A 72,089-nucleotide genomic window follows, 5' to 3' on the forward strand; every position below is an offset into this window, starting at 1 on the left:
CTCTTTGAGGTAATGGTACAGCTGATAAGTTGAAGTAACTAACAAATATTTACCTTCACAGGGTCTTGGAGAGGGTGGTGAGACGACAATGCAATGCATGTTGGAAAAGCAGAAGCCAAAAAAACGCACGGAGAGAGCAGTGAAAAACACAACGTTCTCGCACGGTACCAGGTAAACTGATGAAGAACAGAGCCACGGAAACCAGTCAACATAGCATATGAATTCCATCACTGGGCATGGTGACATCATGTCAAAGGGCATGATGGCAAAAAGTGTGAGTGTCAACAAGTTGTGTTACCATAGTGACAATGATGCAAATTATAAATTTTAATGCTTAGCATCCTTTTTCACCCTTGAATGGATGAATTGTTTTTAATATTGCATTGTTTTTCAATAGTACGTTCTACAATGTTTAATACTGTAACATATGAGGTTAATTTAGCTGTTAGAAATACTCATACTCAAAACTTTTACTGACCTACTTGAAATATTAATGTTACTGCAAGGTTGCAAAAGCTGTTTTATAATAATAATAATTAATAATTCATTGAATTTATTTAGCGCTTTTCTAGACACTCAAAGACGCCTACAGTGAAGGGGGGGGGGGGGACCTCACTAACCACCACCAGTATGTAGCACCCATTTGGGTGATGCACGGCAGCCAATCTGCGCCAGAACGCTCACCACACACCAGCTTGAGGTGGAGAGTGAGGGATGAGGTGGAGAGAGAGGGAAAAGAACATTTAACACTACTATGGACCACATGTAAACCCTATCGACCACATTTAAACCCTATCGACCACATTTAAACACTATCGACCAAATTTAAACATGTAAACCCTATCGACCACATTTAAACATGTAAACCCTATCAACCACATTTAAACCCTATCGACCACATTTAAACCCTATCGACCACATTTAAACCCTAACGACCACATTTAAACCCTATCGACCACATTTAAACCCTATCGACCACATTTAAACCCTATCGACCACATTTAAACCCTATCTACCACATTTAAACCCTATCGACCACATTTAAACAGGTAAACCCTATCGACCACATTTAAACACTATAGACCACATTTAATAATAATAAATAATAATAATTCATTGAATTTATTTAGCGCTTTTCTAGACCCTCAAAGACGCCTACAGTGAAGGGGGGGGGGGGGACCTCACTAACCACCACCAGTATGTAGCACCCATTTGGGTTTTGTTACTTGTGGCAATTTCATTCGAATTAAACTACATTACGTGACTGAACGCCAATAGTACTTGAACACATTCACCTGTCCGTGAACATGACCTCTGCCGGAGGTCATGGTCTCTCAGCTGGTGGCGATCTCCTATGATCCCACGCTACTTCATAACTTCATCAAACTATGTATTTTGTTATTGTTTTGATTGAGCAATCACTAGTGGCAGAAATTACATATTATAACTTTATTTCTGAAAAAGTGTGTTACAATCAGCATAATATTATAAAATATATCACAATAATAATAATATAATAATATGAACATTATTATGTAATAATAATATTACTTTTGGAATAATTATATTACAAAAGTAGCTCGAGTTCATGAGACTCATGCCATGTAAGGACACACAGCTACACTGGCAAAACCTAAATGGCTATTTATTCAATTGGCTCAAAACAAAATAAAGATACATTTGTTTCCCTTAACAATGGGAAAACAAAGTAAAGTTCAGTCCATGTCCCGCAAAAAAACGAGAGCCAAATAACAACAAACTTAAGTTTGCTTGGCCTGTCTCCCAGGTTCACTAACCACTGGAACAAAAACCTTTCTTATTCAGGGCGTCATAGCTCAGCCTTGGGATACAACACAATTGCAATTAAAACACACACACGACGCACACACACAAACATAGACACACTGACACGAAAATAGTTACGGGCCCCATGCTTCCTTCCCAGGGACTACAGATGTAAATTTGCCTATATAACTCTCGTACGGCTAATGAGCTGTGCATTGTCCCTGTCAAATAAATGAATAAATAAACACACAGTGAAGAAAAAGCATATATTTAGATTTCAAGAAAAAAACTGCTAGTTTGGCTTTCAGCAATTTAGTCATTGCACTTTTGTGTTTTTTGCGGCTGGCTGGTTATCTGCCACTCTGCATCAAACAGAAAGCACTCAACTATTCTTCCCTAAAAAATTAATGGATTCAACAGGATTTGAAAGAATTGAAAACCATATGAGCGCTAGTATTTTCCATGAGCATCAGATAGATTTTAAATGCCTTAAATCCACAGATCCAGTTGTGCTTCCTTGCTTTAAATCCTCATCCTGTCACTTCTCGTCATGTAACAACTTTGTGTTTCCACAGACGCCACAGAGTCGAGCCTCTGTACTCAGATATACAGTACTCTTGTTGAGCAGAGTGGTTCATGCAGACGATAATACAAGTTTTATTTTATAATTTTTTTTATTTAACTTTAAAAGATAAATAATTTAAAGAAAAGACACAGACTCAGAAACTACCAAACACACACACACACACACACACACACACACACACACACACACACACACACACACACACACACACACACACACACACACACACACACACACACAATGTGTATGTGTCAACATAATGCTATAATTCTTCCAAATATTTTTTTACTCTGCACACTACTGTTGGTATTAGTTTTATGACACCTCTAATAACCATTTTATGGTTATTAGAGGTCTTCTAAATTTATAACCCTGATTAACATGTTGAACTTGTGTAACTTAGTTAATGCTTATTTTCCCATTCCATTTAAGCCCTTTAAAGACAATACATATGGTTGGCATTCACAGAAAATAAGTGATTTTGCAACAACCTGTAGGCTTACAGTACAGTATGGAGCTCTACTCAATAACTGGGAAACACACAATAAAAGGAACCACCGCTGCACCTGAGAGAGAGAGAGGGGGAGAGAGAGGGGGAGAGAGAGGGATAGAGGGAGAGAGAAAGATAGAGAGAGATAGTGGGGGGTGAGAAGGAGAGGTAGATAGAGTGGGGCAGAGAGAGAGAGACAGATAGCGAGAGAAGGAGAGAGTGAGAGACATAAAGATAAGGGGACAGAGCACACAGGGGGTTGCTGGAGGAGGAAAGTCATGGTCAAAGAGCGAAAGAGGGAAAGATGGAGTAGCATCTGCAATGGAGGGACACAGACAGAAAGGAACATACAAAGGGACCAGGGGTCCGCATTCAGGACCCCTCGCCGGTGTCCGAGTCAGCCCTGTCTTTGATGTCCTGATATCATGCAGCACTCAGAGAGTCATGTGGCACACACAACTGCAATTCTGAACTCAGGTTGATATTTTGAAAAATATATTTATTTATTTTTTATTATGGGCTGAAATATTTTATCATATTATTTCATGTGATTATATGAATGAATAGTACTCAGAAACGAGGCTGTTCCAAGCCCAGGGCTGCCTTAGAGGTCTTCACGCCGTCACGCTACCAGCAGTCGGTGGTGTTTCTGTGTCTGTTCGCCTCACCGAGCCTCCACGCTGTGTGAGCGCGGGCATCATCACATGGCATCTTCATTCACTTGCACAAGAATGGCAGCTTAACGTCAGCCCTGTTCTCGGGAGTAAAAAAAAGAACAAAAACTTCGCCGCAGCCAGTGCAAGGACGCGGTGATTCAAATGCCAAAGTGTTAAAATCCCAGAGTATTCATGACCAGAGTAGATTTTATACACTTTGGTGTTGAATAGGCACTAAGTACATTTTTTTGGGGTGTACCAGAAACACTCTTGGGTGTTGTCTAAGTATAATGCTGGTGGTGTAGAGTAATTTAAGCGTTTATTTTAGGATGATGGACTCCCTGAGTGTCAAACGGTTGATTGAAACTTTCCCGGCCGCACGTCGGTTTAGGTTTCGATTCGTCATTGGGTCGCTGCGCCTTCTCATTGGTTGAATCTAGAGACATGTGACCGTTTGTCCTCTTCCACACTACGCGGCAAACTGTTTCGGAAGAGACGGTTGACTAGAGAGGATCGAATCAATATCGCCAAGGAATTGCTCCGAGTGAGCAAAGACATTTTTGAACTTCACGGGAATGTGAACAGGTAAGAAAAGTACCAAGTGAATAATGCACAGGGTTTCTATGTTTCATAGTTAGTTGTGCGTGTGTCCTTCATATAGGTCAGAAATTGTATTCATAATGGGTCTTAAGAAGGTATTAAAGTCTTAAATTTAACTTGTTCAAACCTGCAGAAACCCTGAATGCAGAATATTCAGCATTTCTTCGTCTTTTAGATCTGATAACCAACTTATAAATGCTAACGATTTTAGCTAGTCAAACTTAATGGCCAATGCTAATGAGGCACATGTCTTCAATTTAGCTAACGCCTCGTTACAATTTTTAGCTAATGCTAACGAGGCACGTGGCTTCAATTTAGTGGGAGCGTGTCTATGTTCCCCGGGTCCTATGTTCCCCGGGTCCTATGTTCCCCGGGTCCTATGTTCCCCGGGTCCTATGTTCCCCTCTTTGTATGAGACTGGGGAACATAGGACCCTTTTTTTTTTTTTTTTAAAAGGGTCCTATGATAATAACCTGTTTGTATTTGGCCATCTTTTTAGATGCTCACTATTTATTGACAAGATCTTTTTTAACCTTTTATGTTGTGTCATGTGCTTTCATCAGGTGTATTTCATGCTCAAAGTATGTGCTCTCCCTTTTCAGGTTGGGATAGTGACATGGCCTCACTTCTCCTGCTGGTCTACCTCCTGCCACCACCTCCAAGTGGAAAGAAGGGAGCTGTCTAAATCAGTATCCGGGAAGCTGTGGATCGTGTAGTGAAGTTTCACAGGGTAATTGTATCCTGATAAATTTTTTTCTTTTTTAAAGGTCCCATGGCATGCCGCCAGAGCTTGTGTGTTGCTGATGGATTTCACAATCTCTGTGTTTGTCAATCTACTTATCGAGTCTTGAAAACAAAATGGCGTCGACGGGTGATCTACTGATGGTATTGTGTGTATAAAATGTACTTTTTAATAAACAATCTGTACACTTACAAAGTTCTCAATGCCTCGTTTTATATGTTAATACCCTTATTGAACTACCAAAGAAGTGTCGGGCTACTTCTAGCCTTTTAAATGGTTTAAAATAGCCATTTAGTTTTTACCATAACCACTGCCCCCATTGTTCCAAGTTTATAGCGTTTTGATAGAATCGGCCAGAAACAGCCAACCGAAGAAAGCGTCTATATGCGTTTTTTGTGCTCCAAAACGAACGTTTCAACTCGTTATCATACAAATCATACCCCAAATCCGTTTTACACCGGAATTCCCCTTTAATTGGTTGACAGGGACACATTTATTTATTTACTGTAACAACCACAGCAGCATCAATAAAAATGTTTTCAAGAATCTAATGTGTAGACCATTCATTCATGAAGTGTTGATAATTCACCTCAAAGGTGTTGGTTGTACACCAGTCAGAGTACATTCTCACTCTAGAAATATTAAATAATCAGCTCTGTGAAGTGATACAAAGCACTGACTTGGGAGTACATATTTATTCTCTCTGGGGTTCGAGGTTTACACTGCAGGTGTAAGGAAGCACTGAATGAGTGCCCAAAAGTACCACTAATAGAGTACATTTGCACTCTCAAAGTGTTCAAATGTAACTCTAAATTTGGAGTACATATTTTGCTCTTCTAACAGTGTTCAGTGAACACTGAACTCTTGGACCTATATATACCCCGACATGAGTGTTACATGTACACCTATAGAGTACAATGTACACTGGGATTTTTGCTGGGGCACAACACAGCAGGCAGAGGAGAAGGATGCATCACAGCAACTGTTGATGGGATGGAATTTGCATCGCTCCCAAAGGATTCACTCGATAACACAGAGGCACCCGACGATAAAACACAAAAGCAAATAATTGGTTGACTTTTGGACGACGGACGCCAGATGTGGGATATGGATTTACTTTTGCCATAAGGAAGTTGAATACCATTCTCCAAGCAAATATCCGGCTCATGCTAATTGTTTCAACCTGCCCCTAAAGCGTGAGAAGTCTAAGATAACAATTATAAGTTTCAAACGGAGCAGAGCAGCTGAAGTTTTTATTTTTATTTTATAGGACCGATAACTCAGTATGAGGTGTGTGTGTGTGTGTGCGTGTGTGTGTGTGTGTGTGTGTGTGTGTGTGTGTGTGTGTTTGTGCGTGTGCATGTGCGTGTGTGTGTGTGTGTTTGTTGTGTCTCGCAAGCATAAACAGGCAACAAACTCCCAGATGCCTTGCGAAAATATGTTAATGCTTTGGCCTATAGCTCCCCGTACCTTTGCCACATAGACGGACATGGCAATGCACATGAAAAGCACAGCTTAAATGACTGTTGTAGAGTTCCCACCAACAATTTTATTTGAAACGGCCTCGCAACCACAGGTCCTCGAAGCTAAATGCCTTTTAACATTGCCATTTAGAGTCTTATGCATAGTATAGAGAATTCAGGGAAACATTTATTTGAGCACAATAATTCATTCCAAAAATGTACAAAATAAATCAAGGTATAAAACAATAATAAGAAAAACAATAAATGCAAGTTATATACAAGCAGTGGCGTGCTTATTTTCTTTTGCAGGTGAAGAGCCGGCGAAGCCAAGACCACCTCCTCTTTTTCTTCTTCACCTCCACAGTCTCCTGTTGAGTAATAACAAACAAAGAACATTAATGATCAATCTGCAGAAATAATATCTTCCATATTTATGTACGATATACAATATAATATAGCTTTGCTTTTTGGCTATGATGGTGATGGATGGATATCATCCATTTGCTTCCCTTCAGTAAAAAAAACATAAATTGGTATGGTTCTAAGTAACAACTTTTTTGGAATCATATTATCACCCATATGTAAAATCGTTGCTTTTTGCATCATGTACTGTTAGACTGAAAGGACTCAGCCAGAAGGCAGCACTCTGTAGGTTATACTTGGGAATGTCAGGAACCTTTGTTACTGTAAATGACACCGCGTAGTGGCCTGTGTGATAGGCTGCTACACTAGTTACTAAGATGACTGACCTTAGGGGAGGTGACCAACGTTGTGTCTTCCCCGTGGAGGCACTCCTCTGCTCCCTTGAAGTCATCAGGGGGATTCTGGGGGTCCGGGTCATTAGGGGCCAGCAGGGCATTCTGGGGGTCCTGTTCAATAATAAAAATAAGAAACATTAAAGTTCCCGGTCAACAATCAAAGTTTGATGAGTATTTTGTATATTTGCTAATCATACATTTCTCAAGGTTGACTGGCTGTAGAAGTAATAATGTTTGAATAGTTAAGACATCTACCGGGTCCCAGCAATACGCAAGCGAGTGTCATAGTGTCTTTGTTCAGCATGCTGTATTGTCTGTTTTAACGTAATGGATCATGTAATGAAGCACAAATCAGGCAACGTAAGGGCGTTGGATGTGCGTTGAAAGTGGTTCCGAACGTGTCAAGACAGCCAGTAAGCAGACATTGAACATTCACAAACAAATTATGGTCTGCTCATTTTATGAGCCGGGGCAAAGGTAATAGGCTTATCTTAAACATTTCTTTGTGTGTAGCCCACCACGTCAGGGCCTTTGTGAAGGACTGTTACACCAGGATCTGAGATGACTGACCTTAGTGGGGGCCAACAACTGTTCCCCGTGAAGACACTCCTCTGCCTCATTGTTGTAGTCAGGAGAGCTCACAGAGGTCTTCAGGTGATCAAGGACCTCTGTGGCGATCAGGGAGCAGGCCAGCAGGGTGTTCGGGGGGTCCTTCATGAGCCCGTCCCTGGACAGGCACACGCCGGGCAAGGCCTCTCTCAGCCTATCCTCAAGCACCCAGCGAAGCTGCAGACCCAGTTTCTCCTGTTGAATGACCTGAACTTTAATCCTTCTATCCGAATTATAAAATCACAAGTATTCTATGCATTTGACCAAGTCCTCCTTTCTACATAAAACAGGACCACAATATACTGTACATCATCAAGTCATGTTTTATGAAATGTATTACTTTTCTAAGCAAATTGCCAACTTCACCTTGCAGGCATTTATTAAATTAGGAAAACCATGCAGGTTAACAATGCATGGATGTGATAGAGAGCGAACCGTTGTACTTTACAGTTTCTTCCCTTTTAAAGAAATTGAATTTGTTGTTTGGTTTTATAACTAAACCTAAAGCAGACCTCCTGCACGGGGTCCTTCAGGCGCTCCAGGGTCCGCTCAAACCCAGGGTTGCCCTGGTTCATGGTGGCCTCCTCCTGCAGCAGGAGGTGGACTTCTCGGACAACCAGGTTCTGGAAGGCCCGGTACCGGTCGATGTGGGACAGGGAGGACATTTCATCCCGGCCTCTGAACAGCTGGGCCACAATGAATCCAACGGTGGACCGCTGGATCACATCCGGGTCCTGTTTTACAGAGGAAGACACCTGGACTGCTTAGCCTGTCTAAAACCAAATCAGTGGTTCAATACTACTTTGATTTTACTATCTTGTGTTCTCGAGCTGCTATTATGCACATGTATGTGGTGCTAGACTTGCAGTCTTGGTTAGTTGTGTCATGATAAACCTACGGTTGTGGAGACGGAGTTAGACTCTCCGTTCTCTGGCTGAGCTGCTGGAGGAAGGGGATCTCCAGTGACAGGGCCACAGCTACTGTTCTCCATCACAGACGGATCACAACGGCTGTGGCTGTCGGGCTGCGCCTTCTGAGGGGCGTCCAGACTGGGGTCCAGAGCGACAGGGTCGTCAGCCAGAGTGTTGCTGAGGACGGTTGCGTCCCCTCCTCTCAGGTCCTGCTCTGCGGTGCTCATCGGTGGGAGAGCCCTGCCAAAGAGTTTGCCGTGTTGGACCCACGTGCCAAACGTCCCGTAGAGTTGCTCCGTGAGCTGCTCAGGAAGTCTCTGGCTGAGCAGCTCTTCCTCCATCTCCTGCTCCTTCTGCATCACCCTGGGAACTGAGAGGAGAACAACAAGAGAGTCAAAGACAGCAACGTCTGAATACAATCCAACACATTGTCAAGGGCTCCTCGAATGGTGCAGAAATGAATTTCACTATGGTAAGTATTAAAGAGATGTATTTTACAATTGCTAAAGTTGTTTAATTAAACTGGCATAACAACAATTGCCCTTCAACTTCTTGAATTTCTTTGAATAAGGATTTATTAATAATTAGAACACTTTGTTTGAAGCTGTTACCTTGGGTGGGGATGGAGGATTCCTCAGGGCGGTCTGAATGGTACCGGGCCAGCAGGGCCTCGACAACCTCCCACAGGATGGAGACGAGCACATTAGGGCCCTTCAACAGAGACAAGAGAGAAGACGCCCTCAGCCAGTGCTCCTCCACCATACATTCATCGGCAACCAATCCTACCTGGAGAGAGGTCCCCAAGGACATGGTAAGGCCGCAATGCACCAGCATGGCAAGCCTCCTGATGTCCCAGCACGGACAAGGGAGGCTGGTGTCCACGGTGATGCCGGGCATATTCCTTAGTCTGGCCAGGATGAAACAACTCATCTGGGAGAGAAAGGGAAGGAGAAGAGATGGAGGGGACCGGAGGGTTTATGAATGGAAATGAAAGATGGGACAGTGAGGCAACTTTGTTTTTATTTATATAGCACTAACAAAGAAGAGGGAGAGAAGAAGAAAGGCAGCAAACAAGTTTGGAGCAGGACGTATGGTTTTGTACGACACTTATCAATATCTACAATTATCAGCAGGGTCGACTGAAGCACCTAATCTAACAGTAGCATGGGTAATATTACTAACATACTATATATATTGTAGAAGTGGCAGTAGTCGTAGTAGTAGAAAGTGGAAGTAGTAGTTGTAATAATAGCAGTTGAAATAGTAACAGTAGAAGTAGTAGGAGTAGTAGTAGTAGAAGTAGCTGTAGTAGAAGCAGTAGCCCTAGCAGTAATCGTAGCACTACTGCTACTAGACCTACCTTGAGAGTGGTGGTCAGGAGCGTCTGCTGGTTCAGCGGTCTGTAGCCCTCGCCGTTCAGGGGCTGGAGCCTCAGTACCAGCTTGACCATGAGGTCGTCCACCAGGTCGCTGCTGACGGTGAGCATGGAGCCGGGAGGCAGGCTCTTCAGCGTACACTCCATCCTCTGGACGGATGCAATATATAAAATATATGGGTAGCTTTTATTTCAAAAATCTAAATTTTTATTTCAACCCGGATGAATTTCATCTTTTGGATCCTAATTATTTGTATTCAGAAGTATTCATGTTGTTTATCGTATTATTTCTAAGCAGTATCAGTAAAAGTGAACTATCGCTTTCATTAGCAAACTTTCAAACAGATATGCAATACGATTGGTGCCAAAAATGAAATGCTACTATGTCCTTCAAAGCCCTTTCACTGACCAGCAGGTCCTTCTCGCTAGGTGCTAGCTGATCCGGGACCAGCCCGGCTATGCTATTAGCCACCAGGTAGACGGCGTAATGCTGGAAGATGTGTGGCGTGGTGAGCAGAGCCTTCTCCAGACCGTTCCAGGGGATCAACTGTTTCTCCAGACGGGCCATGATGTATTTAGCCAGCTGGAAGAAGGACCCAGAAAACATAAGCATGCTGCCACTTGGCATTCACACAGGACCTATTTGTCATTTTGATGTTATGTTCCTCTGTGAAAGCATTTGGTTAATTTGCCAATTGATTCTATGGGTTGAATTTGTGTTTTGCACAGTAGCGATGCAAATGACAACATTAAAGGGTCAAGCAAACATTACAATATGGAAATTAAGTATGTTACAACACTGCAAAATGTGTTATTTAACTTTGCGTATTCAGAGTACAAATCAATGTTTTCAAATCTGCTTTTTTCTCTTAAAAAACGTATAAGTCACCAATATGAAGCATCTTATTCAACAATAGAGACCTGGTGATGAGCTATGGGCTGCAGAAGACAGTTGGCCTGTTGCCTGTCCACCCTCACCCTGACCCAGGGGAAGGAGGACCGGAGGAGGCGGTGGACCTCCTGGAAGATGGTGAACCACCACACAGGAGGGTGGGACCCAGGGCTGACCTGGAGAGCACAACACCAGTAGACACCTGTTTAGACCCTGTGGTAGACACAAGTCAACCTGGGGCTTCAGGAGCTGATGCAGAGCTCCTCCGCAGCTTTGATGGAAAATGAGCCTTCCTTTGAACCACAGCTACCTGGCTCTAACTGAATACCTCCTGCCATATCTCAGTGAATGACTCTATCGTTGCCACGATACTGGATTCTCTAACTTTGATACAATACCGTGAAAAAAACGATATGGGATACTATTTTCCATACCAGGGGGAAAACCAAAGAAAATCCCATACCCAAAGTAAAAAGAGTATATTTCCACAACTGCAATGGCTATAATATGTCATCATGGTGTGCAAAGAAAGATTCTTGTGCAAGTGAAATATTCAATGCCGATACAACTTGGTTAGAGTGAATAAAGCTGGAACACAGCTTAAGTGGAAGATTACATTTCCACCTGAAATAATACCAGTTGGTCATTATCAGTAGGTAGCCCTGAAGTAATGTGAGACAATTTTCACAATTTTGACACTCTCAAATACACCAGATTCCCAGCAGATGGCGATGAAGGACATGTATTCTGATTAAAGGAGATTGTCCTATTTCCTTATGATTGTAAAAATCATCATGTTTAGTTGCAAACCAAGACACTGGATTATCTGTTATAGTGGTTTTATGCAATCAAATCAAACTCAAAATCATTTTTGGTTGTTAAACGATGAGGGGAAGTTTTTTCTTCAGTTGTTATTTGCGAGCAAAAGCAGTTAAGAAACACAAAACCTTCTTCTTGCATATGGGTGTACATTCGTTGTTGACAATTCTAGGGTATTTGCCTCAAAGTCAAAGTACTTCTAAAAAGCACTCCTGCCGTTTTCTTTCTCTATCGAAAACCTGTCACGGAGTCTCTCCGCTTTACATGCTAGCTGTTGAGTTATGGCTAACTTTTAGCTAACACCGTCGCACAGAGCATTGAGATATTCATCTATTTTAAAAAATCTATATTTTTGACAACAGTACTGTACAGGGCCGGCCCTGACCAATTTTTTATTTTAGATAGAAAATTAAACACACAAAAAACGTATTACAAACCAAGTAACGAGCAATGAATCATAAATACACTATAAATAAGGTATGCACAAAATACTGCGGAATGAACGTTTAATAATAATAAAAAAAAACAGTGACAATGAATCACTCATACAATAAGGTATGCACAAAATACTGCAAAGAAATGCATGATGTTTACTAAAGGCATTCATAAGCAAAATAATAGATATGAGTTCAGATTTTAATTATGGTAAATACAATTAAATGTAGGATGGTTATCTAGTTTGGTTCTCAAGCACTCAAGTGAAGTGTAAAAAAAATACAATAATATATTATTATATGAAAGATATGGGAAATGTAAGATATGCAAACCACAAACTATCATCCAAATCAGCTTGAGAATAAACACTGCTCCAACAATGGTTACTACAATGCATTGGATAATTTAAGGATAATACCCCCAGTTTACTGTGGGTTACAAACTGTTATGGACCTATGTACATAGCAGACATCAGTGGCGGCCGGTCAATAGGGGGCGCTAGGGCGCCGCCCCCATCAAAATTTCAGGAAAAAAGTATAGACACAGTAAGCATAAATTACATAATAAAAAGTAATTACCACGTCTGTTCAGTGTTCACTCATACAATGGGTTTTACTTTTACATTTTTATGCCTTTCCATTCAATATTGGGTTTATTCTGGGTTGTTTCATGCATTTCAATAGCGAGGGGCGCCGGCCAAATGAGTGTGTATGTGGCCTCTTAAACTTTTGGCTTCCATGTGACTTCATGCTGGTCTCTAATTGGTCACTTCAAGATTCTCCTCCGGGCGCAGCTCTCTGCGCCCCTGGCCAATCAGCGTGCTTGGGCTCATTTTTCATCCAGTCTGATTGAATGAAAAATGTCAGTCAAAGTCACTCCCCTGGCAACGGAGCCGTGCCTGTCACTCAAAGAGCGACAGACACGCCCACGCGCACACGGAGCAGACAGAAAAAAACAACAACGAGAAGACAGGAGGAGACATGGCGACAGCAAACGAAAATTCGGTTGTTTCGTTACGCAGTAATCCTTCCTCGAGGCGTTCGGTGGAGGAAAAAAAAGAATAAAGGAGCTTGGACCGGAGCAGCCTGATATACAAATCCAGCAGCAGGCAAGTGACAGGGGAAGGAGTTACACTAGAGGCTTCTCCCGTTTGTGTTACACCAAACACAGTTGGCTAGCTGGATGTGGAGTTAGCAATACTCTCTATTGCTTTCCATGCTTGCTTTTTCAAAGTGTTGGCAGTGGCACTGAAGCTCTGTGGACAACAACTGGGGTCAGAGACCTGAAACATCTCTCTGAAAAATGCAAACGGCATGAAAGTAGCCGTAGCCACCTTGACAACAGCATGAAGCTACAGTTTTTTGGCCGAGTTAGCATTGAAACACCATGACCCAGGAGAGGCTGAATGCACTGGCCATGCTCTCCATGGAAAAGAGACTTGTTTGTGAAATGACAGATTTCAATCAGAAAGTCATTGAAAAATTTGCTGGCCTGAAGGAGAGGAGAGCAAAATTTATGTTCAAGTAGTTTGTTGTGTTGTAATCCCCGCCCGCCAGTGCGCCCCCCCAGATTTTTTTAGCACCAGCCGTCACTGGCAGACATGTTTTGATTTTCATTGATGCGTGGGGGTTTGGATTGAGCAGCGGACCAGCTAGGTTGAGAGCTGCCGTTCCTTTTCTTTTTTAAAAACAAACACTGCATGACCAGTTAACTCCGGTTAAGTTGTTTACACGTTGCTTGGCAACGCGCTACGTCCTGATTTACTAAATAATAAAACCACATTTAAAACCACATATTGCTTCGATAAGTCAATAAATTAAATCAATAGCCATGTATTAAGCGGAGTTACAGTATGTATAGGGAACAGTTAGCTCCAGAGAAATAAAGATAGAAAGGTGAACAAGAGCCCGACAAAGTGACCAGTTGGCTATATAGCCAGCAGGGCCTACATTAAAGATAAACAAAATAGAGTTACTGTATTTCTATAATAATAATATATATATATATATATTTATTTTTTTATATATATATATATTTATTTATTTTTTTTGGCGCCCCTTGCGGATGGATGCACCCTTAGCATTCGCCTATACTGCCTATGCCCAGGGTCTGCCCTGGTACTGTAGACAGACACTGTCTGGGACAGTAGCCTACTGGTGCCCTTGGGGCCGGGGGACAGCTTACCTGAGTCAGCAGCTGGGTGATGACTGCTCTGAGGGAGGAGCCAGACACCACCACCCGCCAGGGCGGGGCCGAGGCAGGGGTGAAGTCGACAGCGGCCTTGACCTCAGAGTTGGACGTCCGGAGGGAGGGTCCAGGGTCCGGTTGGGCTCCAAGATGACCTGAAGGCCAATGGAATTACAAAGTTTAGTTTTTCCAACATACATCCTACCCTCCAACATCACAGCCCTTGTTCAACATGCTCTTTGAGGTAATGGTACAGCTGATAAGTTGAAGTAACTAACAAATATTTACCTTCACAGGGTCTTGGAGAGGGTGGTGAGACGACAATGCAATGCATGTTGGAAAAGCAGAAGCCAAAAAAACGCACGGAGAGAGCAGTGAAAAACACAACGTTCTCGCACGGTACCAGGTAAACTGATGAAGAACAGAGCCACGGAAACCAGTCAACATAGCATATGAATTCCATCACTGGGCATGGTGACATCATGTCAAAGGGCATGATGGCAAAAAGTGTGAGTGTCAACAAGTTGTGTTACCATAGTGACAATGATGCAAATTATAAATTTTAATGCTTAGCATCCTTTTTCACCCTTGAATGGATGAATTGTTTTTAATATTGCATTGTTTTTCAATAGTACGTTCTACAATGTTTAATACTGTAACATATGAGGTTAATTTAGCTGTTAGAAATACTCATACTCAAAACTTTTACTGACCTACTTGAAATATTAATGTTACTGCAAGGTTGCAAAAGCTGTTTTGTTACTTGTGGCAATTTCATTCGAATTAAACTACATTACGTGACTGAACGCCAATAGTACTTGAACACATTCACCTGTCCGTGAACATGACCTCTGCCGGAGGTCATGGTCTCTCAGCTGGTGGCGATCTCCTATGATCCCACACTACTTCATAACTTCATCAAACTATGTATTTTGTTATTGTTTTGATTGAGCAATCACTAGTGGCAGAAATTACATATTATAACTTTATTTCTGAAAAAGTGTGTTACAATCAGCATAATATTATAAAATATATTACAATAATAATAATATAATAATATTAACATTATTATGTAATAATAATATTACTTTTGGAATAATTATATTACAAAAGTAGCTAGAGTTCATGAGACTCATGCCATGTAAGGACACACAGCTACACTGGCAAAACCTAAATGGCTATTTATTCAATTGGCTCAAAACAAAATAAAGATACATTTGTTTCCCTTAACAATGGGAAAACAAAGTAAAGTTCAGTCCATGTCCCGCAAAAAAACGAGAGCCAAATAACAACAAACTTAAGTTTGCTTGGCCTGTCTCCCAGGCCCACTAACCACTGGAACAAAAACCTTTCTTATTCAGGGCGTCATAGCTCAGCCTTGGGATACAATACAATTGCAATTAAAACACACACACGACGCACACACACAAACACACACACACACACACACACACACACACACACACAATGTGTATGTGTCAACATAATGCTATAATTCTTCCAAATATTTTTTTACTCTGCACACTACTGTTGGTATTTGCTTTATGACACCTCCAATAACCATGTTATGGTTATTAGAGGTCTTCTAAATGTATAACCCTGAATAACATGTTGAACTTGTGTAACTTAGTTAATGCTTATTTTCCCTTTCCATTTAAGCCCTTTAAAGACAATAAATATGGTTGGCATTCACAGAAAATGTGATTTTGCAACAACCTGTAGGCTTACAGTACAGTATGGAGCTCTACTCAATAACTGGGAAACACACAATAAAAGGAACCACCGCTGCACCTGAGAGAGAGAGAGGGGGAGAGAGAGATAGAGAGATAGTGGGGGGTGAGAAGGAGAGGTAGATAGAGTGGGGCAGAGAGAGAGAGACAGATAGCGAGAGAAGGAGAGAGTGAGAGACATAAAGATAAGGGGACAGAGCACACAGGGGGGAGCTGGAGGAGGAAAGTCATGGTCAAAGAGCGAAAGAGGGAAAGATGGAGTAGCATCTGCAATGGAGGGACAGACAGAAAGGGACATACAAAGGGACCAGGGGTCCGCATTCAGGACCCCTCGCCGGTGTCCGAGTCAGCCCTGTCTTTGATGTCCTGATATCATGCAGCACTCAGAGAGTCATGAGGCACACACAACTGCAATTCTGAACTCAGGTTGATATTTTGAAAAATATATTTATTTATTTTTTATTATGGGCTGAAATATTTTATCATATTATTTCATGTGATTATATGAATGAATAGTACACAGAAACGAGGCTGTTCCAAGGCCAGGGCTGCCTGAGAGGTCTTCACGCCGTCACGCTACCAGCAGTCGGTGGTGTTTCTGTGTCTGTTCGCCTCACCGAGCCTCCACGCTGCGTGAGCGCGGGCATCATCACATGGCATCTTCATTCACTTGCACCTGAATGGCAGCTTAACGTCAGCCCTGTTCTCGGGAGTAAAAAAAAAAAAAAAAAAACTGCGTCGCAGCCAGTGCAAGGACGCGGTGATTCAACGGGCACACAGGCACAACACAGCAGGCAGAGGAGGATGCATCACAGCAACTGTTGATGGGATGGAATTTGCAAAACACAAAAGCAAATAATTGGTTGACTTTTGGACGACGGACGCCAGATGTGGGATATGGATTTACTTTTGCCATAAGGAAGTTGAATACCGTTATCCAAGCAAATATCCGGCTCATGCTAATTGTTTCAACCTGCCCCTAAAGCGTGAGAAGATAACAATTATAAGTTTCAAACGGAGAAGAGCAGCGTATACAATTTTTATTTATTTTTTATAGGACCGATAACTCAGTATGAGGGTGTGTGTGTGTGTGTGTGTGTGTGTGTGTGTGTGTGTGTGTGTGTGTGTGTGTGTGTGTGTGTGTGTGTGTGTGTGTGTTTGTTGTATCTCGCAAGCATGAACAGGCAACAAACTCCCAGATGCCTTGAGTAAATATGTTAATGCTTTGGCCTATAGCTCCCCGTACCTCTTTGCCACATAGACGGACATGGCAATGCACATGTATGAAAAGCACAGCTTAAATGACTGATGTAGTTGTAGAGTTCCCACCACCAATTTTATTTGAAACGGCCTCGCAACCACAGGTCCTCGAAGCTAAATGCCTTTTAACATTGCCATTTAGAGTCTTATGCATAGTATAGAGAATTCAGGGGAACATTTATTTTAGCACAATAATTCATTCCAAAAATGTACAAAATAAATCAAGGTATAAAACAATAATAAGAAAAACAATAAATGCAAGTTATATACAAGCAGTGGCGTGCTTATTTTCTTTTGCAGGTGAAGAGCCGGCGAAGCCAAGACCACCTCCTCTTTTTCTTCTTCACCTCCACAGTCTCCTGTTGAGTAATAACAAACAAAGAACATTAATGATCAATCTGCAGAAATAATATCTTCCATATTTATGTACGATATACAATATAATATAGCTTTGCTTTTTGGCTATGATGGTGATGGATGAATATCATCCATTTGCTTCCCTTCAGTAAAAAAAACATAAATTGGTATGGTTCTAAGTAACAACTTTTTTGGCATCATATTATCACCCATATGTAAAATCGTTGCTTTTTGCATCATGTACTGTTAGACTGAAAGGACTCAGCCAGAAGGCAGCTCTCTGTAGGTTATACTTGGGAATGTCAGGAACCTTTGTTACTGTAAATGACACCGCGTTGTGGCCTGTGTGATAGGCTGCTACTCTAGTTACTAAGATGACTGACCTTAGGGGAGGTGACCAACGTTGTGTCTTCCCCATGGACGTGGAGGCACTCCTCTGCTCCCTTGAAGTCATCAGGGGGATTCTGGGGGTCCGGGTCATTAGGGGCCAGCAGGGCTTTCTGGGGGTCCTGTTCAATAATAAAAATAAGAAACATTAAAGTTCCCGGTCACCCTAATCCGAACGGTCAACAATCAAAGTTTGATGAGTATTTTGTATATTTGCTAATCATACATTTCTCAAGGTTGACTGGCTGTAGAAGTAATAATGTTTGAATAGTTAAGACATCTACCGGGTCCCAGCAATACGCAAGCGAGTGTCATAGTGTCTTTGTTCAGCATGCTGTATTGTCTGTTTTAACGTAATGGATCATGTAATGAAGCACACACACAAATCAGGCAACGTAAGGGCGTTGGATGTGCGTTGAAAGCGGTTCCGAACGTGTCAAGACAGCCAGTAAGCAGACATTGAACATTCACAAACAAATTATGGTCTGCTCATTTTAGGAAATGTTTTCATTTTATCTTAAACATTTCTTTGTGTGTTGCCCACCACGTCAGGGCTTTTGTGAAGGACTGTTACACCAGGATCTGAGATGACTGACCTTAGCGGGGGCCAACAACTGTTCCCCGTGAAGACACTCCTCTGCCTCATTGTTGTAGTCAGGAGAGCTCACAGAGGTCTTCAGGTGATCAAGCACCACTGTGGCGATCAGGGAGCAGGCCAGCAGGGTGTTCGGGGGGTCCTTCATGAGCCCGTCCCTGGACAGGCACACGCCGGGCAAGGCCTCTTTCAGCCTATCCTCAAGCACCCAGCGAAGCTGCAGACCCAGTTTCTCCTGTTGAATGACCTCACCTTTAATCCTTCTATCCGAATTATAAAATCACAAGTATTCTATGCATTTGACCAAGTCCTCCTTTCTACATAAAACAGGACCACAATATACTGTACATCATTAAGTCATGTTTTATGAATTTTATTACTTTTCTAAGCAAATTGACAACTTCACCTTGCAGGCATTTATTAAATTAGGAAACCATGCAGGTTAACAATGCATGGATGTGATAGAGAGTGAACCGTTGTACTTTACAGTTTCTGTCCTTTTTAAACAAATTGAATTTGTTGTTTGGTTTTATAACTAAACCTAAAGCAGACCTCCTGCACGGGGTCCTTCAGGCGCTCCAGGGTCCGCTCAAATCCAGGGTTGTCCTGGTTCATGGTGGCCTCCTCCTGCAGCAGGAGGTGGACTTCCCGGACAACCAGGTTCTGGAAGGCCCGGTACCGGTCGATGTGGGACGGGGAGGACATTTCGTCACGGCCTCTGAACAGCTGGGCCACAATGAATCCAACGGTGGACCGCTGGATCACAACCGGGTCCTGTTTTACAGAGGAAGACACCTGGACTGCTTAGCCTGTCTAAAACCAAATCAGTGGTTCAATACTACATTGATTTTATTATCTCGTGTTCTCCAGCTGCTATTATGCACATGTATGTGGTGCTAGACTTGCAGTCTTGGTTTGTTGTGTCATGATAAACCTACGGTTGTGGAGACGGAGTTAGACTCTCCGTTCTCTGGCTGAGCTGCTGGAGGAAGGGGATCTCCAGTGACAGGTCCACAGCTACTGTTCTCCATCACAGACGGATCACAACGGCTGTGGCTGTCGGGCTGCTCCTTCTGAGGGGCGTCCAGACTGGGGTTCAGAGCGACAGGGTCGTCAGCCAGAGTGTTGCTGAGGACGGCTACGTCCCCTCCTCTCAGGTCCTGCTCTGCGGTGCTCATCGGTGGGAGAGCCCTGCCAAAGAGTTTGCCGTGTTGGACCCACGTGCCAAACGTCCCGTAGAGTTGCTCCCTGAGCTGCTCAGGAAGTCTCTGGCTGAGCAGCTCTTCCTCCATCTCCTGCTCCTCCTGCATCACCCTGGGAACTGAGAGGAGAACAACAAGAGAGTCAAATACATCAACGCATGAATACAATCCAACACATTGTCAAGGGCTCCTCGAATGGTGCAGAAATGAATTTCACTATGGTAAGTATTAAAGAGATGTATTCTACAATTGCTAAAGTTGTTTAATTAAACTGGCGTAACAAAAATTGCCTTTCAACTTCTTGAATTTCTTTGAATAAGGATTTATTAATAATTAGAACACTTTGTTTGAAGCTGTTACCTTGGGTGGGGATGGAGGATTCCTCAGGGCGGTCTGAATGGTACCGGGCCAGCAGGGCCTCGACAACCTCCCACAGGATGGAGACGAGCACATTATGGCCCTTCAACAGAGACAAGAGAGAAGACGCCCTCAGCCAGTGCTCCTCCACCATACATTCATCGGCAACCAATCCTACCTGGAGAGAGGACCCCAAGGACTTGGTAAGGCCGCAATGCACCAGCATGGCAAGCCTCCTGATGTCCCAGCACGGACAAGGGAGGCTGGTGTCCACGGTGATGCCGGGCATATTCCTTAGTCTGGCCAGGATGAAACAACTCATCTGGGAGAGAAAGGGAAGGAGAAGAGATGGAGGGGACTGGAGGGTTTAAGAATTGAAATGAAAGATGGGACAGTGAGGCAACTTTGTTTTTATTTATATAGCACTAACAAAGAAGAGGGAGAGAAGAAGAAAGGCAGCAAACAAGTTTGGAGCAGGACGTATGGTTTTGTACGACACGTATCAATATCTACAATTATCAGCAGGGTCGACTGAAGCACCTAATCTAACAGTAGCATGGGTAACATACTAACATACTATATATATTGTAGAAGTGGCAGTAGTCGTAGTAGTAGAAAGTAGAAGTAGTAGTTGTAATAATAGCAGTTGAAGTAGTAACAGTAGAAGTAGTAGGAGTAGTAGTAGTAGAAGTAGCTGTAGTAGAAGCAGTAGCCCTAGCAGTAGTTGGAGCACTACTGTTACTAGACCTACCTTGAGAGTGGTGGTCAGGAGCGTCTGCTGGTTCAGCGGTCTGTAGCCCTCGCCGTTCAGGGGCTGGAGCCTCAGTACCAGCTTGACCATGAGGTCGTCCACCAGGTCGCTGCTGACGGTGAGCATGGAGCCGGGAGGCAGGCTCTTCAGCGTACACTCCGTCCTCTGGACGGATGCAATATATAAAATATATGGGTAGCTTTTATTTCAAAAATCCTTACTCAACCCGGATGAATTTCATCTTTTGGATCCTAATTATTTGTATTCAGAAGTATTCATGTTGTTTATCGTATTATTTCTAAGCAGTATCAGTAAAAGTGAACTATCGCTTTCATTAGCAAACTTTCAAACAGATTTGCAATACGATTGGTGCCAAAAATGAAATGCTACTATGTCCTGCAAAGCCCTGTCACTGACCAGCAGGTCCTTCTGGCTAGGTGCTAGCTGATCCGGGACCAGCCCGGCTATGCCAGTAGCCACCAGGTAGACGGCGTAATGCTGGAAGATGTGTGGCGTGGTGAGCAGAGCCTTCTCCAGACCGTTCCAGGGGATCAACTGTTTCTCCAGACGAGCCATGATGTATTTAGCCAGCTGGAAGAAGGACCCAGAAGGCATGCTGCCACTTAGCATTCACACAGGACCTATTTGTCATTTTGATGTTATGTTCCTCTGTGAAAGCATTTGGTTAATTTGCCAATTGATTCTATGGGTTGAATTTGTGTTTTGCACAGTAGGGATGCAAATGACAACATTAAAGGGTCAAGCAAACATTACAATATGGAAATTAAGTATGTTAAAACACTGCAAAATGTGTTATTTAACTTTGTGTATTCAGAGTACAAATCAATGTTTTCAAATCTGCTTTTTTCTCTTAAAAAACGTATAAGTCACCAATATGAAGCATCTTATTCAACAATAGAGACCTGGTGATGAGCTATGGGCTGCAGAAGACAGTTGGCCTGTTGCCTGTCCACCCTCACCCTGACCCAGGGGAAGGAGGACCGGAGGAGGCGGTGGACCTCCTGGAAGATGGTGAACCACCACACAGGAGGGTGGGACCCAGGGCTGACCTGGAGAGCACAACACCAGTAGACACCTCTTTAGACCGTCTGTGGTAGACACAAGTCAACCTGGGGCTTCAGGAGCTGATGCAGAGCTCCTCCGCAGCTTTGATGGAAAATGAACCTTCCTTTGAACCACAGCTACCTGGCTCTAACTGAATACCTCCTGCCATATCTCAGTGAATGACTCTATCGTTGCCACGATACTGGATTCTCTAACTTCGATACAATACCTTGAAAAAAACGATATGGGATACTATTTTCCATACCAGGGGGAAAACCAAAAAAAATCCCATACCCAAAGTAAAAAGAGTATATTTCCACAACCTCAATGGCTATAATATGTCATCATGGTGCGCAAAGAAAGATTCTTGTGCAAGTGAAATATTCAATGCGGATACAACTTGGTTAGTGTGAATAAAGCTGGAACACAGCTTAAGTGGAAGATTACATATCCACCTGAAATAATTATCAGTTGGTCATTATCAGTAGGTAGCCCTGAAGTAATGTGAGACACAAACAGTTAGATATCATGAGAATCGAATGTACAATTTTCACAATTTTGACACTCACAAATACACCAGATTCCCAGCAGATGGCGATGAAGGTCATGTATTCTGATTAAAGGAGATTGTCCTATTTCCTTAGTCATTGATTGTAAAAATCATCATGTTTAGTTGCAAACCAAGACACTGGATTATCTGTTATAGTGGTTTTATGCGATCAAATCAAACTCAAATTCGTGAACCTAAACAACAAAGGTAAGACATCATTTTTGGTTGTTAAACGATAAGGGGAAGTATTTTCTTCAGTTTTTATTTGCGAGCAAAAGCAGTTATGAAACACAAAACCTTCTTCTTGCATATGGGTGTACATTCGTTTTTGACAATTCTAGGGTATTCGTTTTTGACAATTCTAGCGGAAAACCGGTCACGGAGTCTCTCCGCTTTACATGCTAGCTGTTGAGTTATGGCTAACTTTTAGCTAACACCGTTGCACAGAGCATTGAGATATTCATCTATTTTAAAAATCTATATTTTTGGCAACAGTACTGTACAGGGCCGGCCCTGACCAATTTGGCGCCAAGATTTTTGCTGGCGCCCCCTACCCCTTTGGATTGCACATTCGACTACCAATGTTCATACACTCAGAGAAGCTGCAAAGCTTTGTCTTTGAGACTTTTATTTTAGATAGAAAATTAAACGCACAAAAAACGTATTACAAACCAAGTAACGAGCAATGAATCATAAATATACTATAAATAAGGTATGCACAAAATACTGCGGAATGAACGTTTAATAATAATAAAAAAAACAGTGACAATGAATCACTCATACAATAAGGTATGCACAAAATACTGCAAAGAAATGCATGATGTTTACTAAAGGCATTCATAAGCAAAATAATAGATATGAGTTCAGATTCTAATTATTATAAATACAATTAAATGTAGGATGGTTATCTAGTTTGGTTCTCAAGCACTCAAGTGAAGTGTAAAAAAAATATGAAAGATATGGGAAATGTAAGATATGCAAACCACAAACTATCATCCAAATCAGCTTGAGAATAAACACTGCTCCAACAATGGTTACTACAATGCATTTGATAATTTAAGGATAATACTCCCAGTTTACTGTGGGTTACAAACTGTTATGGACCTATGTACATAGCAGACATGTTTTGATTTTCATTGAAGCGTGGGGGTTTGGATTGAGCAGCGGACCAGCTAGGTTGAGAGCTGCCGTTCCTTTTCTTTTTTAAAAATAAACACTGCATGACTAGTTAACTCCGGTTAAGTTGTTTACACGTTGCTTGGCAACGCGCTACGCCCTGATTTACTAAATAATAAAACCACATTTAAAACCACATATTGCTTCGATAAGTCAATAAATTAAATCAATAGCCATGTATTAAGCAGAGTTATGTATAGGGAACAGTTAGCTCCAGAGAAATAAAGATAGAAAGGTGAACAAGAGCCCGGCAAAAGTGACAAGTTGGCTATATAGCCAGCAGGGCCTACATTAAAGATAAACAAAATAGAGTTACTGTTTTTCTATAATAATAATATATATATGTATATATTTTTATATATATATATATATATATATATATATATATATATATATATATATATATATATATATATATATATATATATTTATTTATTTTTTGGCGCCCCCTGCGGATGGATGCGCCCTTCTGCCTAGCATTCGCCTATACTGCCTATGCCCAGGGACGGCCCTGGTACTGTAGACAGACACTGTCTGGGTCAGTAGCCTATAGGTGCCCATGGGGCCGGGGGACAGCATACCTGAGTCAGCAGCTGGGAGATGACTGCTCTGAGGGAGGAGCCAGACACCACCACCCGCCAGGGCGGGGCCGAGGCAGGGGTGAAGTCGACAGCGGCCTTGACCTCAGAGTTGGACGTCCGGAGGGAGGGTCCAGGGTCCGGTTGTGCTCCGAGATGACCTGAAGGCCAATGGAATTACAAAGTTTAGTTTTTCCAACATACATCCTACCCTCCAACATCACAGCCCTTGTTCAACATGCTCTTTGAGGTAATGGTACAGCTGATAAGTTGAAGTAACTAACAAATATTTACCTTCACAGGCTCTTGGAGAGGGTGGTGAGACGACAATGCAATGCATGTTGGAAAAGCAGAAGCCAAAAAAACGCACGGAGAGAGCAGTGAAAAACACAACGTTCTCGCACGGTACCAGGTAAACTGATGAAGAACAGAGCCACGGAAACCAGTCAACATAGCATATGAATTCCATCACTGGGCATGGTGACATCATGTCAAAGGGCATGATGGCAAAAAGTGTGAGTGTCAACAAGTTGTGTTACCATAGTGACAATGATGCAAATTATAAATTTTAATGCTTAGCATCCTTTTTCACCCTTGAATGGATGAATTGTTTTTAATATTGCATTGTTTTTCAATAGTACGTTCTACAATGTTTAATACTGTAACATATGAGGTTAATTTAGCTGTTAGAAATACTCATACTCAAAACTTTTACTGACCTACTTGAAATATTAATGTTACTGCAAGGTTGCAAAAGCTGTTTTGTTACTTGTGGCAATTTCATTCGAATTAAACTACATTACGTGACTGAACGCCAATAGTACTTGAACACATTCACCTGTCCGTGAACATGACCTCTGCCGGAGGTCATGGTCTCTCAGCTGGTGGCGATCTCCTATGATCCCACACTACTTCATAACTTCATCAAACTATGTATTTTGTTATTGTTTTGATTGAGCAATCACTAGTGGCAGAAATTACATATTATAACTTTATTTCTGAAAAAGTGTGTTACAATCAGCATAATATTATAAAATATATTACAATAATAATAATATAATAATATTAACATTATTATGTAATAATAATATTACTTTTGGAATAATTATATTACAAAAGTAGCTAGAGTTCATGAGACTCATGCCATGTAAGGACACACAGCTACACTGGCAAAACCTAAATGGCTATTTATTCAATTGGCTCAAAACAAAATAAAGATACATTTGTTTCCCTTAACAATGGGAAAACAAAGTAAAGTTCAGTCCATGTCCCGCAAAAAAACGAGAGCCAAATAACAACAAACTTAAGTTTGCTTGGCCTGTCTCCCAGGCCCACTAACCACTGGAACAAAAACCTTTCTTATTCAGGGCGTCATAGCTCAGCCTTGGGATACAATACAATTGCAATTAAAACACACACACGACGCACACACACAAACACACACACACACACACACACACACACACACACACACACACACACAATGTGTATGTGTCAACATAATGCTATAATTCTTCCAAATATTTTTTTACTCTGCACACTACTGTTGGTATTTGCTTTATGACACCTCCAATAACCATGTTATGGTTATTAGAGGTCTTCTAAATGTATAACCCTGAATAACATGTTGAACTTGTGTAACTTAGTTAATGCTTATTTTCCCTTTCCATTTAAGCCCTTTAAAGACAATAAATATGGTTGGCATTCACAGAAAATGTGATTTTGCAACAACCTGTAGGCTTACAGTACAGTATGGAGCTCTACTCAATAACTGGGAAACACACAATAAAAGGAACCACCGCTGCACCTGAGAGAGAGAGAGGGGGAGAGAGAGATAGAGAGATAGTGGGGGGTGAGAAGGAGAGGTAGATAGAGTGGGGCAGAGAGAGAGAGACAGATAGCGAGAGAAGGAGAGAGTGAGAGACATAAAGATAAGGGGACAGAGCACACAGGGGGGAGCTGGAGGAGGAAAGTCATGGTCAAAGAGCGAAAGAGGGAAAGATGGAGTAGCATCTGCAATGGAGGGACAGACAGAAAGGGACATACAAAGGGACCAGGGGTCCGCATTCAGGACCCCTCGCCGGTGTCCGAGTCAGCCCTGTCTTTGATGTCCTGATATCATGCAGCACTCAGAGAGTCATGAGGCACACACAACTGCAATTCTGAACTCAGGTTGATATTTTGAAAAATATATTTATTTATTTTTTATTATGGGCTGAAATATTTTATCATATTATTTCATGTGATTATATGAATGAATAGTACACAGAAACGAGGCTGTTCCAAGGCCAGGGCTGCCTGAGAGGTCTTCACGCCGTCACGCTACCAGCAGTCGGTGGTGTTTCTGTGTCTGTTCGCCTCACCGAGCCTCCACGCTGCGTGAGCGCGGGCATCATCACATGGCATCTTCATTCACTTGCACCTGAATGGCAGCTTAACGTCAGCCCTGTTCTCGGGAGTAAAAAAAAAAAAAAAAAACTGCGTCGCAGCCAGTGCAAGGACGCGGTGATTCAACGGGCACACAGGCACAACACAGCAGGCAGAGGAGGATGCATCACAGCAACTGTTGATGGGATGGAATTTGCAAAACACAAAAGCAAATAATTGGTTGACTTTTGGACGACGGACGCCAGATGTGGGATATGGATTTACTTTTGCCATAAGGAAGTTGAATACCGTTATCCAAGCAAATATCCGGCTCATGCTAATTGTTTCAACCTGCCCCTAAAGCGTGAGAAGATAACAATTATAAGTTTCAAACGGAGAAGAGCAGCGTATACAATTTTTATTTATTTTTTATAGGACCGATAACTCAGTATGAGGTGTGTGTGTGTGTGTGTGTGTGTGTGTGTGTGTGTGTGTGTGTGTGTGTGTGTGTGTGTGTGTGTGTGTGTTTGTTGTATCTCGCAAGCATGAACAGGCAACAAACTCCCAGATGCCTTGAGTAAATATGTTAATGCTTTGGCCTATAGCTCCCCGTACCTCTTTGCCACATAGACGGACATGGCAATGCACATGTATGAAAAGCACAGCTTAAATGACTGATGTAGTTGTAGAGTTCCCACCACCAATTTTATTTGAAACGGCCTCGCAACCACAGGTCCTCGAAGCTAAATGCCTTTTAACATTGCCATTTAGAGTCTTATGCATAGTATAGAGAATTCAGGGGAACATTTATTTTAGCACAATAATTCATTCCAAAAATGTACAAAATAAATCAAGGTATAAAACAATAATAAGAAAAACAATAAATGCAAGTTATATACAAGCAGTGGCGTGCTTATTTTCTTTTGCAGGTGAAGAGCCGGCGAAGCCAAGACCACCTCCTCTTTTTCTTCTTCACCTCCACAGTCTCCTGTTGAGTAATAACAAACAAAGAACATTAATGATCAATCTGCAGAAATAATATCTTCCATATTTATGTACGATATACAATATAATATAGCTTTGCTTTTTGGCTATGATGGTGATGGATGAATATCATCCATTTGCTTCCCTTCAGTAAAAAAAACATAAATTGGTATGGTTCTAAGTAACAACTTTTTTGGCATCATATTATCACCCATATGTAAAATCGTTGCTTTTTGCATCATGTACTGTTAGACTGAAAGGACTCAGCCAGAAGGCAGCTCTCTGTAGGTTATACTTGGGAATGTCAGGAACCTTTGTTACTGTAAATGACACCGCGTTGTGGCCTGTGTGATAGGCTGCTACTCTAGTTACTAAGATGACTGACCTTAGGGGAGGTGACCAACGTTGTGTCTTCCCCATGGACGTGGAGGCACTCCTCTGCTCCCTTGAAGTCATCAGGGGGATTCTGGGGGTCCGGGTCATTAGGGGCCAGCAGGGCTTTCTGGGGGTCCTGTTCAATAATAAAAATAAGAAACATTAAAGTTCCCGGTCACCCTAATCCGAACGGTCAACAATCAAAGTTTGATGAGTATTTTGTATATTTGCTAATCATACATTTCTCAAGGTTGACTGGCTGTAGAAGTAATAATGTTTGAATAGTTAAGACATCTACCGGGTCCCAGCAATACGCAAGCGAGTGTCATAGTGTCTTTGTTCAGCATGCTGTATTGTCTGTTTTAACGTAATGGATCATGTAATGAAGCACACACACAAATCAGGCAACGTAAGGGCGTTGGATGTGCGTTGAAAGCGGTTCCGAACGTGTCAAGACAGCCAGTAAGCAGACATTGAACATTCACAAACAAATTATGGTCTGCTCATTTTAGGAAATGTTTTCATTTTATCTTAAACATTTCTTTGTGTGTTGCCCACCACGTCAGGGCTTTTGTGAAGGACTGTTACACCAGGATCTGAGATGACTGACCTTAGCGGGGGCCAACAACTGTTCCCCGTGAAGACACTCCTCTGCCTCATTGTTGTAGTCAGGAGAGCTCACAGAGGTCTTCAGGTGATCAAGCACCACTGTGGCGATCAGGGAGCAGGCCAGCAGGGTGTTCGGGGGGTCCTTCATGAGCCCGTCCCTGGACAGGCACACGCCGGGCAAGGCCTCTTTCAGCCTATCCTCAAGCACCCAGCGAAGCTGCAGACCCAGTTTCTCCTGTTGAATGACCTCACCTTTAATCCTTCTATCCGAATTATAAAATCACAAGTATTCTATGCATTTGACCAAGTCCTCCTTTCTACATAAAACAGGACCACAATATACTGTACATCATTAAGTCATGTTTTATGAATTTTATTACTTTTCTAAGCAAATTGACAACTTCACCTTGCAGGCATTTATTAAATTAGGAAACCATGCAGGTTAACAATGCATGGATGTGATAGAGAGTGAACCGTTGTACTTTACAGTTTCTGTCCTTTTTAAACAAATTGAATTTGTTGTTTGGTTTTATAACTAAACCTAAAGCAGACCTCCTGCACGGGGTCCTTCAGGCGCTCCAGGGTCCGCTCAAATCCAGGGTTGTCCTGGTTCATGGTGGCCTCCTCCTGCAGCAGGAGGTGGACTTCCCGGACAACCAGGTTCTGGAAGGCCCGGTACCGGTCGATGTGGGACGGGGAGGACATTTCGTCACGGCCTCTGAACAGCTGGGCCACAATGAATCCAACGGTGGACCGCTGGATCACAACCGGGTCCTGTTTTACAGAGGAAGACACCTGGACTGCTTAGCCTGTCTAAAACCAAATCAGTGGTTCAATACTACATTGATTTTATTATCTCGTGTTCTCCAGCTGCTATTATGCACATGTATGTGGTGCTAGACTTGCAGTCTTGGTTTGTTGTGTCATGATAAACCTACGGTTGTGGAGACGGAGTTAGACTCTCCGTTCTCTGGCTGAGCTGCTGGAGGAAGGGGATCTCCAGTGACAGGTCCACAGCTACTGTTCTCCATCACAGACGGATCACAACGGCTGTGGCTGTCGGGCTGCTCCTTCTGAGGGGCGTCCAGACTGGGGTTCAGAGCGACAGGGTCGTCAGCCAGAGTGTTGCTGAGGACGGCTACGTCCCCTCCTCTCAGGTCCTGCTCTGCGGTGCTCATCGGTGGGAGAGCCCTGCCAAAGAGTTTGCCGTGTTGGACCCACGTGCCAAACGTCCCGTAGAGTTGCTCCCTGAGCTGCTCAGGAAGTCTCTGGCTGAGCAGCTCTTCCTCCATCTCCTGCTCCTCCTGCATCACCCTGGGAACTGAGAGGAGAACAACAAGAGAGTCAAATACATCAACGCATGAATACAATCCAACACATTGTCAAGGGCTCCTCGAATGGTGCAGAAATGAATTTCACTATGGTAAGTATTAAAGAGATGTATTCTACAATTGCTAAAGTTGTTTAATTAAACTGGCGTAACAAAAATTGCCTTTCAACTTCTTGAATTTCTTTGAATAAGGATTTATTAATAATTAGAACACTTTGTTTGAAGCTGTTACCTTGGGTGGGGATGGAGGATTCCTCAGGGCGGTCTGAATGGTACCGGGCCAGCAGGGCCTCGACAACCTCCCACAGGATGGAGACGAGCACATTATGGCCCTTCAACAGAGACAAGAGAGAAGACGCCCTCAGCCAGTGCTCCTCCACCATACATTCATCGGCAACCAATCCTACCTGGAGAGAGGACCCCAAGGACTTGGTAAGGCCGCAATGCACCAGCATGGCAAGCCTCCTGATGTCCCAGCACGGACAAGGGAGGCTGGTGTCCACGGTGATGCCGGGCATATTCCTTAGTCTGGCCAGGATGAAACAACTCATCTGGGAGAGAAAGGGAAGGAGAAGAGATGGAGGGGACTGGAGGGTTTAAGAATTGAAATGAAAGATGGGACAGTGAGGCAACTTTGTTTTTATTTATATAGCACTAACAAAGAAGAGGGAGAGAAGAAGAAAGGCAGCAAACAAGTTTGGAGCAGGACGTATGGTTTTGTACGACACGTATCAATATCTACAATTATCAGCAGGGTCGACTGAAGCACCTAATCTAACAGTAGCATGGGTAACATACTAACATACTATATATATTGTAGAAGTGGCAGTAGTCGTAGTAGTAGAAAGTAGAAGTAGTAGTTGTAATAATAGCAGTTGAAGTAGTAACAGTAGAAGTAGTAGGAGTAGTAGTAGTAGAAGTAGCTGTAGTAGAAGCAGTAGCCCTAGCAGTAGTTGGAGCACTACTGTTACTAGACCTACCTTGAGAGTGGTGGTCAGGAGCGTCTGCTGGTTCAGCGGTCTGTAGCCCTCGCCGTTCAGGGGCTGGAGCCTCAGTACCAGCTTGACCATGAGGTCGTCCACCAGGTCGCTGCTGACGGTGAGCATGGAGCCGGGAGGCAGGCTCTTCAGCGTACACTCCGTCCTCTGGACGGATGCAATATATAAAATATATGGGTAGCTTTTATTTCAAAAATCCTTACTCAACCCGGATGAATTTCATCTTTTGGATCCTAATTATTTGTATTCAGAAGTATTCATGTTGTTTATCGTATTATTTCTAAGCAGTATCAGTAAAAGTGAACTATCGCTTTCATTAGCAAACTTTCAAACAGATTTGCAATACGATTGGTGCCAAAAATGAAATGCTACTATGTCCTGCAAAGCCCTGTCACTGACCAGCAGGTCCTTCTGGCTAGGTGCTAGCTGATCCGGGACCAGCCCGGCTATGCCAGTAGCCACCAGGTAGACGGCGTAATGCTGGAAGATGTGTGGCGTGGTGAGCAGAGCCTTCTCCAGACCGTTCCAGGGGATCAACTGTTTCTCCAGACGAGCCATGATGTATTTAGCCAGCTGGAAGAAGGACCCAGAAGGCATGCTGCCACTTAGCATTCACACAGGACCTATTTGTCATTTTGATGTTATGTTCCTCTGTGAAAGCATTTGGTTAATTTGCCAATTGATTCTATGGGTTGAATTTGTGTTTTGCACAGTAGGGATGCAAATGACAACATTAAAGGGTCAAGCAAACATTACAATATGGAAATTAAGTATGTTAAAACACTGCAAAATGTGTTATTTAACTTTGTGTATTCAGAGTACAAATCAATGTTTTCAAATCTGCTTTTTTCTCTTAAAAAACGTATAAGTCACCAATATGAAGCATCTTATTCAACAATAGAGACCTGGTGATGAGCTATGGGCTGCAGAAGACAGTTGGCCTGTTGCCTGTCCACCCTCACCCTGACCCAGGGGAAGGAGGACCGGAGGAGGCGGTGGACCTCCTGGAAGATGGTGAACCACCACACAGGAGGGTGGGACCCAGGGCTGACCTGGAGAGCACAACAACAGTAGACACCTGTTTAGACCGTCTGTGGTAGACACAAGTCAACCTGGGGCTTCAGGAGCTGTTGCAGAGCTCCTCCGCAGCTTTGATGGAAAATGAGCCTTCCTTTGAACCACAGCTACCTGGCTCTAACTGAATACCTCCTGCCATATCTCAGTGAATGACTCTATCGTTGCCACGATACTGGATTCTCTAACTTCGATACAATACCTTGAAAAAAACGATATGGGATACTATTTTCCATACCAGGGGGAAAACCAAAGAAAATCCCATACCCAAAGTAAAAAGAGTATATTTCCACAACTGCAATGGCTATAATATGTCATCATGGTGCGCAAAGAAAGATTCTTGTGCAAGTGAAATATTCAATGCGGATACAACTTGGTTAGAGTGAATAAAGCTGGAACACAGCTTAAGTGGAAGATTACATTTCCACCTGAAATAATTATCTGTTGGTCATTATCAGTAGGTAGCCCTGAAGTAATGTGAGACACAAACAGTTAGATATCATGAGAATCGAATGTACAATTTTCACAATTTTGACACTCACAAATACACCAGATTCCCAGCAGATGGCGATGAAGGGCATGTATTCTGATTTAAGGAGATTGTCCTATTTCCTTATTCATTGATTGTAAAAATCATCATGTTTAGTTGCAAACCAAGACACTGGATTATCTGTTATAGTGGTTTTATGCGATCAAATCAAACTCAAATTCGTGAACCTAAACAACAAAGGTAAGACATCATTTTTGGTTGTTAAACGATAAGGGGAAGTATTTTCTTCAGTTGTTATTTGCGAGCAAAAGCAGTAATGAAACACAAAACCTTCTTCTTGCATATGTACATTCGTTTTTGACAATTCTAGGGTATTTGCCTCAAAGTCAAAGTAATTCTAAAAAGCACTCCTGCCGTTTTCTTTCTCTATCGAAAACCGGTCACGGAGTCTCTCCGCTTTACATGCTAGCTGTTGAGTTATGGCCAACTTTTAGCTAACACCGTCGCACAGAGCATTGAGATATTCATCTATTTTTAAAATCTATATTTTTGACAACAGTACTGTACAGGCCCTGACCAATTTGGCGCCAAGATTTTTGCTGGCGCCCCCTACCCCTTTGGATCGCACAGTAAATTCGACTACCAATGTCATACACTCAGAGAAGCTGCAAAGCTTTGTCTTTGAGACTCTTTTATTTTAGATAGAAAATTAAACGCACAAACCAAGTAACGAGCAATGAATCATAAATACACTATAAATAAGGTATGCACAAAATACTGCAAAGAAATGCATGATGTTTACTAAAGGCATTCATAAGCAAAATAATAGATATGAGTTCAGATTCTAATTATTGTAAATACAATTAAATGTAGGATGGTTATCTAGTTTGGTTCTCAAGCACTCAAGTGAAGTGTAAAAAAAATACAATCATATATTATTATATGAAAGATATGGGAAATGTAAGATATGCAAACCACAAAATATCATCCAAATCAGCTTGAGAATAAACACTGCTCCAACAATGGTTACTACAATGCATTGGATAATTTAAGGATAATACCCCCAGTTTACTGTGGGTTACAAACTGTTATGGACCTATGTACATAGCAGACATGTTTTGATTTTCATTGAAGCGTGGGGGTTTGGATTGAGCAGCGGACCAGCTAGGTTGAGAGCTGCCATTCCTTTTATTTTTTAAAAACAAACACTGCATGACCAGTTAACTCCGGTTAAGTTGTTTACACGTTGCTTGGCAACGCGCTACGCCCTGATTTACTAAATAATAAAACCACATTTAAAACCAAATATTGCTTCGATAAGTCAATAAATTAAATCAATAGCCATGTATTAAGCAGAGTTATGTATAGGGAACAGTTAGCTCCAGAGAAATAAAGATAGAAAGGTGAACAAGAGCCCGACAAAGGGACCAGTTGGCTATATAGCCAGCAGGGCCTACATCAAAGATAAACAAAATAGAGTTACTGTATTTCTATAATAATAATATATATTTATATATATATATATATATATATTTTTTTTTTTTTTTTTTTTTTTTTTTGGCGCCCCCTGCGGATGGATGCGCCCTTAGCATTCGCCTATACTGCCTATGCCCAGGGCCGGCCCTGGTACTGTAGACAGACACTGTCTGGGACAGTAGCCTACTGGTGCCCATGGGGCCGGGGGTCAGCTTACCTGAGTCAGCAGCTGGGAGATGACTGCTCTGAGGGAGGAGCCAGACACCACCACCCGCCAGGGCGGGGCCGAGGCAGGGGTGAAGTCGACAGCGGCCTTGACCTCAGAGTTGGACGTCCGGAGGGAGGGTCCAGGGTCCGGTTGGGCTCCAAGATGACCTGAAGGCCAATGGAATTACAAAGTTTAGTTTTTCCAACATACATCCTACCCTCCAACTTCACAGCCCTTGTTGAACTGGCTCTTTGAGGTAATGGTACAGCTGATAAGTTGAAGTAAATAACAAATATTTACCTTCACAGGGTCTTGGAGAGGGTGGTGAGACGACAATGCAATGCATGTTGGAAAAGCAGAAGCCAAAAAAACGCACAGAGAGAGCAGTGAAAAACACGACGTACTTGCACGGTACCAGGTAAACTGATGAAGAACAGAGCCACGGAAACCAGTCAACATAGCATATGAATTCCATCACTGGGCATGGTGACATCATGTCAAAGGGCATGATGGCAAAAAGTGTGAGCGTCAACAAGTTATGTTACCATAGTGACAATGATGCACATTATACATTTTCAAATCAAATCAAAATCAAATCAAATTTATTGTCATTTTGTTGATTGAACAAGCAAACGAGAAGGCGTTTTTTCTCAGGGATCAAGATCAAGTACACACACATTTCAAACAAACGTCCCAATGATGAATAAATAAATAAATAATAAATAAAGTCCAGTGAGAAGATCTAGGACGCTGGGGCCTCATTACAGAAGCTTCCTAACTCTGAAATCCTATCCTATCTTGAGATAGGAATTTAACCATTACAGAACTATCCTAAGTTAGGAATTTCTAAGTTAGGCTCCCTAAGTTAGGTGGCCATACACCCTGTCCTAAGTTCAAAATAACTGTAAATAACTGAAATAACTGAAAAATGGCAGCAGAACTGCTAGTGGGTCTGCTGTGTGACAATGAAGACGAGGACGAACATGAAAACAGAAACGTGATGACTGAAAGGCTACTGAGACCGCATAATGACGCGTTACATTTTCCGGACCATATTTTAATATCACTTTATCGCCTGCCAAGACAGTTAATTTTGAATTTGGTGGAAGAATTACTTCCTGCTCTGGAGAGGCCTACAAGGAGACATGGAGCCTTGCCAGTGGTTGTGCAGGTAACAAATGCTCTACGTTTTTTTGCCAAGGGGGACTTCCAGACTGAGGTTGCAAGCCTGTCTTCGGTTTCACAGCCATGTATTTCACGCAATCTCAGGGAGGTCACCAATGCCATCTGCAATCTTGCAAAGAAATACATTCAGTTTCCTCGTGGAGAAGAGCTGCAGCAGATTAAGGAGGCTTTTTTAAGTCAGAGTGGGATGCCAGGGGTAATTGGGCTTATAGATGGGTCACTTTTCCCCATCAAAGCTCCAAGTGGCCCAACTGAGCCGGCTTATGTGTGCCGTAAGGGATACCATGCCATCAATGTTCAGGCCATAGGGGACCAAAATATGGTTACACGGCATTTGTTGGCAAAGTGGCCTGGATCCACCCATGACTCTTTCATATTCAACACCAGGTGGGTCCCATAGACACTAACATAAATAATTGTTTTACCTGCTTTATTATTAGGCTTCACTCAAATAATCTTTAATATATTCAATATGTGCATCTACAGTGATATCAATGCATACCTGACTGAGGGCAGGGGAAGTGGATGGCTTTTGGGGGACTCGGGATATCCCTTGAAACCCTACCTAATGACACCAGTCATGAACGAGTTTACAGAGGCAGAGAGGAGGTACAATGTGGCACACAAAAGGTGCCGTAGCCGTCAGGAGAGGCTATATGGTATATGGAAAGGAAGGTGAGACATATACTGCTTTGGTGCATTCAATAGCGTAGATAAGGAGTGTGTCGTAACCCCTAAGAAGATAGTGTTACACTATATACTTCAAAAGCAATGTAGCAAATGTATTTATTTAAAATGATTTAATAATATTAATATGGACTATAACATCACACCAAAAAGGAAAGCATTGTAAGCAAACAAACTGATTAACTTTTGATGTTGTAGATGGAGATGCCATGATATGAGTGGGGGATATCTTCAATATTCCCCTGAGAGAGCAGTGATGTTCGTGAAGGCCACTGCTGTGTTGCAAAACATATGCAGGTTTGCTAATCTCCCGGACCCTAAGGACGTCCCGGCCATGGTTGAAGATGAGGAGGAAGGCCATGATGGCATACATGATGGTGCACAGACTGGTAGAACTGCCAGAAACAATCTTATTGCACATTATTTTAGATAAGATAATTAAAAAGAAAACATACCAATTTAATGTAAAATATTTAATTCAATATAAAAAATAAATTAACAGTTTAACTCAATCAAACTTGAATAAGTGTACAAATTATTTCACTTCATTGTTCAAATAAGTTCACAATATTGTTCCCGTGGTCAATAAAATACTCCTTCATGAATTCAAATTTTTCTTTATCCAATTTCAGTCTCTCCTTCTCAACATTTAGTGTCTCTCGCATCACCAACAGCTTCTCCTTCTCCAACTCCAGAAGCTCCTCTTGTAGGCTAATGTGTTTCTTCTTTTTAGCTGTAGAGAAGAATTTAAACTGTGAATCAAGACAATTTTCCTTGAACAGTAGCCTTCCTATTATAAACCTCAACTGTTCATAAATGGAGTAGCTACAGTTGAGACAGTGTCGTTGTAAAAATGCACCTCATATTTATCTAAATATTTAAACAGTGAGCATCAACTTGCCAGGTGATGGGATAATTATTGCTGTTGGCAGAGTCCTGCTGTCACACTCTGAATCCATCAACGTCAGTATGACCTCAGTTGATTCAGACACCTCGGCACTGACGTTCTCAAGGATCTCCTCAGGCAGGCCCACCTCTATGCCGGTTGAAATGCCTATACACAAATGATTTCATGTTAGGGGGGTTGTCAGCGTTGGCTTTTCTTTTGCTGTTTACTGGTCCATATTCTGTATTTTGTGGTCCAACAACTATCTTTGTCTATATAGCTTCTAGTTTAAAGTGAGACGTCAGAAATCAAAACGAGGCCATGGTCCAGATGAGGCAGAAACACCGGGGACATTCCAGTTTGGATATTAATGTGATTGAAATATCCAATGGGACAGGCAATTAAAATCTGGGACGTCTGGTCGCCCTATTCTAGTTAGGGTTACTATTGAGCTCCTCAAAATCACTTATCGACAGCGCGTCTAGTTGTTACATTTTAGATTAACCGTTAGTTGCTACACCGTAGCACTATCAGTACACCGCCCCCAAAATGTGGACACTGACACTAGTTTATACAAATTCTGTGAATCTGTGGTCCACTCGTTAGGTTTATGCCAAAATCTAACCTTAGTGCTAGCGTTCTTGCCTTATGTATTGGTGAAGTCAAACTTAAACATAATCCGCGGTTGCTAAACTAGATAGATAGAAGCGTTGAGCTGAACTTACCTTGGGTGTAAACTTGACCCATGGTGGCCAGGATCTTCTCCTCTAGCATGGTTATAGGCTTCACTTCTGGCATACCAGCCCCCGTCTTTGCCTGGTCCCTCTTCTGTAGCGTCCCTCTGGTCTTGGCGTCACTCGCTATGGTCGACCACTTTTTCTTTATACTGTCCACCGTCCTCAGTACCCCACAAACCGCTGAGACAGCGTCCGACACCTCTTGCCATCTGTTTGCTTTGATCCGCGACGTTAAATTTGGGGAAAATTTGCCGAATAAAATACTTTTCCTTTCGTCCACCACCTGAACTAATGCCTCCAGCTCGTCGTTGGCAAAGTTAAAACCCCTCCTCTTCTTGTTTTCCGTAGCAATCCCCGCCATGACCGTACTACTGCTACAAGCTTGCCGTTATTATTAACCGTTATTATTGCCGTTATTATTAAGCCTTATATCAATCTCGTGCGCATTATGTGCAGAACCAGACATCACGTGACGATTGCCGATCGAAAAATCGGATTAAAAGAACAGTTAGGATCACCTAAGTTAAGATAAGATAGGAGGCTAAAGATAAGATAGGAAACGGCCAACAGGTTAGGGACTGCTTCTGTAATAGGAAGTTAGGGTTTTTCCTATCTTTGAGTCCCTAACTTAAGTTAGGATGAGAAGTTAGGATTTTTCTGTAATGAGGCCCCTGGTGCATTGAGCATCCTGACAGCTTGAGGCATGAAGCTGTTCCGCAGCCTGTTGGTGGAGCATCTTAAGCTGCGATAGCGCTTCTTGGTGGGTAGGAGCTGAAAGAAGCTGTTCAGAGGGTGAGAGGGGTCTCTCACTATTTTCTGGGCCCTATTCCTGCAGCGGCTTAGGAATATGTCCGGCACAGAGGGAAGTGAGGCTCCAATGACCTTTTCCGCTGATCTCACCACTCTTTGCAGGGCCTTTTTGTCCGCCACACTGCAGCTGGAGAACCAGGTAGGGATGGCGTACGTCAGCACACTCTCCACTGCCCCCCTGTAGAATGTGGTGAGGATACTGGGAGGTAGTGGGGCCTGATGGAGTTTCCTCAGGAAGTACAATCTCTGTTGGGCTCGCTTCACTAGCCCAGTGGTGTTTTTGGACCAGGAAAGGTTATCAGAGATCTGTACTCCCAGGAACTTGATGTTCTCCACCTTTTCCACTTCACGATTACTGATGCAGAGGGGTGTGTGCTTAGGTTGTGATCTACGGAAGTCCACGATCATTTCCTTGGTCTTTTCCGCATTGAGCACCAGGTTGTTGTCTCTGCACCAGCTCTCAAACAGATTGACCAGATTGACCTCCTCTCTGTAACAGGATTCCTCATTCCCATGAATGAGACCCACAACTGTAGTGTCATCTGCAAACTTTACAATCATGTTGATCTTGTGCCTTGGCACACATGGGTCATGGGTCATGGGTCAGCACAGCAGTGTGTACAGCAGAGGACTGAGCACACATCCCTGGGGGGATCCTGTACTCAGTGTGATGGATTTGGAGATTTTTTTCCCAACACGAACTGACTGTGGTCGCTCCAACAGGAAATCCAGTATCCAGTGACAGAGGGTGGGTTTTAGGCCCAGGAGGAGAAGTTTATCCATCAGTCTCTGCGGCAAGATGGTGTTAAATGCAGAGCTGAAGTCAACATACAGGATTCTAGCATAGGTGTCTCTCTGTTCTAGATGGGTGACTACTGTATGCAGGGTGGTGGATATTGCATCCTCTGTGGAACGGTTTGAGCGGTAGGCATACTGATGTGGATCCAGTGATGCAGGTAGGCTGGATGTGATGTGTGGTTTGATTAACCGTTCAAAACAGTTCATCACTATTGGGGTCAATGCAACAGGACGGTAGTCATTCAGACAGGACACAACAGACTTTTTTGCAACTGGAACGATGATGGATGTTTTGAAGCATCTGGGTACAGTGGCTTGACAGAGAGAGATGTTGAAAATGTCTGTTAGAACATCTGTCAGCTCATCAGCACAGGCTTGGAGCGCCCTCCCCGGAACATTGTCCGGGCCGGCTGCTTTCCGAGGGTTGATCTTGGCCAGGGTTCTCCTGGTGTCAGCTGGGCTGATGACCACAGGTGGCTGACCGGATGGAGGGGAGAGTCCAGTCCCCCCTCTCATTGGCCCTCCTGGTGCCTGAAACCGGGCAAAAAAGTAATTGAGTCTGTCAGGGAGAGAAACATCACTGTCCTCAATCCTCTGCCTGGTCTTGTACTGAGTGATTTGTTGAACCCCCTGCCACATTTGCCTGGTGTTTCCTGTGCTACAGAGGTTCTCCTTTATTTTTCCCTGCATGGCGTCTTTTGGCTGCTCTGATCCCTCTGGAGAGAGCTGATCTGGCTGAACAGAGAGCGGCCTTGTCTCCTCCACTGTACGCAGCATCCCGAGCCTTTAACAGCTGACGTACCTCAGCAGTCATCTAGGGTTTTTGGTTGTTCCGTACTATATAGGTCTTCATCACAGTAACATCCTCTGTGCACTTGGCAATGTAGCTCATCACCGTTTCAGCATATTCCTCAATGTTAATATGATGCTCACCCTGAGATTCTGCTGTTTTAAAAATCTCCCAGTTAGTGCATTTAAAACAGTCCTGCAGCGCTGAGACTGCTCCATCTGGCCACACCCTGATGTCTGACTGGGTTGCCCTAGTCCGTATCAGCCTGGGTTTGTAAGCTGGAACCAGCAGCACAGATTTATGGTCTGAAAGGCCAAGATGGGGTTGAGGAATAATAATAATACATTTTATTTATAACGCACTTTATATCAATTCAATGATCTCAAAGTGCTACAATGCACATTAAAAGAAAAGAGAAAAATGCAACAAAATAAATAAATAAAAATAAATGAATAGCAGTTTAGCCAAAGGCTTTTCTAAAAAGATGGGGTTTTAGGCCTTTTTAAAAATAATCCACAGTCTGTGGGGCCCTTAGATGGTCAGGGAGAGCATTCCACAGACTAGGTGCAGCTGAGCAGAAGGCGCGGTCGCCCATAATTCGGAGCCATGTCCTCAGAAGCTGAGGAGGTTGGCCTGTCCAGAGCGGAGATGGCGTGAGGAGGAATGGGGGGTGATGAGTTCTTTGAGGGGGGCAGTGCCATGGAGACACTGGTGGGACAGAAGGGAGACCTTGAATTGGATCCTGTACTGGACAGGAAGCCAGTGGAGGGATTTGAGGATGGGTGTGATGTGGTGGTACTTCCGCACCCCCATCAGGATCCCGGAAGCACAATTCTGGATGTATTGCAGCCACTGGATGTTCTTTCTGGGGATCCTGATGAAGAGTGCGTTGCAGTAGTCCAGCCTGGAGGAGACAAAGGCGTGGACAAGTTTTTCGGAATCGGGGAGAGTGAGTATGGGGCGGAGTTTTGCAATGTTCCTGAGGTGGAAGAAGGAGGTTTTGCAGAGATATTGAATGTGGGCCTCAAAGGTCAGGTGAGGATCCATTTTGACACCAAGGTTAGTGACTAAGGATGAGAGTTGGATGTCATGGCCGGAGAAGGTGATGTTGGTGATTCTGGATGACCGGGTCTGGTGTGGAGTGCCAACAAGAATGGCTTCCGTTTTTGAGCCATTGAGCTGCAGGAAGTTAGCCGCCATCCACAGCTTTATCTCCTCCAGGCAGGTGGAAAGTGTGGATGGAGCTGCAGAGGGGGTTGGGTTTGTTTTGATGTAGAGTTGGGTGTCATCAGCGTAGCAGTGGAAAGGTATTCCATGCCGGCTGATGACACGACCAAGGGGGAGCATGTATAGCGTGAAGAGGGTGGGGCCAAGGACTGATCCTTGAGGGACACCACAGGTGACAGAGTGCGTCACCTGGAATGGCCTTATATGCCTCAGCAATGTTGGAATAGACCAGGGGCCGTATTCACAAAGCATTTTATCTTACCGCTAGGAGTGCTCCTAACTCGCCCTGAAACATTTTACACAGGAGGTTTTTCTTAAAAGTTATTCACAAAGCCGCAGAGACCTACTCTTACTAAGGATGAATCACTAAGAATGAACTAAGAGTGACGCGCCGTAGCTATGGATTACTTCAATTCTCGTGCACGAGTTTAGAAGCGGTCAGTTCGGTGATTGCTTGTTCAGACGAGCCCACTAAATCACAGAAAAACAAGGAAATAGCCTAGGCTAGAAATGAATTCCTATTAAGTAGTTATAGTGCAGTTAGCAGAATACACGCATGATGACAATTTTGTGCAGACCACGATAATGACGTTGTAGCCTGCACGTTTAAGAGAGAGAGAAAGCAAACGATAAAAATACGTATAATTTAATAATTGTTATGAACTACACAAGTGTTGACTGATTTGTGCCAAGGTGTTTACCTAAAATGTGTTTTCAAAGTGATCCCTAAATGCCAGTCCACTCGGTTCCACACGGCCAAATTCATTGGTTGTGTAGAATGGCACATACCGTGATTACTGTGCATGCCCTCTCTGGGGTGAGGCGTATTTCGCCGTGGAGGACATGAAACCGACGTTTCATCTGCCCAATTCCTCTCTCCACAACATTTCGTGTATGTTTGTGTGCTCTAGCATATATGGAGGAAATCAGTAAACAATAATAAATATGGATTCAACAAATAAAACGCGTCAAAGAGCCAATACGATGTGTTTTACGCATAGGACTAAGCGTAATCTGCGTAATCACTTACATGTTATACTTTAAATGTGCTCCCGGTTGTGGATTGAGGTAGGGCGTCTAGAGCCACGTCTTGCATGGATTGTCACCCAGCAAGTGACACCCAACTGGTACATCTCAAAAAGCTGCCTCAGACCGCTCACCATTGAAATGCGCAAATCATGGGTAGCTGAAGATCCAGTCCACTTTGCAACAACATCCAGTAGGCTATGTTAAAATTTGCATTAAAAACAACCTGCGTGTTGATGGAATGCACTTTCTTCCTATTGACGAACACGTCCTCGTCTTTTGATGGCGCAATTATTTTTATGTGCGTCCCGTCAATAGCACCGACCACACCGGGCATACCTGCAATTGCCATGAAGTTGGCTTTGATCCTGTGTAATTGTTGAATGTCCAAAGGAAAGTTTATGGCACGGCTAACTGATGGTTGCGATATTTTTAAATCGTCGGCATTGCATTGGAGTCCTAAATTTAAGAGTGACACGCCCATTATTTTTAGGAGTTACTCCTAAATTCGCCAGTTAGGACCTTTTAGCCCTAAGATCCTTTGTGAATACGGCCCCAGATCAAGTATATTTTCTCCTCTGGTTTTAAAGTCCACATATTGCTTGAATCCGGGGAGCACAGTCTTTAAGCTAATGTGGTTGAAGTCTCCTGCAACAACCACAAAGCTGTCAGGGTGTTTTGTCAACAGTGCGCTGATGACGTCATACAGGGGGCGGAGTACTTCGTAAGCATTGGCGTTGGAGCAAGGGGCTATGTAAACAGCTACTACAATCACACTGGTGAATTCCCTTGGCAGGTAGAATGGCCGATCACTATTGAAAATTCAACCAGTTCAGAGCAGTGTTGAGCCACCAACGTAGCGTTTACACACCAGTCTTTGTTGATATAAATGCATAGCCCCCCGCCTCTGCTCTTACTGGAACTCGCCGCGTCTCCGTCCGCTCTGAAGAGTGTTGTTCCCTCTAGCTGAACAGCCTCGTCCGGAATGTTTTCATGTAACCTGGGCCTCGTTTCCCGAAAGCGTCGTTAGCCGAAGTGGATCGTGAAGTGCGTCGTAAGGGCATCGTAGAGTTTTCACCGCGTTTCCCGAAAGCATTGTTGGTAACGAACGTCGTGAAAACGCTCGTAACTAACGAGTACTCCAGGGGTACTCGTAGGACGCTAAGAGCATCGTTAGCCTACTATAGCCTCAGTGGCGTCACCATCGGACATTCCGTGTATTGGATGCGTTTTATTAAAACGCATTGCACCTTTATGTTCTTAGTTTGGTGATTAATAAAGATTGTTAATTAATTTACTATTATTATTCTACTACTATTATTTATTTAATTATTTCTTACGGCGACCGTAAGAATAGCAATTATAAGGAGTTTTCTATTGTTACGGTTTTCTTTTGGACTAAATGGTAAGGAATATGCCCGGCATCACGGCGTGGACACCAGGGGCCGTATTACAGAAACGTCCTATCTTAAGTCCTAAATTAAGATGGGAGAAGTGGAGATAGGATTTTTCTCAATTTGGTATTACAGAAACATATCCTATCTTAATTTAGGAATCCTATCTTATCTCAGGTTAAGATATCCTAAGTAGGCGATCTAGCATCGACATTCAGCTTTTATGTCTGTTACTTAGCAACTGATTAAACTTGTTGTCGGATCACGTCACTTCACAGCTGACAGCTGTCATAATCCTAAAATATCCAAAGACAACTGGGGCCGTATTACAGAAACTTCCTATCTTAAGTCCTAAGTTAAGATAGGAGAAGTGGAGATAGGATTTTTCTCAATTTGGTATTACAGAAACATATCCTATCTTAATTTAGGAATCCTATCTTATCTCAGGTTAAGATATCCTAAGTAGGCGATCTAGCATCGACATTCAGCTTTTATGTCTGTTACCTAGCAACTGATGAAACTTGTTGTCGGATCACGTCACTTCACAGCTGACAACTGTCATAATCCTAAAATATCCAAAAACAACTGCTAGCTATGGATGGGATTGGGAAAATACAACGTCGTGCCGAAAATTTTAAAGCGGACGAAATAGAAAAGTTGGTGAGTTTAGTAGAAAGCTCAAAGGAAATATTGTATGGGAAATTTTCTATGAGTCTGACCAAAGAAAAGAAAGACCAAGAATGGCTGAAAATAGCCGAAAAGGTGAGCACCGTATCAGGGATCAGTAGAAACGTTGCAAACGTCAAGAAAAAAATTACCACACTCACAAGTGTCGTTAAGAAAAAAGCAACGTTAATTTGTAAAGACCGGAGAATTACCGGTGGTGGCAACTCTTCCGCTACCCCCCTGACACCGGCGGAGGACCGGATTGTGGGACTCCTCAGCAAGGCTGACTACGAGGGTAAGGCCAGTTTATAGACCTCCGTAAAGTGCTTTGTAGTCAACATATAAGATCGATCGGACGGCGAATTGCATTGCGTATCCGACATCCCGACGGAGAACTTTGAAGAGTGAATTCGCTTATGTCTATCTTATAATGTTTGACGTTCTCGTTCTCCCTGCTAGTGATTATGTTTCTTGACTTTATATTATAGCTGCTATGATATGATATATGATAAGAAAGACATACTAATTAACATTCTGGCTGTCCATGCAGGCATCGATGGAGGCTTTGAGACTGGGTTGCCAGTGGACTTCTTGGAGACCACAACTTCAGTCAGTAAAGTTGTTGAAGTCGATGCTACACAACCGCCTCCTGGTAAGATGTTAGGCTACTTGTAAGACGTTGTGATGATGATGACTTGGGGCCATATGTCAGCTAAACTGTCATTTATCTCGTCATTCATAATCTGTTTATAGCTTAAATGACATTACATGAATGTGCATACATTAAATCATCTAACATATCTGGCACCAGGATTATTTCCTTTTTATTGGTATGCTAATCAGAATTCTCTTTGTTTTTGCAGAAAAGAAAACACGTCTGCTGAAGTCATCACCAGAAACCCTTGCTCTGCTAGAAATTGAGAGGGAGAAGCTTCAATTAGACAGAGAGAGAGTCGCCATTGAAAGAGAGCGACTCCTCCTTGAGAGGGAAAAATTTGAATGGGAGAAGAGTAGGGCCAGAGTGTGCAAAAAATGTTTAACTGAAATATAAATGAATGAATTGTAATCTTGACCATTGTGTTGCTTCTATTTTTTAATTTAGTTTAAAAAAAATCTAATATAAGTCGATTTCTTGTGTTGATTCCATTGTAATGGACATCCTGTGCCTCTTCGGGGTGCTCCATATCCTGATCTGGTATGTCTGGATCTGGGAGGTTTGCCAGTCTGCAGATGTTGTGCAGCACAGCTGTCGCTTTGATGAACAGAACGACCTTCTCTGGAGTATATTGGAGATATCCACCACTCATGTCATGGCACCTCCATCTAGGAAAATATGCAGTTTTAGAAAGATCTTGCAATATGTCTTTAGTAGACCTAAGTATGCCTTGAGCTAGAGGGCCTTACAATGCACTCACACCTTCCAAATGAAACACACCATGCACAGACCTTTAACTACTTTATGAATATACCTGCTCTTCCAGACTCCGAACAGACGTTCCACTCTTGCCCTGCATTTTTTGTGTGCTTGGTTGTATCTGATAATACAAAGCAAATATCATAAACTGAGTGTCCTAACAACACAAATGTAAGAATACTTATATATAAGCTATTTTTTTTTATTTAGCATACCGCATGTCTTGTGGTGTGCGCTCATTGGCTACTGGCGTCAAAAGAAAGGGTTTTAATGGGTAGCCAGAATCCCCAAGCAGCCATCCACTCAAACCACTTTCCCCCAGATACGTATTGATGTCACTGCAGATAGACTAGTTGTTACAACAAGTAAAACCACATTTCTAACAATATAGGCCTAGGGAAATAGTCTTAATCATATACGCCACCTTGTGTTGAAGACGAAGGCGTCATGACTTGACCCAGGCCACTTCGCTACTAAATGTCGGATGAGCATGTTATGGTCTCCTATTGCCTGAATATTGATCGCATGGTATCCTTTACGGCAAACATAGGTAGCTTCATCCTCTTTGGGCGCTTTAATTGGAAATAAGGATCCGTCCACCAGTCCTATTACACCCGGCATCCTTGCGTGTTCATAGAAGGCTTCCTTGATGATGTTGAGTTCATCACCCGTTGGAAACTTAATGTAAGGTCGGGCTAATCCGCCAATGGCTTTTGCCACCTCAGTTAAATTACGCGACACTGCAGGTTGTGAAAGTTTACCTATATCGGCTACTTCGCTCTGAAAGTCACCTTTTGCAAAAAGTCTCAGCGCATTTGTCAGCTGTACGACAACAGGCAGAGCCCCATGACGGCGTGTCGGTCTCTCCAGAAAAGGTCGTAGCTCCTCGGCCAAACCCAGGATCATGGCCCGGGGAAGCCTGTACCGGCTTATAAGTGTTGTATCGCCGAAACGTAAAACATCGTTGGGATCACTCAAAAGCCTTTCCACAAACATATTTCGTAGATCCCCATTAGGCCTACGTCTACGATTTTGCTGCGCTATATGTAATAAAAGAGCAGCCATCTCGCTAATTTGTAACCGTAAATGACAGTTATGACAGTTGTGAGAGCTGATGGGTCGTCCTAAAGTTAGGACCGTTTATTTGGGATTTTGGTGATTTAGGATATTTCTGTAATACACATTTCCTATCTGGAGTTAAGATAAGAACACTGACTTTAGGATCGGACGTTCTGTAATGACTTTTCTCCTAAATCCGGTCCTAACCCTTGTTACCATAGTTACCAAACAGATAAGATAGGATTTACGAGTTAGGAAGTTTCTGTAATACGGCCCCTGCTAGCTATGGATGGGATTGGGAAAAAACAAGGCAGTGGCTATTCGTACGGCGACCGTAACGCCCCGTGCCCACTACCTCCGTCCGTTGCGTGATCCCCATTAGGGACTTTAAGCAACGACGGTTGAAGGGACGGCTACGGCGTTCGAGTGACACTTTGCGCACGCGAATTCTATGTTTACATTTCCTGCCTTTGTAGCCCAACTGTCTACTACGGGAGAGCGACTGGTTTGCCGTATTCAATACTACGTTACATTTCAAGCAGGTAATTATACGTTTTTTTTATCGTATGTAATACTGTCATTTCGTGTTTATTTGATTCTACCGTTAGCAGCTTTATGGATTATTAGTATATTTGTTAAAGATACCCGCTAATTTGACCGATTTTCATGTTTGTTCATAGATATGTCCTCCGTTGCCCAAGAAGATGCTAGAACACAGTAAGTAACCTTAACGTTAGTTAGCCAGGCTAACGTTGGCTAACGTTGTAGCTAACAAATAGGCTATTCTCAACAGTTTTGATTAGAACTATTTAACAACACCGGTATCTTAACTATTACCTATTTTATATCCAAAACTGTGTAGTTGGTCATATGTTGAAGCTTGGCTAACTAGTTGCCCAAATGTATCTAGTGCCCCCATGGAATGGACAGAGAGGCACGACACTTTTCTTGCCAGAGAAGTGCTAGTGTCGGAGCCATACCGATTTAAGAAGGGGAGTGTGGACAAGGGGAAGGCCTGGTCTGCAATCGCAGACCGTCTGAATAGTTCCCTGGACCTTTTATTTAGGGTGTCTCAGAGGTCTGTGAGGGAGAGGTTTGCCCTGATCCAGGACAAATTCATTAAAAAGAACAACAGAGATGAGAGGAGTTCAGGGACCTCAATAATCATGACAGAAATAGATCAATTAATTGAGGAGGTAACGGAGAAGGAGAAGGCAGCTGAAGAGACAAGAGGAGTGAATGAAAACAGAGGAAAAATAGAGGCAGACAGGGCCAAAGCAGAGGAGGCTAGGAAGAGGGCCATTGAGAGGATGGGCCAAACGAAAAGGAGGCTGAGTGAGGATGGAGAGGATTGCAGGAAGCATAGGAGAAGTGGAAATGACACCCTTGCATTTTTGAGGGAGAGAAGCGCAATTGATAGAGCGCTAAAAGAGAAAGAGCTTGATTTAAAAAAACTAGAGATGGAGGAGCAAGCGAGGAGGGCACAACAGGCACAGCAGCAGATGCTAGAAATGATGCAGATGATGCAGCAACAGCAGGCTCAAATGCAGGCTACCCAGGCCATGCTCCTGCAGCAGCAGCAAGGGCAAGCGTTGCTTGCTGTTATTGAAAAATTAAGTAAACGGCGACCGTAAGAATAGCAATTATAAGGAGTTTTCTATTGTTACGGTTTTCTTTTGGACTAAATGGCGGAGGATGGTTTGTTTGTGGGTGCTACATTATCTGCATATATTGAGTTGCAGAAGGCAGTGGAGGGTTATCAAAGAAAACATAATGTGCAGTTCTACAAGAGGAGTTCACGTGGAATACAATCATTCAAGACACATTGGCGGTGTCCCAATTCATAGGACGCATCCTTCGTAGACCGCGAAGGACTCTCCGAAGGCCGAAGAAATGGGACGGTCTAGCTTTCGGAGCATTTCCGGTTTACGTAACAAACCGTTACCGCCCTTTACCTTGCGTGACCGCCACGCGCTGCTCCTGTCACCGCAACCCTGTCAGCTGACCTGACCTGTTAGTAAACAGAAGTTATACCGGACAGCGCGGAAAAAAAATAACAAAGAAACCAAATAAACCAACAAAGAAACCAACAAAAATGGAGCCAGGAATTATAATTTTATTTTTTTATCTTTTATCTTTTATTGGAGGAGTTGGGGAATACTCACCGCCGGAGCCAACGGGGGATATATCTTCGGCTCCGAGTAAGAGACGACCACAGATTGGTAAAGCTGTGTTACGTTACTTTTAACCAGTAGTATTGTTAACATTATCGTGTTATATGGCTAGCGTAAATGTAAATGTCATTGAACTTTGACAATATAATTACATATTTAAAATAGTCTCAACCTTACATTAATATAAAAAAGTGTCTAAATAAGGGTTGAGTAACTTAGATTGATATAACTATTAACTATATTATATATATATATATATATATATATTGATATATATATTGATATATTGATATATAACTATTGCATAGATAGATAACGATAGATATATATATATTTAAGCATTATCTATCTAAACTCTCCACACTTAATATCCAGCTATTGTTCAACAGTTTTACTTCTGTTTCTTTCCCTAAACAGCCCAGACCAGTGTACTGCAGGATCAATCCAACTGTTCCTGTCCTGGACCGTTATTTTAATGGCCAGGACACCAAAACTGATTTCCGATTGGGCAGGGAGGCCCTGGCAGTGCTGCTGGACCTTCTCGGCCAGGAGCGGAGCCATGGATGGGGTGCCACCATTGAGACCCTGGTGTTTCTATTCTGGCTGGCTTGTGGGGCATCATACAGGGTGGTAAGACACCGCGCTTTTGAGAAAGCAGCGGGAGCAATCGACGGCTGCCATGTCCGTATCAAGCCACCGAGCGGCCCTGATGGTCACTGCTACAGGAACAGGAAACTGTTTTCCTCCATAATTCTGCAGGCTGTTTGTGACCATCAGGGCCGCTTCCTTGATACGTACGTGAGCTGGCCTGGATCAATCCATGACTCCAGAGTCCTCTGCCACAGCCCACTGTATAGGTCACTCTACCCTCCTCCAGGGCACTTCATCCTTGCAGACGGCGGGTACCCTTGCCTCCAACACCCACTACCCCTCATCACTCCCTACAAGAGGCCAGTGCGAGGTGTGGGAGCCCAGCGCTTCAACTGGCATCATTCCAGGGCACGCTCTATTATAGAGCGTGCCCTGGAATGATGAAGACCAGGTTCAGGGCCATCTTCCTGCAAGCGCTGGAGGTGCACCACACCTTCGTACCTCACGTAAGTAATCACTCAACAGGATTTTTTAGAATACTAAGAGTAAATCAAAAAACATTTATTATTTTCTCAGGAGGTATATATCATTTTTTCATTTATTTTCTTTACCATTACAGGTCATAACAGCATGTGCCATCCTCCACAACATCTGCCTTGGGGCCGATGACATCATGGCCCCAGAGGAGGAGGATGAGCCTGAGGACGATGTAGAGGTGGATGAGGGGGGCGATGGTTTGGAGGCAGCCAGTGGTGCTCCCTGGCGGGACCAGCTGTCTGCAGAGGTGTCTGCCCTGGAGGAGGCCCCCCCTGACCACCAATATATACAGGCAAGTAAAATAATTGAAAAGCTATTTATATTTATTTAAAATGTTTTGTCGAATAGTTTTACCCGTTAAAATAATTTGTGGCAAGATTTCTTTTGCCAAAATAAGGTTGTGTAGTATTTAGTATGCACTCTTATTCTTGCCCTTTTCCAAATATATTTTAGTGACATGGCAGCCGTCGATTGAGTCAGCCCTGCAAACCCATTCGGTGCGGTGGACAGTGGAGAGAGGCATATCCAGCACACTCGGGAGACCACCCCTGGATGTCCCACTAACAGGAGAGACACCAGGGTCTTTAATGTGGCAGCCCATCCGGGTCCAGCAGCACCACCAGGGGCTCCCTGCTCTGCTGAATCATTATGTTTTTGTATATAGTAGTTTTATAATAATTGTTGTAAATAGTCACATGAATGTTTTTTGTTGTAAATAGTTTTATTGTTTTATACATGTTTTATAAGTTTGATACAAATAAATTAGTTAATATAAAAAAGTTAATTAGCGTTTTAATAAATAGTTAATAAAAAAGTTAGTTAATAAATAGTTAAATAAGTTAAATAATAAATAGTTAAATAAGTTAAATAATAAACAATGTGTTAACAGAACTGAAATTATTTGTCAACCAAACGCTCCAAAATTGAAAAAAATCGATCCATCCTCTCCCTGCTCTCCTGGGCTCTTCTCTCCTCTGCCTCCCTATTTAGCCTCATGTCCTCTTTGATCAATTGGAACATTTCGTCCTCTCTGTCCCTCTTTCTGGACCTTGGCCGCTGTCTTTCCTCCTCATCCTTGTCCTCCACCTCCTGATCCACCACTGCTGTACTTGGCCCTGGTGTGTTCTCAGGGATGGAGGCAATTAGGACAGGGGGGTTGGTGGAATGCCTCTGTCCCAATACCTCATCCATGAGGACAAACCAGGGCCAAGAGGCAGCAGTGGGTTTCCCACCTACCCCCTCTCCTGACCCTGGATACTTGCAATCCTAAGGCAGAGGAAATCAATCATGGCAGTTAACAACAACAGCAGTATCAAAACAAATGTCAGCAAAAGTGTTTATTAACTTGCATGGTTAAAACAAATAATGTATATTTAAAATGACCTGTACATACTTTATATATATTTTTTAAATTATCCCATTTTTTCTTTGCCTGCAGGGGAGTCACCTTCCCCTGCAGGCCTATTTTATCCAGAATTGTCCTAAACACAGAGAGATTATTAATCAGAGAAAACAAGAGACACATTTATCAATGATGTTAATAGCCCATGTTAACAATAGGCCATTTATAATATATACATTTGACCATCTTGTAAAGGTTACATTTAAATTAGCCCTCATCCTATATGAAGCCCATAATAAGACAACCAGTAGAAGTCAAAACACCCTTTTTCTTTGTGTGTTTTTCTAGTGCTGTCTAGTACTGATGCGAGCTGTGACTTTGTTTTGTCTTTCTTTAATAACCCAAAATAGGACATCGTAGTAAACGTTTTCTGTGGATGTTGTATCTGTCCTGCTTTTTAATGAGGGCTAATTTGACTAACCTTTACAAGATGGTCAAATGTAGATATACAAATGGCCTATAATAATTTTTATAAACTAACTTACGATATAAATAAACGATTGTTTCCTTACCCCCAAGCCACATTCGCTGAATGTTTCACCCCGGTGAAGAGCTCGTCGTTCTCCCCCCTCAGTTTAATAAATTGAGCAGTATGCTGCTGGCTCCCTAAAGCAAAACCAAATGTTAGAATTAGTTTTACTTTACACTAACAAACAAAAGCATCTTAAATAGCAAAATAACCAAGTTAGCTGTGTAATCAATCCCAACGTCTGTAACGTTACGGTCTGAAAACCAGGGTCCACAACCTGTGTTTGCGTTGGTCCATTTATCTAACGTTACAGAATAGCAAATTATCTATATAATCGCCACAATTTCAGTAAATATAACCATTTTGACCTCTTAAATTTGAAACTATAGGGCTTAACGGGTGTTCTTAATTACCGTTACAGCGTCACTAACTGTAACGTTACCTTACTTATATTGCCTATTACTTTAATGAAATAAGTTTTAAGGATAACTTATTTGTGTTTTTAACGATACAAATTAGTATTTTAACATTTGTATCGTTAAATACTCGAGTGACTGGAAACCAAATACTTACATTTAAATGAAAAACTCAAATCGACATTCTCCGGCATTGTTTCTGTCGATTTTATTTTTTTGATTGAATGCGCAATGAATCTTGGGAGGGATATGTTGGGCCATGAAGGATCTTGGGATACGTTGGGCCGTGAAGGATACAGCCGATGCATCCTTCAAATCCGGGAAAAGAAGGCTGCATTCGTAGGCCACATTTGAAGGACCATTGGAATTGGGACAGCACTTGGCGCGTCGCTGTGACGCATTCGGCGTCGACACATCCTTCGAATGCAGCCTTCGAAGGATGCATCCTAGGAATTGGGACACAGCCATTACCGTAGCAAAAGTTAATTGAACATTCCGACAGAGTTAAAGTATCCTGAAATCGATTATGCTTGTATCCATGGAGGACAGAAGTTTAAGTCATCTGCATCTCAAAGGCTTAATCAGAGGTGAGTTACATTAAGACAAGGTAGTGGCTATGCTTACGGCGTGCCGTAAAAATAGCTAGTGGCTATGCTTACGGCGCGCCGTAACAATACTGCATTAGTCTATTTTCACGGCAGGTTATGGTTAGGGTTAGGGTTAATTACTATAATTAATTACTATAATTACCATGGCTATTTTTACGGGCTGCGCCGAGCAGACTGATAGGTCAAGTGCGGTCACGTGACAAGCTGCCATCTGTCACGTGACAAGCTGCCGTACAAATAGCCTAACGCCTCGTTTCCACATACGTATGTTTTTCGTATCCGTACTTCCGTGAATTTACGGAAGGAGTCACTAGTGTTTTACGTACGGACATGAATTTATTTACGGACAAAAGATGGGGGACCGTATGATAATGGCCGTTTTTAGGAGACCGGTACTTTGGAACATGAGGATCGACATATACAGAGATAAAAACAAAACCAACCAGGCTTGGAAAGAGATCGGTGAGGAGTTTGGCCTGCCAGGTACTTACATGTTTTGTGAAAAACATAAAAACTTTCATACGGTATCTCCGTAAAACGACGGCGAAAGTTAAATTTTTTGAACGTATATTACGGACATACCGGACAGAAATTTTACGGAGGGGAGGAGTTTCGGAGGAAAAACTGACATTACGGTGAATCACATAGGAATGAATGGACTTTCGGTCGGAGACGGTTGGATCGCATACGAGTATGTACGTATGTGGAAACGAGGCGAAATTCCTATTCTAACGCCTCGTTTCCACATACGTATGTTTTTCGTATCCGTGCTTCCGTAAATTTACGGAAGGAGTCGCTAGTGTTTAACGTACGGACATAAATTTATTTACGGACAAAAGATGGGGGAGCGTATGATAATGGCCTTTTTTAGGAGACCGGTACTTTGGAACATGAGGATCGACATATACAGAGATAAAAACAAAACCAGAGAGATCGGCGAGGAGTATGGCCTGCCAGGTACTTACATGTTTTGTGAAAAACATAAAAACTTTCATACGGTATCTCCCTAAAATATCTCTATTCTGTAAAGTTAATACACAGAGCATGAATTAATATTGTCATGGATTAAAGTTCTCCGTCGCTACGAAGGATTTCCGTCATTTGGAGTTCACAGAGGCCACTTCACATCTCCGATAACGTCGGGACAAATTTACAAACAGGCGTCATTTGGATAAACTAATCGCATATTAAGGATCTAAATAGGTACTTTCTCGCATAAAAAAATATCAAAACTTAAGAAAGTGATGTATTAACAGCACTGAAGCGAGAATTAAAACAGCTTTTAGCAGCTTTGCCGCTACCGCTGCCGCGAAATGCATTCTGGGAAACTTGCATACTGTATACTGCGGTGCAGTCGGTCTGCTGTATACTGCATACTGAATCCCACATTCAGTATGCAGTATACAGTACATACCGCGCAGTATGTAGTCGGCAGTACGGTAGTATGCAGTTTCAAACATGGACATAATACACGCGTGTATTATGTCGTCATACGTCAACGCCGGTAAAATTGTCAAATTATATAGTGAGTATTTAAAAGGTCTACCGTTAAAATTGACTGAAAACACAAGCATTTTAATGTACATCCCGATTATATATTCAATATATATTAAATATATTATATACAAATGTATATATATACACACCATTTTCGCGCCACATCTTACGTCTCTTTGTTGTGTTAGTGTTGAGTGTCAGAGCGAAAGTTAAGCTAGTATGAACTCCCTTATAATGATTGACAGCTCTGATGTATCGGATATTGATAAAACACAAAAAAATAAATGGAGATGGGCATGGCTGACGGAAACGGGGAACGATGGCAAGCCTTTTTTAGAGAGTAAAATATGAGACAAGCTTTGCAAAAAAAAAATCTTAGTCTAATTGAAAAGACAACAAAAAAATTGCAATAGATGCAAAAGAACAGCTGTTTAAAATCCTCCTCCTGTAAAACAGTATTGGTCGAGCATTTAAACGTGATGGCGGCATTTGGTGCTGACGTCTTATACATTTGTATTTCTTAAGCAGGTGTCAAGTAACCTAACCTGGAACATGTTTCACACACTGCACGTGACTTGGCTGTAGCGCGAATACAATTTCAGTCAGAAGATTTTTTTTCACTTTAATCCCTGTATTGTCAAATGTACCAAAACAGCCAGAAAAAATATCCACCTTAAACTTTTCAAATATATACTCTTTATTTGAAATTTGTTGTAAACATCAAGTATTTTGAGTTGATCATGTAACAAAATATATATGAATGACGGGTGGGTCATGAAGGAGAGCCCATGAAGGAGAGCAGCACAAAAGCAATTTGTAGTAATGATACGCGTTGTGGATTATTGCTATCGGCCATCTGTTTCCATGGTGTGTTCTTTTTTATAGATTTACTGATCTTATTTGACTGATTTCTCATGCAATTGAAATTGCATGGTTGCACATTTGGATTATATGTATAAGCAAGCATGGCTCAAAAAAGAGAATCAAAATTGTAACTATCTTAGAAAGAAAAAGAGCATAGAAAAAAAAAGAGTTTAACATTGTAATCAATTCCATTTACTGATGGTTGGCCAGCGTAAGTACTATGTACCAAGTACTATGGGGCGTTCAATTGAAAGCGCTATGTTAAATCCACATACTTCATCTACAGAAAGCCCAATTGGAACAAAACAGTGAGGTTAATTAAATGTATCATAATAAACTGTTCCAATTTCAAAACCAGTGTAGTAAGCGGAACACACTTTACTTACACAATGTAACAAGATACCTTTACACTTAAGTGAAAGTACAAAACCAGTGCAGTAACGCTGAACATGTACAAAGTGTACCAGACAATTTTTCTTGTAAAACTTTCAACAAAAACACAACACTATATCTGCAGTGTGTATAACATCGAGTGTACCTTTTATCATATTGTCCCTCAACTTCACTGGAAGGTCCACTCATGGTCAGCCAGGTCTGAGATCAGAGTGAGGACTCTGGGATTGACTGAGAACACTTTTCTCTTCTTGTTCCACTCGACTTTGGTGCCGTTCTCAGGATTTATTGAAAAGAAACACCTTTAAGAAAAAGAGAGAGAAAACATCTCAGGTGGGATATCTTATGCCTTGCATTTTCTAATGTTAAATAAAAAGAAAGGGTAACACTTTACAATAAGGTACGCAAAAACTTGTGTAGTTATTGAGGAACAAATGAGTAACGAATGATGAACGACCAGGGCCCTAACTGGGGCCCTAACGGGGCCCTAACAGGGTCCTAAGTTACTGGTAAACAGACTGGGGGACTAATGTATTCGTTAGTGAGTAACGAATGATGAACAACCAGGGCCCTAACAGGGCCTTAAATGACAGTTACTCAGTAACTACTGAGGAATTACTGGTAAACAGACTAGGGGACTACTGTATTTGTTACTGAGTATCGAATGATGAACAACCAGGGCCCTAACTGGAACCCTAACAGGGCCCTAAGTGACAGTTACTCAGTAACGAATACATTAGTCCCCAAGTCTGTTTACCAGTAATTCCTCAGTAGTTACTGAGTAACTGTCACTTAGGGCCCTGTTAGGGCCTCAGTTAGGGCCCTGGTTGTTCATCATTCACAGTAACGACTTTATCAGCAAGTACATAACAGCCCAAATGCCTGATCCAAACACACACCCAGACTCAGTAACGAATAGAGTAGTCCCCTAGTCTGTTAACCAGTAACTCCTCAGTAGTTACTGAGTAACTGTCACTTAGGGCCCTGCTAGGGCCCCGTTAGGGCCCCAGTTAGGGCCCTGGGGCCTCATTACAGAAACTTCCTAACTCTGAAATCCTATCCTATCTTGAGATAGGAAGGCATTTAGGGGTTTTGATATTACAGAAGGAGGTTTCCTAACTTAACTTAGGAAGAAATCCTATCTTATTTTAAGATAGGAATTTAACCATTACAGAACTATCCTATGTTAGGAATTTCTTAAGTTAGGCTCCCTAAGTTAGGTGGCCATACACCCTGTCCTAAGTTCAAAATAACTGTCAGTAACTGAAATAACAGAAAAATGGCAGCAGCACTGCTAGTGGGTCTGCTGTGTGACAATGAAGACGAGGACGAACATGACAACAGAAACTTGATGACTGAAAGGCTACTGAGACCGCATAATGACGCGTTACATTTTCCGGACCATATTTTAATATCCCTTTATCGCCTGCCAAGACAGTTAATTTTGAATTTGGTGGAAGAATTACGTCCTGCTCTGGAGAGGCCTACAAGGAGACATGGAGCCTTGCCAGTGGTTGTGCAGGTAACCAATGCTCTACGTTTTTTTGCCAAGGGGGACTTCCAGACTGAGGTTGCAAGCCTGTCTTCGGTTTCACAGCCATGTATTTCACACAATCTCAGGGAGGTCACCAATGCCATCTGCAATCTTGCAACGAAATACATTCAGTTTCCTCGTGGAGAAGAGCTGCAGCAGATTAAGGAGGCTTTTTTAAGTCAGAGTGGGATGCCAGGGGTAATTGGGCTTATAGATGGGTCACTTTTCCCCATCAAAGCTCCGAGTGGCCCAACTGAGCCGGCTTATGTGTGCCGTAAGGGATACCATGCCATCAATGTTCAGGCCATAGGGGACCAAAATATGGTTAGACGGCATTTGTTGGCAAAGTGGCCTGGATCCACCCACGACTCTTTCATATTCAACACCAGGTGGGTCCCATAGACACTAACATAAATAATTGTTTTACCTGCTTTATTATTAGGCTTCACTCAAATACTCTTAATATATTCAATATGTGCATTTACAGTGATATCAATGCATACCTGAGTGAGGGCAGGGGAAGTGGATGGCTTTTGGGGGACTCGGGATATCCCTTGAAACCCTACCTAATGACACCAGTCATGAACGAGCAAACGGAGGCAGAGAGCCGGTACAATGTGGCACACAAAAGGTGCCGTAGCCGTCAGGAGAGGCTATATGATATATGGAAAGGAAGGTGAGACATATACTGCTTTGGTGCATTCAATAGCGTAGATAAGGAGTGTGTCGTAACCCCTAAGAAGATAGTGTTACACTATATACTTCAAAAGCAATGTAGCAAATGTATTTATTTAAAATGATTTAATAATATTAATATGGACTATAACATCACACCAAAAATGGAGATAAGTAAAGCATTGTAAGCAAACAAACTGATTAACTTTTGATGTTGTAGATGGAGATGCCATGATATGAGCGGGGGATATCTTCAATATTCCCCTGAGAGAGCAGTGATGTTCTTGAAGGCCACTGCTGTGTTGCACAACATATGCAGGATTGCTAATCTCCCGGACCCTGAGGACGTCCCGGCCATGGTTGAAGATGAGGAGGAAGGCCATGATGGCATACATGATGGTGCACAGACTGGTAGAACTGCCAGAAACAACCTGATTGCACATTATTTTAGATAAGATAATTAAAAAGAAAACATACGAATTTGATGTAAAATATTTAATTCAACAATATAAAAAATAAATTAACAGTTTAACTCAATCAAATTTAAATAAGTGTACAAATTATTTCATTTCATTGTTCAAATAAATTCACAATATTGTTCCCGTTGTAAATAAAATACTGCTTCATGAATTCTAATTTTTCTTTATCCAATTTCAGTCTCTCCTTCTCAACATTTAGTGTCTCTCGCATCACCAACAGCTTCTCCTTCTCCAACTCCAGAAGCTCCTCTTGTAGGCTAATGTGTTTCTTCTTTTTAGCTGTAAAGAAGAATTTAAACTGTGAATCAAGACAATTTTCCTTGAACAGTAGCCTTCCTATCATAAACCTCAACTGTTCATAAATGGAGTAGCTACAGTTGAGACAGCATCGTTGTAAAAATGCACCTCATATTTATTTAAACAGTGAGCCGGGTCACTTTTCCCCATCAAAGCTCCGAGTGGCCCAACTGAGCCGGCTTATGTGTGCCATTAATGTGATTGAAATATCCAATGGGACAGGCAATTAAAATCGGGGACGTCTGGTCGCCCTATTCTAGTTAGGGTTACTATGGAGCCACTCCTCAAAATCACTTATCGATAGCGCGTCTAGTTGTACATTTTAGATTAACCGTTAGTTGCTACACCGTAGCACTAGCAGTACACCGCCCCCAAAATGTGGACACTGACACTAGTTTATACAAATTCTGTGAATCTGTGGTCCACTCGTTCTTGCCTTATGTATTGGTGAAGTCAAATTTAAACATAATCCGCGGTTGCTAAACTAGATAGATAGAAGCGTTGAGCTGAACTTACCTTGGGTGTAAACTTGACCCATGGTGGCCAGGATCTTCTCCTCTAGCATGGTTATAGGCTTCACTTCTGGCATACCAGCCCCCGTCTTTGCCTGGTCCCTCTTCTGTAGCGTCCCTCTGGTCTTGGCGTCACTCGCTATGGTCGACCACTTTTTCTTTACACCGTCCACCGTCCTCAGTACCCCACAAACCGCTGAGACAGCGTCCGACACCTCTTGCCATTTGTTTGCTTTGATCCGCGACGTTACATTTGGGGAAAATTTGCCGAATAAAATACTTTTCCTTTCGTCCACCGCCTAAACTAATGCCTCCATCTCGTCATTTGTAAAGTTAAAACCCCTCCTCTTCTTGTTTTCCGTAGCAATCCCCGCCATGACCGTACTACTGCTAGAAGAAGCTTGCCGTTATTATTAAGCCTTATATCAATCTCGTGCGCATTATGTGCAGAACCAGACATCACCTGACGATTGCCGATCGAAAAATCGGATTGAAAGAACAGTTAGGATCACCTAAGTTAAGATAAGATAGGTGGCTAAAGATAAGATAGGAAACGGCCAACAGGTTAGGAACTGCTTCTGTAATAGGAAGTTAGGAGTTTTCCTATCTTTGAGTCCCTAACTTAAATTAGGATGAGAAGTTAGGATTTTTTCTGTAATGAGGCCCCTGGTCGTTCATCATTCGTTCATCATTCATTACTCATTCGTTCCTCAGTAACTACACACGTTTTTGCGTACCTTATTGTAAAGTGTTACCAAAGAAAGAAATGTTACCGTTGGAGGAACTCCAGTGTAGACCGTAGATCCACCGGGTAGTGTATGTTCAGGCAGTAGTAACTGCCAAACATCAGTCAGATGGCAGATGTGAAGGAAGTGATGTTGTCATTGACAACCTTTCTGTCGATGCTCAACATTATTATATTATTATTATTATATTATATTATATATGAACTTTATTCGTCAGCAGTGCTGAAATTTGTCTTGCGACCCAGCAGCCGTTGCATGTAAAAACAGAAAACATGAATTACACACATTGACATGACACATTGAAACACAACAAATTTACATACATGGGTACAGATAGTCGAGAGCACATTGTCCACCACTTCGCCTATCTCCGGTTTAGCATTAAAGGCGATTGATGGAGGTTAGACTTTTTTAGTCTAACCTTCTTGAAAAGTGGTACCTCGTATCTCCTTCCTGAGGGCAATAACCTGTATTCACTATACAAAACATGAATAGTGTTTGAGGTGATGTTTTTTGCCAACCTCAGCATGCTGTTGTCATACGTGGAAGTATACAGCTCCTGAAGTGGTTGTCCAACAATCTTTGAACAAATGTTTAGTTGTTGTAACATTTGTGACTTTAGGGCTACAGACAGACATCCATACCAGGTGGTACTGCAGTACTGAAGAACACTCATAATGACAGAAGTAAAAAAACAAAAGAAGAATCCTTCTACTGGCACCAAAAGATCTTAAACGGCGAAGGAAATAGATTCTTTGCTTTGTTTTCTTACACACTGATTCAATCTGATCTTTCCAGGAAAGAAGATGGTCTATTACTACTCCTAGGTATGTGTATGAACATGAACATAAATGTCTCAGAGGCAAAGCAGGAGGACCCTAAGAATAAACATGAATACAATTTTTACTTTAATGATAACGACAAGGGCTTCAATAACAGCCATAAATTCAAATTAGCCAGTGTCTCAAAGTGGGCTAAAAGCTAACATGAAAATAAACAAGCCAAGTACAAGTGGGTGTTAGTACACTGATAGAGAAAGCTTGCAGGTTTGGTTCAGTTTACTTACCACACACAATAAGGCAGGGTGTTGGTGGCACATTCTCCATCTGAACCTCCTCAGCAAGACTTGTCTTCTCAACGTAATGGAACAGATGCTGTTCCTTCTCATCAAAATGAGCCATTAAAAGAAGCACCATCTGTATGACCTCTTCTGAGCAACCAGTGGACTGGCCTCTTTCAGTTTCAAGCTTAAGAAGAGCATCCAGAACTTGTTTGTGTTTATGTGCATCAACACGTTTGAAGAAGTTTAAGAGACGTGCCCCCTTTTTGTCCACATTGGCAAGGAAGGACACAATCAAACTCACGCCAGTCAGTTCCTGGAAGTGTGCTGCCATACCACCTTCCTTAAACAAAAATGGCCAATCCTGGCTTAATTTCTGGATGCTAGCACCATTATTGATCTCTTTACGCTGCGTGAAATATGTGGACTTGATTAAGTCTTTCACAACATCTGAATTGTAGTTCATATCTTCAAATGTCTTCATTTTTTCTTTTTTTTCTAGCTGACTCTCCACAGTCTCAGGGAGTGGCAGATGTTTCGGCATCCAGTTGACACAGCCATAGGTGTCTTGAACACTGGCTCTTTGTTCAGCAGATATTTCATCTGTGTCATCATCTGATGCTGCTTTACGTTTCGGTATCTTTGGTGTGTCAGGTCGTTTGACATTTTCAACTCTTGACTGGAGTTGCTTTGCCAGGGAATGATATCCAAGTCCAATAACATCACCATCAATCACATCTTTAAGAGACTTTGGATACCTGGCCACCATCCTTTTTGCTATCTCTGTGGTGTTGTGTTTGGTTGGATTCTTACAAATCTTGATCATCTCAAGAGACCACAATCCTTATCATTTCTCGTCGTAGTTTTGGACTTGGTCTTTTCTCTCTTTCCAAACTCTGTAATATCTCTTCAGAGAGCTTCTGCCATGGTATCTGAAAATTGTCTATCCAGTTTGGCGCAGGTCGATAACTTCCTGAGGGTGATGATGTAGCTGTGGATGATGTTGGTGAGGGAGTGACTGAGGACAGAGAGGATTGGAGAGACACTGGAGGGGAACATGCCGGGGCTGGAGTTGGAGTGAATGAGTCTGTAACAAAAGAGACAAAAGAGAAATCATTAAACCTTTAATGTTTTTCTATTCTTAAAGAAGATATTAAACTATTACATTACTTGTGCAGTCCTGTAAGAGAAGTGTGCTGTGTAGTGGTGTCAATGTTTTACACTCACCCCTTTGGGCCCAGGCAGCAACCAGTCTTCTGGCTTGTATGGGCTTTAATACTGGCAGCAAGTCTCCCTCTGCAATGTACTTCAAATCATCTGTTGTTACTGCACCAAGTGTCTTCAAAGCATCTTCTACTGACTTGACAACTTGATCAGGAAGATCTGGAAGCACTGCTGCTATTGCATTGCTTATCTGAAGTGATTCAGCCATATCTGTAAAGACAGACAAAATAATCTGGCCTGCTGATTCAGTGTGACAAGAGACTGTGCTTCAATGGGACAATATGGTATCCATTGTTTATGTAATATGATAAAGGCCACATGTCAATTAGTTCACCAACAAGTCTGCATTCTAATCTTCCAGTGTTCTTTACACAGTACATGTGGTAGTGTGAAAAAAATTCCCCATCATACACTCTCATCAGAAAATGAAGTGCAAAATCATCTTTCACAAGAATGAGGATGATTTCACCAAACTCCACTGAATCATCATTCTTAGTGACAACAAATTGGCCCTTTCTGTAAATTATCCCATTATACTGCACATCACCAGGATTTTTTGTATTTCTTTCAGTGAAGCCAAAATGGAGAATTGTGCCTTTAACTTGCTCACTGTAAAACTCTGAGTAAAATGGTGATCCATCTTTTATTTGCAAGGCTGGAGGACTCACTGACCCAGCGGAAAGAAAGGCCTGAAACATTTGATGCCTCTCTGAAAGAGTCAAACACAGATTTTTTAAATTCTTCAGATGCCTTGTACATCTTTTGAAGTAACTATGTTTGCTCTCAAAACGCATAGCCCATACCCTCATGAGTGGGCCAAATTTCAGGATCAGTCCTGGATAATGCCGCAAAAAATGGTGTTTAGGTCTCAAGTTGATTTCTGGAAATAGTGCCTTCCTGGTTTCCAAATATTCTTGGATGAGAACATCTAGATAGGCAACCTGAGCCTTGGAAATTTGCTGAGCACAAATCAGGTCAACAATGTCCTTAAGCTGCAAAAGTAACTGCCACACATTATCTTCGGGGTCCTGCACTTTGTCTCCAATTATCAGAGGCAACAGTCGGAAGAAGTTCCAATTTTGGACAGCATGTCCACTCAGTTTCAGTGTGTGAGGACTGACCTCACAAGGTTTGGAGGAAGCATCTGTTGCTTTGTATTTTAACTGCTTGATTCGCCTGTTCAAAATTGTGTAGGTGAACCATTTCTTTTTTTTGATGGAATACTTGAGGTAAAGAGCAACATCGTATGAGAGGACACCCTCAAAGATGTCATGACCGAGACAGGGGGGCAGGCCAGGTGAACAAACATCAAAGTTTTGTAGAGTATTAAATAGTGACCTAAACTTTATCCCTTGTACTTGTGGAGAATCCTCTGTCTCCAGCTGTTCAATGGCAGAGCTGTACGTTTCTGGAGTCCGCTCCAGTCGACAGATGTTAGGATCAGCACCCTAAAGTTCAGTTCGAGAAATCAAACAATATCTGCAGAAGTACTGAGATGAACTGACATTTTCTGTGAAACCACCAAAGGCGTGAGAGCCCAGGTTGTCTCCAGCAATGCAGTAGAGAGCTCCCTTTACTACAAGTTCATCTGCCATTGTTATCCCATTTTCCTCCAGTTCTTTCAGATCAGTAAGGAGTTCAGAAAAAACCTTGGCCTGGCCAAATTCCTTAAAATCCTTCTCTCTACACAATAAAACCAGCAGCATGTGGTCAACATTTGATCGTACATGGGGGGGCATGTTGAGAAGAGAGAAGTACACAGCTAAAACCTTGTGCTTCTTTTTTGCAGATCCCAATGGGTTCACAACTTCGAATGCATCCTGGTACAAAACCAGCTTGAGACAACTTGGGTTTTCCTGAAAAAATGTGTTTGACATAAACACCTTACCATCACAACAGTCAGAGAGAACATCTGTTTTGGAAACATTATTATGATCCACTGACATGAGGCCCTGCCAAAAACTGGACTCCTGCATACCCTTTAAAGTCTTAAGCACAGGAATATAATAGGCACACCTCTCTATCCTGTTCTCATCTCTGCCCAACAAGATTTTTTTGGGCTCCACATATTTGAACATGTCTTTAAAGCACTGGGTTCTTGAGTAAGCAGTTCTCATTGGCCCTGTGTGGCAAGCTGTAAACAGGTCAGATTGTTTGATTGTGTCACTAATTTTTACAATGTCTTCATCTGAAACTGACATATCTTTTAGAAGCAAGTTTAGACGATTCAAAGTATATGTCTGTCCCAACTCATGTATATTCTGTATTTCTTCAACAATGTTTTGAATGGTAGACACTGGAAGAAGATGCTGTCCCTGTAGTTTCATGTAAAACATACACATATTTCTCAGATACAGGTCACAGAAATTAGACCCATCCCCTACAGTGTCATCAGCATCTGACACACTGGCAGGTTCCTGTGTGGTAGCAGTTGTAGTGGGAGTCTCACAGTGTGTATCTTGGATTGATGCACCAATCACATTTTCTGCCCAATGTGTGCTTTCTGGACATGTGAGAGGTAAAAGACGTTTTTCCAGTGAACACACTTTTGCATCCTCTCACTGGGCAAGCGACATGACGCCCTTCTGCTATGTGCTCCTTTAAGTGAGCAACCAACAGTTTAGTTCCCTCACACTGGCGTTCACAAAGTGAGACGGTGCATTTTAATGGCGTTACGGTCACATTCTGAGCAACGGTCGATGTACTGTTGTGGTGGCGATAGAAGTGCGACTTTAGAGCTGTATAGCCTGAAAACACCTGCTTACAACTTGCTCCAACACATTAAAAAATATGTCGGGGTTCATTGCGGTGCAGTTTGCAATGCAAAACATATGCTTTTAAAGACTGAACGTTTTCTCCACATATGTTACAAGAATACATCTTCGATGGACAAATACGCCGTCATATCCACAATAAGCTTCAGCACATAGACGGATCCTGCTTTAGCCCGCCAGGTGGGTAAACTCACACCGCAAGATAACCACGCACATAGACGGATCCTGCTTTATCCCGCCAGGCGGATAAACCCACACGCAAGATAACCGCAGGCTCCAGCACATAGACGGATCCTGCTTTATCCCGCCAGGCGGATAAACCCACACGGCATTTTTCAAAAGCAGTCAAACTAATGTCTCCTAAACACGTCTGCACATATATTACATGCGTTTCCAGGCTGTTCTGAAAGTCTAATGTAGCTAAAGGTAAAGCTATGGGGACATTAACACAATGTTAACTGTCTGTAATGCAACCCTCTTGATAAGCTGAATAAACACAATTCAACTAACGCCTTGATTTACATACCGAGGTAACTGAAAAACAGCTCCAACTTCTGGCTGAGGCAAAGTCATAAAAAGTCGCTGATGAAATTAAACTTCACTCCGATGAAGATATAATTCGTTTTAAAACCATTCCCATAATTTGAGATGCTTTTAAATATAGCAGTATTGAAAAGCTATTAAAATCCATCAGATGTTTTCAGATGCTTTTAAAATCATTAAAATGGTTTTCCTTATATAAATTGAATTTACCTCTGGACCATATTTTTAACATATTCTTCCCGTAGAAATGAAGGTATGATTTTGCTGAATGTTTCTCAGTTCTATACTGTAAATTAAAATGTAAACATCAGCAAAATCTTTAGTTTAGGCAGAATAATGCCGTTAATTTTACGATAATTACTCTTTTGTGACTTTACGGGATTTTTCCATGAATTTTACCCTTTTTAAAATTTTCAGGAAATATTCTGTGTTATCTACATATTACGACTGTAAGAATTAAAGTTATGTATTGTTTCTTGATTTACGGTTACTCAATGTATTTACTACGGTGATATACTATTTTAGATTTCACGGCCTTTGATTGCTGCTATTTGACCGTTTTTTACCGTGATTTCTACAGACTTTTTTTACAGTGGTTAGGGGGAGGAGTCTCGGAGGAAAAACAGACATTACGGAGAATCACATTGGAATGAATGGACTTTCGGTCGGAGCGGTTGGATCGCATACGAGAATGTAGGGTAGAGTGAGTACGGTTGAGACATGAGTACAGTTGAGACACCCTACATAACTTGCGTGCGCAATGATCCTGAGCCGTGATTTTTACTAACATCCTGTTAGTAAAACATCATGTGTACTAACATCCTCTTCTACCCCGGGAAATTTGAGCAACATACTCGGCTCCGCTACGAAGATATCGGCAAAAGTTTTTTTTAGCAAGGTAAGATCTTGATTTTACATGTCCCTTCTACAATGAATACGTTATTAACCATAGGTGATCAACAAACGCAATTTACATCATTACAAACGTTATTCTGTGCACTATAAATATACATAATTCATGCTATCATGTCAATCAAGGTCGCTGCATAATCTAACGAAAAGCGTGAGGTGGTCGGACGGGTAGGCCTACAGTTGAGACACAATGTCTCAACTGTACCCGCGATCGCATACCATTACATAACATGCACTGTAAACGATTTAATGTTAAATTAACAGTAACTTACTGGCAACAATTATCCAGTAGTTGATGTATTTCCTATCACAGTAAAACTACTGTCAAAACTTATAACAGTAGTACAACAGTACCGTCGTTTGTTTTACAGTAGTTGTATTGTACTGTAACATTAAGTACAGTATTTTACTGTTATTTATGATTTTAGTTTGAGTACTACTGTTAAATATATAACAGTACAATAACAGTACATTTTACAGGTTTTTTATACTGTTAAATTATTCTTACTTTTACTGTTATTTATATGCCAGTATTCTTACTTTTACTGTTATTTATATGACAGTTCTACTGTATAACAAACTATATTTATCAGAATAAAATACATTTTCTATAGCTATAGACATTTGAGGGATTGATTTACAAAAAAAAGCTTTTTTTTCTAAATATTTTTTATAATACAAAAACATATAAACAACAATCAACAGCAATAAACAACAATATCAAACAATTTATCGTATATATATATAGTATCTTTAAAAAAAAAATAGAAAACAAACAACAATATTACAACAATATTAAAATTATATATATATATATATATATACAACATCAGTGTGTTATCACTTTTTTAATGAAGTGTTATGAATGTGAGTGGTTCAGGAACTAAATACTCAATAAATGGGGAGATATTGAAGAACAGAAGACAGGGAGCGGAAACACAGGGCCTTTTTTAGACGAAAAACTCTTGGGCAAAAGTAGTTTTGGAGTATACAAATGACTGCAGGGTGGAAAATGCCAACGTACCAAACCTGAACCCACTCTCTCATTGTCCATGCATATAAATAAAACACAATATTATATATTATATTATCTATCAACATTATTTATTATTATTATTATTTATCAATCGAAGCAGCAGCTCCTGGTACAGCAACGCAGGCTGAAACCCTGTCAAGTTCTGAAAGTGGTCTGTAAAGGGAAAAAAAAAAAAGTTGACTCAGCAAAAAAATAATTAAAAATGCAAAACTCACATTATTAAAACAGTGTGAAGGCACAGGGACACTGCTCTTCACTTATCACACTGGACAAGCAATTTTAAAAGGCTAAGTGAATGAAAATATAAGTCTTGACATGATATGTATTGGCCCCTTTCAATTGCATTCTGATGGAGTACAGAGCCAAAAAAAATGTAACTGGACTCAAGACTGCCCTATGTGCAGTAGCACTGTGAAATATAGGTGGTATGTTCATTTGGTTACTGTTAATTAATTAGTCTACTTGACTATGTGCACAGTCTTATTTGCCCATAATAGTCATTCAATTAATACTCTTACCTTAGAAATTCTGTCAATCAAATTCGGTGAAATCCCTTATGTATGCACCCACGTGGGGATTGAGGGGCACCTGCTTCCTCTGCACCATCTTATTTGTCTTCTTGCTCGTCTGGAACTTCGCCGTGCACTTGGAAAATTCAGGATTGATCCTGACGAGAAACCTAAAAAATACAAAAATTAATTAAACCCATCGCTCGTGCTCAATCTGTTTTGAGTGGTTTAAATCTGATTGAAATAATATGATAGCAATGTGTGACATGCACGCAAAGATATATGTAACCTAAAATAAAATAAGACTTCTCCTTTTGATCAGCAATCAAATTAACCTAATAGGCTCGTTACGTTAGATCTAAATGCTGGGAATTGTATGTTACATGTTACACATCATAATAAAGTTCATCATAGCCATCTCTACAGTAATAATAAGGGATCTTTTATTAGACCTTTAACTGTTTTTAGGCTGTTACGTATTTTAAGAACCCAAGCTGTATTTCCCTCACTTAACCACTAGGAAGTAGGACCAAACATATAAGCCGTAAATACTATACATAGCCACAAGGGGAGCAAGACCTTACTGAACGCTGCAATAAATACTTCAGCCACAGAAGGCAGCACCACAGACAAATGAGGAAGCCCAGGGTAATACGTCACACCGGCTCCTCTCCCCTACTTCCGGGCCACGCGGACCAGACTATAACCTCCTTTATTTGGATTTGTAAATTAATTTGTACCACTTAAAAGGACTCTCACCTTTGTTGCATTTGAGAATTACAGCACATTCAAATCATCCCGCCTTCCTCCAATGCCCCACCCCCTAAGCGTACAAAACTAAGCGTTATTTTTTAGAGTACTGTAACGACCTCGCCGGTGACATAATGATGTCGAGTCATTAGTATTTGAAGGTAGTTTTAATGAACCAAAACCAGGTCACTGAAACCCGTAACATTGTAACCAACGGCAGAAAACCGACACAAAACAAACCCTGGTTACCCCGGCAACCCCCAACACGGTCTCACTCGCGTGCAGGCCCCCACCCTCCTGTTCTTCCAAGGCCCTCCCCCAGCTGACCTAATGATTCGCCCCCACGCTGATTGACAAGAAGAACATTACAATACATGCACATAGAACAACTGGCATAGCGGACAACGAAATATAATGTAACACATAACACACAAACTATTTAACTGTCCCAGGGTCGCTACAGTACAAAAGTTCTAGACTCCCATGGGTTATGTTTAGACTCCCATCGGTTATGTTTAGACTCCCAGGGGTCATAATATCTACCAGGGGTCTAGTAAACAAGAAATTTAGCAGGTGGCTCACTGTAATTTTATGGGCTTCGTGTGATACCGTTTTGAGGCCCCATGTTGAAGGACAGTGGTCCCACTGAGTATAAGAAAGGTGTATGAGCATTACAAACAGAGTAGCGGGACAACGTAGCGTCTGAGGCCGAAATGGGTCCCCTAATCGGACTGAATGGTGCGGTTGGGTGCCAACGGTCTGGAGGTCTTCCTGTAGCTCCAGAGTAGCGGGACAACGTCGCGTCTGAGTCCGAAATGGGTCCCGTAATCGGACTGAGTGGTGCGGTTGGGTGCCAACGGTCTGGAGGTCTTCCTGTAGCTCCAGAGTAGCGGGACAACGTCGCGTCTGAGTCCGAAATGGGTCCCGTAATCGGGCTGAGTGGTGCGGTTGGGTGCCAACGGTCTGGAGGTCTTCCTGTAGCTCCAGAGTAGCGGGACAATGTCGCGTCTGAGTCCGAAATGGGTCCCGTAATCGGACTGAGTGGTGCGGTTGGGTGCCAACGGTCTGGAGGTCTTCCCGGAGCTCCAGAGTAGCGGGACAACTTCGCGTCTGAGTCCGAAACGGGTCCCCTAATCGGACTAAGTGGTGCGGTTGGTTGCCAACGGTCTGGAGGTCCTGAGAATCATCCAGGGGAGCGGGACCACTTGGCTTCCAAAAAAAGTGTAAAAATGCAACAAAGGTAAGAGTCCCTTTAATGCCTGTATTTTGGTTATATAAATGTTGGGTTCATGTTGAAACGTTTTCTGTATAATTTTTATAGTTCATGTGTCTTATACCGGTCGCATTTCTATGCCGTTTTATGTCCGTAAATAGTGTATGAAGCAAGCTAACGGCCAGACCCATGAATGTCCAGTGAATTCAACTTTTCCCGCTCAATTTACCGTCGTCTTGCACCCTTGGCAAGCGGAGCGAGGTATGTTGTTTTATTGTATGCCTTTAGTGTGATTATGTTTAATTTTGGTGTCTTTATGTAAGTCTTTATGTAAGTTAAGCAGATAATAAGTTTTCTTTGTTGTCCTGAAATATGTTTTCTGTCATTCTATTATTTGTGAACATTGTACTGACCTGATCTTAATATATTTGTGTAAAAGTGCAACCATTTTATGTTACTTTTTCTAGTTTCACGGTGCCATAGCAACAAAAGAACAAAAGAATAAAAGGTTGCACCCGTCAGAGACTCTCCGGTTATTTCGTGTCAAGGGCTGCTACAATCACTTTTAAAGTGAGACCTGACTCAGCGAAAAGAGGACTGGATTTGAATACTGATCCATCACACACATCATTTAAAATGAGTTGAACTTTCATTCTCAGATGTAGAACCCTGTTCCAATACATCAGTATGTTTTAGTAGAGTTGTCAATGTATGCTTTATGGGGACATACTGAGCATATTGCTCTTTTCTATTTTCATCAAACCCCAAAAAAATGGGTTGTGGATGCACGTATGGAAAATTCTCCTCAAAATACCGTTTTCTGTTGTACTCTGTGGAAAGGGAGGAGCTGCAGGGTCCATGAATATCTACATCATCTAGGGTCTTCAAAACATCTTCAATTTCAGTCTCCGATAGTTCAGTTTTTGTTTGAAGAGATGCCTTCAGTTGACTTTTCGTGTACTGCAGGCACATTCCATTAAGACTATTAATTTCTTCTACAATCGACTGGATTGTAGAGGAAGGGATAAGTTGTTTGGCCTGTAGTTTCATATAAAACATGCACAGGTTTCTCATGTACAAACTTTTCATTTGAGCAAGGTCTGGGACATCTGCCTCAGGCTCATCAACAGCTGACCCTTCATCTGGCTGGCTTTCAGCAACAGAGGACTGAGACTCACTAGGAACTGAAAGTGGACAGTATGCACCAGAGACATGCAGAGCTGTGGGTTTTTTGTGCTTCCTAGATAGGTGGGCTGTGAAAGATGAGGTCGCTGAAAATGTTTTATCACAGTTTTTAAATGGGCAATGCACTACCTCTCTTCTTGAAGTATGAGATTTTAGGTGACAGAGAAGGTCTTTAAGGTTGATCAACTGTTTCTGACAATGTGGAAGTTGACATAGAAAGGGTGCCTGCAAAGTTTGACACTGCGGCGCGTTAGATGAGCGTCGATGACGGCGGTAAACATGACATTTAAAAGCATTGTAATGTCTGAACTGAAACTTACAACTTTCCATGTAACACGCATACTGATAATGTGGTTCATTTTTATGAAGCCCTTGATGCACGTACCCTTTTAGGGTATTCACTGAAGCACCACAACTACGACAGGTGTAATCTTTTGACATCCTTAACTGCAGTGCAGTAATCACCTTTTCAGTTTACTCCATGAAATCAACTCGCATCACTTATCTGCAGAGAGAAAGAAAAGAAGAAAAATTATAAATCATTAAATTTACCAAAATAAATGTTATTGGTTGTGAAATAGTTGACCTAAACTGTGTTACCCAATCTACCCGCAATAAAGATGAGTGTTAACTTATCATTTACATATTTTTCCATATTGTTTTGAATTTCATGTTGACCAGTGACTAGTGTTGAAAGACAAGTAAGAAAGAAAGCAACTGGTTGAAATAAACCATTACCAAATCTAAGTATCATTTATAAAAAAGGGTATTAAGTAGAGTATG

At 42.1% G+C, this 72,089-nt stretch overlaps 4 protein-coding genes and 1 long non-coding RNA gene across 5 annotated transcripts in view; 1 reads left to right on the plus strand and 4 right to left on the minus strand.

Moving 5' to 3' along the window:
* Nucleotides 1–421, minus strand: part of LOC115552716 (uncharacterized) — a 9,195-nt gene extending 8,774 nt beyond the window's left edge. The window contains exon 1 of the mRNA XM_030369014.1: nucleotides 54–421. Within this exon, the coding sequence (XP_030224874.1) occupies nucleotides 54–261 (208 nt within the window). The 5' untranslated portion in view covers nucleotides 262–421. The remainder of the gene's footprint in view (nucleotides 1–53) is intronic.
* A 5,958-nt stretch (nucleotides 422–6,379) lies between these two features.
* Nucleotides 6,380–14,987, minus strand: LOC115552717 (uncharacterized). Its single transcript, XM_030369015.1, has 11 exons — nucleotides 14,597–14,987; nucleotides 14,306–14,463; nucleotides 10,897–11,043; nucleotides 10,385–10,558; nucleotides 9,961–10,125; nucleotides 9,212–9,530; nucleotides 8,588–8,970; nucleotides 8,202–8,423; nucleotides 7,651–7,884; nucleotides 7,072–7,191; nucleotides 6,380–6,690 (listed from the first exon to the last, which is right to left on the minus strand). The coding sequence occupies exons 1-11, from the start codon at nucleotides 14,802–14,804 to the stop codon at nucleotides 6,616–6,618; spliced, it is 2,205 nt and encodes a 734-aa protein (XP_030224875.1). The 5' UTR covers nucleotides 14,805–14,987; the 3' UTR covers nucleotides 6,380–6,615.
* A 2,346-nt stretch (nucleotides 14,988–17,333) lies between these two features.
* LOC115552718 (uncharacterized) lies at nucleotides 17,334–25,187 on the minus strand. The gene is made up of 11 exons (XM_030369016.1): nucleotides 25,172–25,187; nucleotides 24,320–24,477; nucleotides 21,871–22,017; nucleotides 21,365–21,538; nucleotides 20,948–21,112; nucleotides 20,200–20,518; nucleotides 19,576–19,958; nucleotides 19,190–19,411; nucleotides 18,639–18,872; nucleotides 18,039–18,164; nucleotides 17,334–17,657 (listed from the first exon to the last, which is right to left on the minus strand). The coding sequence occupies exons 1-11, from the start codon at nucleotides 25,185–25,187 to the stop codon at nucleotides 17,583–17,585; spliced, it is 2,019 nt and encodes a 672-aa protein (XP_030224876.1). The 3' UTR covers nucleotides 17,334–17,582.
* Nucleotides 25,188–27,347: 2,160 nt separating this feature from the next.
* Nucleotides 27,348–34,616, minus strand: LOC115551916 (uncharacterized). The gene is made up of 11 exons (XM_030367524.1): nucleotides 34,528–34,616; nucleotides 34,237–34,394; nucleotides 31,885–32,031; nucleotides 31,379–31,552; nucleotides 30,962–31,126; nucleotides 30,214–30,532; nucleotides 29,590–29,972; nucleotides 29,204–29,425; nucleotides 28,653–28,886; nucleotides 28,053–28,178; nucleotides 27,348–27,671 (listed from the first exon to the last, which is right to left on the minus strand). Exons 1-11 carry the CDS (start codon nucleotides 34,571–34,573, stop codon nucleotides 27,597–27,599), a joined length of 2,049 nt encoding a protein of 682 aa, XP_030223384.1. The 5' UTR covers nucleotides 34,574–34,616; the 3' UTR covers nucleotides 27,348–27,596.
* Nucleotides 34,617–44,585: 9,969 nt separating this feature from the next.
* Nucleotides 44,586–45,474, plus strand: LOC115552882 (uncharacterized). The gene is made up of 3 exons (XR_003978396.1): nucleotides 44,586–44,728; nucleotides 44,984–45,085; nucleotides 45,297–45,474. It is a non-coding gene; the product is annotated as an uncharacterized LOC115552882 (long non-coding RNA).
* The last annotated feature ends 26,615 nt before the right edge of the window (nucleotides 45,475–72,089 follow it).

This window comes from Gadus morhua, chromosome 10 (genome assembly GCF_902167405.1).
Source record: "Gadus morhua chromosome 10, gadMor3.0, whole genome shotgun sequence".
NCBI classification, from domain to species: domain Eukaryota; kingdom Metazoa; phylum Chordata; class Actinopteri; order Gadiformes; family Gadidae; genus Gadus; species Gadus morhua.

Bases quoted from the DNA above. Each gene is read 5' to 3' on its own strand.
- LOC115552717 (XM_030369015.1), bottom strand. From the start codon at position 14,804: ATGCCCTTTGACATGATGTCACCATGCCCAGTGATGGAATTCATATGC. The intron at 10,559-10,896 runs GTCTCTATTGTT...TCCTTCTTCCAG, and splicing joins AGCCCATAGCTCATCACCAG to CTGGCTAAATACATCATGGC. The intron at 7,192-7,650 runs GTCAGTCATCTC...ATTATTGAACAG, and splicing joins AGTTGTTGGCCCCCACTAAG to GACCCCCAGAATGCCCTGCT.
- LOC115552718 (XM_030369016.1), bottom strand. The intron at 22,018-24,319 runs GTATGCTGTCCC...TGTGCTCTCCAG, and splicing joins TCTCCCAGCTGCTGACTCAG to GTCAGCCCTGGGTCCCACCC. The intron at 19,412-19,575 runs GTAGGTTTATCA...TCTGTAAAACAG, and splicing joins CTAACTCCGTCTCCACAACC to GACCCGGTTGTGATCCAGCG.
- LOC115551916 (XM_030367524.1), bottom strand. From the start codon at position 34,573: ATGCATTGCATTGTCGTCTCACCACCCTCTCCAAGACCCTGTGAAG. The intron at 31,553-31,884 runs GTCTCTATTGTT...TCCTTCTTCCAG, and splicing joins AGCCCATAGCTCATCACCAG to CTGGCTAAATACATCATGGC. The intron at 31,127-31,378 runs GTCAGTGACAGG...GCATCCGTCCAG, and splicing joins CTAGCCAGAAGGACCTGCTG to AGGACGGAGTGTACGCTGAA.